We start from the raw sequence: 72,089 nt of genomic DNA, 5'->3' as shown, positions 1-72,089 counted from the left end.
AAATTATTTAACATAAAAGCGGGATTACTGGTTGGATACTTTATTTAATTTTTTTTTTTTTTTAAATCCAATATTAGAAAAAATTTTAAATATCTATCAAGCGCTGCACGCCTGTGTTTCTATAATAAATACCTATGTAGGAATACTTAGAGTATATATTTTATAGGGGCCGACAGTGTATATTGGCAAAACTTCGAGTGGCGCGTTTATTGACGTGAGAACTTGACATTATACGCTCGAAGGTGAATTGTCTGCATATTGTCGGCACCCAGTTGGAAGATTGCCCAAACCGATTAATTATAAATAATGGCAGACGTGCCAAAAAATTGATATACCAGTCCGTCTGGCGGCTTAGGTATTGAAACGATCGAACACTTTATAATGCCTTGATTGGCCTAATAATAGGAAATGTAAATTTTTAATAAAGTATTACACATATATATGATATTTATTGTTTGATGTATCTTTAGACTGAATTAAAATATACTATTAGAATTTGTTTTTTCGTTTTTAGATTTAAAATCAGATTATTCATTATATACGTTTTAAACTAATATTATTATGCAATATTATAATTGCAAACTCGTAGAAATAATAAATTACACCATGTTAAATAGATTATGCGAATGTTGATTGTTAATTAATAAATGTAAATCTGAATAACTTATTATATTATATACTGTGTTTAGTTAATATTTTCTAACGCATTAGTGTATTTAAATAATATTTACCTAACCTATAGTATTTGTGCTACTATTCGTCTTATGAAAAATACATTTCATAATCTCATACTTACTTGAGTTATACACATTTTTCATATGACATGTTAGACTGTTGAGGGTTCAAAGTAGTTAAATGCTTATTATATGTATATTATCTATATGATTACACGACTTATAATATGCCATATGTGTGCAAATGCATATTATTTTTCTTTGAAATATAGCATAGGTATTACTATATGTTATAGAATCCCAAACATTACTGAGGATTTCATATTTTTTAATTGGCTATATTTTTGAACCTAATTGAGAGCGAAGAAAAATATATAACCCAAGACGTGACATATTTTTATTCACATTTATGAATAGGACACGTCTTAAAACTGTGGTTACAAAAATACTATTCAACTGATTACATGCGTATAAATACCTGTAAGCTATATAATATATAATATTATGGGCATAATAAGTCATTTTATATAGTTTATTATAAAAGCCGACAGTTTCCAAGGCGTATTATTATTTATTTCCCTTATAAGACCAATAATAGTGAATCCTGTTATAAGTCATTTTTATAGCTGAACACTTTTGTATAAAAAAATTGAAATACCCGTAATATAGTCGTAATAGACTATATATTATATTATAGTTCTTTAACCTCTCTGTATGTTATAATATGTATATACTTTATCGATTCGTACGATACTATATTGATATATTTAAATATTTAATATACATTATTTTAATTTAGTTTTACAGTAGTTGAATAACATTTTTAATAAACATGATCTATAAATGCTAACTTCTAAGGTCTGATCACCAGCAATTTAAAAGTATACTGCTATTTTTCATACTACGCATGTATTATATTATTATTAAGTATAACGTTTGTAAATAACAATTGAAATTAAGTTTATAGGTACTAATCTGTAGGCGATCCATGAAAATTGAAAATATATAATAAAATAAACATCAAGTTCGGATGTTATTATATTTAATATATACATGGTGCGTATTTTAAATTATTTTTTATTTTTTTTGATAAAATGCACACACATCAATACAGATAGCAGATAAATGATATTGCGTATGGTCACTAATAGCCAATATGCTACACTTTAGCGGTGTTCATAAATATACAAATAGTTATGTAGACATCATAATAATTTGTATTTCGTCAAAAGTTTTCCATCATGGCCTATGTATGTAGGTAATATAATATATATACATATCTATCATCTGATTATCGGAATATGATACAATTACTTAGGTATAGGTACGTATATAAACATAATGCGTTTTACATAATATCGACTCTCGCGCACGTGGCATACCTTCTGACAATAATATAGCATTCATTTCATATAAATATAAAATATTTATTTTTCTCGTAATCATTAAAACGTGTAGTCGGTAAAATGTTTACTCACGCGGAGCCTCATATTTTTTTACGTGAGCTCATTCCTCGTGTACATCGACTATTGGACCATAAACTTTTGCTCACTTTGCCCAACACCATCATTAACGTCCTCGCCGACAATATAATGATAATAATAATTATTATTATTAGACGAAAATATTTGATTAACACGTAGGTATTCATCGTTTGCGCGGGGTCAGGGTGTTTAATGTTATTGGCGTTCGGAACATAGTTTGTATATAATGATAATATAATTTAATATAATATAATATAAATATTAAATTATGATAGATTTCACACACCATGTTATTATTATAAGTAAGTCGTTCACTGTTTATTTGCATAATATACATAGGTAATTCTAATGTTTTCACATAATTGTATGCTCATTATTTGATATAATATATCATTACTATTATATTATTTTTTTTTTGGACTTTTTTTTTAAACGGTATAATATAGTGTAGTTATAATAGTTGTGTACTTTTCTGTTCATAAGTTACTTCACGTGAACATTCTAAACGTTTATTGGAAAATATGTTTATTCATCTGCAGTCCTCTCATCTCTTGCGATGTTGCGGATTTGTTTCTGAAACTATTTTGCCGGTCAAATGATGTTGGTTAAAACTATTGGTAATTGGACATTCAAGCCTCGGTAAAATATGAGACAAAGTTTCCCATATTATAGTTTTCGTACAGATATTACACACAAAGCCATACTTACATCAATGTTGAATGTATAAATTAGTATAATATATTGGTACGTGTAATGTGTAAAACGATTGTTATTAATATATAATATTATATATATTTATATATTTATTATGAACTATGTAGTTATATTATTATAAATATTACAATATTATAGTGTACACACCCAATACATATAATGTTGAAAAATTAATAAATACGTTGTAAACTTTAAACAACCCCCCTCCCTCTCCCCTCGAAATTCACGACAAGGGTGAAAAGAGGCGGCAGCGTTATAATCGACATATGGAAATCGATAAAAAAAAATCAAAAAATCTCGATAGTAATAATAACATGACGCGTACATTTTTATGAGATATATACATACGACGCTCGCACTCTTACACATCACAATATGTATATTATAATATAATATACGTTTAATAAAATATATTTTAATATTATAATACGCACGCACGCGCGCGCGCACACACACACACACACTCATCTCGTATTATAATGCACGTCCTATATCATTAAGCGCGCGTGTAACAAGTGAGCGGCGGACGCGCCGCGGGCGGCGTATAATATTGGGAGTTTTATTTTCTCCGCGCGCGTTCCTCTCTTCATGTTCGCCGCCGCACGCCGACTCTCGATAACCGAGTCACGACCGTCGCCCGCCGCCGTCGTGTAGGTATCATTATAGTCACGCGGCGTGCGCGTTCGTTCTGACTCGCGCGCGCCCGCGACCGACGGTGATAATATTATTATTATTATAAACCGGTCGCACGCCCTCGCTGCGGCGTGCGTATTCTCTTAAAATATTACAATAATATGATTACCAGTTTACCACCGAGGTAACCCCGGTATAAGTTAACCAATACGGCACGTCCTGGAAAGTGCCAGAAATCTTTGACCATTTTTGTTTGTCCCTACATGATGTATAAGAACAAATCACCGGTTTTCCTTAAAATATTGGTTACTATATTATTATTGACAATATTATTTAAAAATTTGTTGTGGAACTGCCCGCGGGTTATCCGTACATAATGTACAATATAATCGTCATGTATATAAAGCAAGCGATCGGTCGTTAATAAAAAAAAAACGGAGGAAAAATTTTTTTTTAATTATTATAATATAATAATTCACGACGGGCACACGCGCCGTTGATAATGCCGCGTGATAATAACGATATATTATTATTATTATTATTATTATTATTATGTAGGTACGTATAATAATATGACGCCGCTGCAGTCTTCCAAGTGAGCGCGACGGTGTGTGTGTGAGTGAAATGTGTGTATACGAGTGTAGGTTTTCGCCTGTGTGTGTGCGTGTTTGTGTGTACATAACGTGCGCCGCCGGCCCGCCGAGACCGGTTTTTTATAACAATATGATATATAGGTATGAGGGAAAAAAAGTTCACAGCCACTGCTTTTTAGCGAGACGGTCGTCGTCGTCGTAGAGAGAGAGAGAGAGAGAGAGAGAGACAACCGAACGATGACTATAAAATTATAACGAGAGCCTTCGGGGCGCCAATATTAAGAAAACTATTATAGATGAGAAGATGCGTAAACGTTTTGTTTTCGTCTTACAAACGTGCAACATAGCAAGCTTATGGCCAGATCCTAATATGCGCATTAGCTATATATATATTATATTGGTCATAACTCGTTTAAAAACTATGTAAGTATCGTAAAAATCCTGTATCTCAAACACAAATAATTTTCTTAGGTATTATGCCTCCTATGAATTGGATAATATTATATAGGTCAATTCACTCTATAATAATATATTAAAGCTATCAACGCAACAAACACATATATAATATATAGGTTATGCTGTTTGCTTAAATGTTTATAATATTTGCTTTATGCGTTGTACGTTTATAAGACCGAAACAACACAAGTGATGTGCATAGGCGTGTAACAATAATATAGGTATATAGGTAATAATTAATAATAATAATTTACTACGACTTAAGAGTTTGATGCAAACACAACTGAAATTATTTTTTCAAATTCGGCCGCAGTTCGCAGATTATACGTTTTGTTATCACAACTACGACAAAATTATAATTTTAATAATACCATTACATATTTGGCGACTTTTACTTGTTTTTGAATCTCGCAGTGGATTAATTTCTGTTCAAATTTCATATTTAAGCAAGAGAGTTTACAGTAGCTATATTTTTGCGAAAACATTTTGAAAATGCTAGTTTCAACTAGTATATTAAGGATGGAAAATAGTCTTTCAAATAGCGTTTTTGCAGTTACTTCGATTTTATGGTAGCGTATTACGAGTTGCAGCGACATTCCTAACTGGCATTGACCTTTCATGTGATTGGCAATATATTAATACGTAGATACAACAATTTCGAAATCGTTAATTTTTTTTTTCGGACAATGCATTGGTCTTGCAGGTTGCAGGTGACACTTGTTGAGAAGGAAGTGTTATCTATGCATGGAATTACGCATAGGTATATTAAATTGCTCACCCGCTCCTACAACGCTCCGGTATCATAACTTAACAGACGTAGTTTCGTGTTTTTCTAAAAACATATTTCGTTTGAATAATAATTATTTATTACCTATGTACGAACCGGCATCATGATAATATTCCTAATAATTTACGAATCAAGTGATGCAGCATGCCCGTAACGCCATAATAATCGCTATTCATACGTATTATTATTATTTTTAAAAATAATTTATCTTCAATTTTATTTCTTTAAAGCGCGTTAGGTTCGGCTTGTTTTTTCTTTCGTTTTTTATGATCAATTCTAGATGTTTTAAAGACATGGTCGTATGGATATAATTTATTGACTTCAGCATTGCTGTATAACAATCATTTCTCCAGAAGCTGATAAAGACGATTGTATATACTTTTTAACAAGATTAAAATATACACATATTATATGTACCTATTAAATACTTATCCATATTTTTTTAACACCATCAGTTTTGGTTTTATTTTGTTAAGCGTTTAGGGTTGTTGTTTTTATTTAATAGGTACATAATACTCTAGAAGTCTAGAATACTATAATCTAGACAAGCAGTTTAGCAGTATCTACATGGATCAGGGATAATACGATAATCGGACGGATTTAAATATTAATAAATCAGTAACTTGTAAATTATTATTATTGGACACAATATGTCTATTTTATTTACCCCTTATAGGTATATAATATACTAAACATTTTTACTATTTAACTATGTATAATGATAAATGGGAAAGGCATTTTTGAAACAGTTATATAGTAATCTATAATAACGAAATAGGTTTTAGTCAGTTATATTTAGTCGGACCTTACGACGTAGAATGAAGATTGTAAATTGTAAATTTTTTACGTATTAAAATTAAAGATGATATTTGATTATGATAAAAAAATTTATCTTTTATTATAATTTTTTTGATATTTGTTGTAACCCTAGCTGGTTCTCATTCGTAAATTGAACATAGTTCACCATATTTTATACAAATTAATGTGACGTTTTTACAGTAATAGTACCAAATATATCTAAACCTACGACCAATAAAAATTATATTCTACATCGGACATCTGCACATATTACGTGAAGAATTTAATAGTTTTTTATCTTGGCAATAAATAAATAACTATGTATAATTTAATATTATATTTCATAAATAATGTTTTCAGACATAAAACTAATACATAAGAATAAAAAACATAACCATTTTACAATTTTATTTTTATACTTATTTTATGGGGTTTTGGTGTTAAAATGCGAGTATAAAAATGTTTAAAAATAAAGCAAAACTTGTTTTTGAGGCATATAAAATATTTTTTTCTAAAAAGAATGTTCAATAGTTTTAAATGTTATAAGTATCAGGTATTATTACTGTTAGTTATATTATGAATATCTTAATTGACTCGCGAGAGCTGAGATAACAGTTTTTCGTTCACCAAGTCATAATTTTTTTAAATTTTTTTAGAATTGTCCAAAATATAAATAAACAATTATTTTTACTACTATATTTCTATATAATAAATAGTTCCTAGAAATCAAAATAGTCATTTTTCTTTTTTAATTTAACAAAATATATAAATATATCAGTAAAACGTTGTTATTGTTGTTATACACGATCTCCGATCAGTGATAATATGATAAATATATATCAGGTATCACGTCTGATATACATATATATATATATATATATATATATATCAATCCGGGGAAAAATTATTATTGCGTTCTAGATGACAAAATTGTTACTTTATATTTAATATTATTATAATTATATGTATGAACATATTCAATGAGGTTCATTATCTTCTATCGTTGTACTAAATTAATACGAACAAAACACTGAGAAATTAGTAAAAAATATATTATAATGGAATATGGATAGCTTTTCTAACACCGCTTGAAGTCGAATATGGATTTATGAATTTTATGTCATTGCTCCAACAGTCTAAAATCTAACACTCAACTAACTTTTCCAATTATCTATGCAAAATATTTAATATTGGTCGCTTATATTATTACGAAATCTTATAAAATGTGGTTACAACATAAATAAATAAATAAATAAATTATAATATGGCACACAATTAAAAAATCATATCATGGTATTTGAACCTATATTATAACATATTGATTGTTAAATATTAAATCGGTCCGATCGATATTTTTTTACTAAAAAACATTCGAAGATGTTATCCTTTAAAAAATATATTACGAAAACATGAATTTAGACTGTTAAGTATTATTATTATTATTTCCTCATCCTTTATTCGGTATACTATTTTAGTCCTGCAATTCTTTCGTTGCTGCCGTAGATTAGAGGAATTCTGTATATTATGAAAACGCTGTGTCTAATTAAAAAAAAAACGCAGATGCGTGCAAAAAACTACAATAAAAATAAATCGAGAAAAATCTGCACAAAATCATATTTGGGTCGGAGGAGTGTGCACTTTTTGTGCGTGTGGCCACCCCCCGTCACCACAACCGGTTGGATGAATCGATGTTGTTATTGCTTTGCAGGGCCTAAAAAAAAAAAAATAATAATAATTGAAAATCAAAAAAAAAAAATAATACGTTCACGTTTATTTTTGGTGAGACTGCTGTCAAAAAATAAAAATATAAAAAGCCAAAATAAAAAGTATCGGTCTTAAAATATCATTTAACGACCGGCGGCGGTGGACAAAAAAAACACGGAGCCACCATTTATATTATTCTACCATGTAGTTTATTTTTATTTTTTTAATAATATAATCATATTTTACGACTTATTAAAAAATCACGGACACCAAAACGACACCCGGCGACACGACGGAATAATTGGTAATTTTTTGTTTTGCTCCTATATAACGTCTCAGATTTTCTTCTCTTTTGCTCTTATTGTTTCTTCACCTATTCAACAGAATTCTCTGTCGGCCATAAAAAACCGCCTTTATAGCCGTCTTTCACTATGTGTCGTACACTCCGGTGGTGGCGGCGACGGTACATGCAGGTCTTATAGTGTAGTTAAACTTTTTATTAGGCAGACACTCCCGAAATTTTTATTTCTGGCCACCTTGGACTATACTCCCCTCATCTCTACTGCCAAACACTCAGTATACCACCACCATTTAAATCCATATCTTTTTGTTTCTCGTCGTTTGAAGATGTATTTTATTGTTTTCTGCTGTTTCTTTATCAACGCATATTATATAATGTATAATTGTATATGCATGCGAACGATATTCAATAATAGTAATAACATGAGTATTATTGTTTTTATTATTATTTGAGTATTTTACAAAACATACTAACTATACTAACAAATGTATTGCCGACAATGCTCCAGTATAGAACTGTCGAGTCTAATAAAATGTCTAATTGTAGTCATCTAGCTGACACATCTTGTTGTCGGCGATGGGTACCTAATTAATGAAAACAATTAATTATCAAGCACAATAGATAATTCATTAATTATTTTAGTTGGAATAAAAAAAGTAACCAAAAATATGGGCAGATTTGAAAATTGCCAAGCACTGTGTAGGTTGTGATCTGCAGTGTGATGATGATCGTTATGCACCTCATATACGTATTATAATTTATTAATTATAAAATACCTATGTCCTATACCTATATAGTTGGTTTATTTTAAACTATATGTTATTTGTGTACATAGTTGTATATTGCATTCTAAAATGTATTTTAATTAATTACGACAGTAAGTTAGAGCCTTAGAGGTAAGGTTAGGTTATAGGTAGAGCCCGGAATTATATTCTTTTGCATATTTTTTATGAGTCTATGCAGTCAGACGCCGGTTCGAAATCTTTACGAATCATGAAACAGGTGTAATAATGGCAAAAGTTTTTTGCATATTTGAGAATATTTCAAGATAAAAGAATATTTCGTATAGGTAATAAAGAATATTAGAGAATATATCAATTAATTTGTATAGATGTTCGATATTTTTGGTTGCAATGACGTAAATAATATAAATTATATTATGTTCGATAATAGTGATAATGATATGATATTGAAAATATACTATATATTTATATACCATCGTCCATCTTATATACCAGGGATGGGCAACTGGCAACCTGCGTACCTTTTTTATTTGGCCCGCGCTACATTTTCAAATTACTTCATATAAAACCTCATCCTCAAGTGTCACATTAAATAATAGGTAATTGTAAATATAAATAAATAAAGATGAAAAATAAATGTTAGTGAATTTGAAGGACCTTTTTTTTTTGCTTTTTCCTATGCACTGCGGCCCGCTAGATCTTAAAGTACTAAAAAGTGACCCGCTAGTTACTTCGAGTTGCCCATCCCTGGTATATACGATTGTTATACCCTACGTAGTTATGTGCTGCAATCCACTGTAGTATATAAGATATGTGACTTATCTAAGATAACAATGCGTGACAAAAAATGGAATTACTATACAAAAATAGCTAGCTCCAAGCAAAAAGCATATTTTTGGCATATTTTATTATGATTTTTAAAGAATATTGGAAGAATATTTTCAACTTTTTAAGAGAATATTAACATCTTATTTTGGCTATTTTTAAAGAATATAATTCCGGGCTCTAGTTATATGTATAATAAGCACAATATTCAATAGTCATTACAAATTAAAAATTGAAAAACATTAAATACACGTTTTTAATTGATAATTAGTGACAGTTATTATTGCTCAAGAATATATTATACAACTATATATACATTATACAAGATGCAGTATATGCAACCATGCATGATGTTAAATAGAGAAAGGATGATGCACATTGCGCGCTACAAGATTTACTTTCATGCTGAAATAATGTAACTTATAAGCATGATTATTTTTAGATACATGCTACTGGAAAATAAAAAAAATATTATTTATTTTAAACTTAAAATAATATTCAGATTGCTGCAAGAGGTTAAAGTGTTGAAATCCGAAAACTAAAATTACATAATTGCACACTACATCTATATTAGACATGTGTAATTGAATAATTATTTATAAAGCCGAATAATAAGTACAGATGTAAACGTCTACAATTGACTTGTGAACGAAGAATCTTGATCAAAATCTGAAATAATAATGCTTATAAACAAACACATATTAATCAATTAATCATGTGACAGTTTCATTTATTTATTATTTTTTTTTTCTTCATATATTTCAGTCAACAGACATGTCCATGTGACTCGGTCCTGTAAATGAAGACCACCCGATATACTTGTTGATATCCATGTATAAATCGCGTTTTATTTTAAACTGGCGCTCAAAATGTTTCTTATTGAATGAGTGTCTGCCTACCACGTACACACGTCTGTCCATCTCCAACTGATATTTGATCTACAACACATACACGTCACATGATATCATCATAAATATAATTTGTTAATAAATAATAATTTTATTTAATCGTAATATTTTATTCAAGAATAATAGCATACGTAGCATAGGCGCAATTAGGGAGGGAGGGGCTTAGGGGATATTAGCACCCCCAATTTTAAAATTAGCACTCTCAAATAATGATCGTGCTTATGCATCAAAAACTTCTTCTTTCAAAAAAAAAAAAAAAACCAAAATGACAAATTGCATAGGTACCATAAGCACCCTAACCTATTTTTATTGAAATTGCGCCTATGGGCTATGATACGTAGGTAGTTTAATTAAAATAATATATGTTATCAACTTACGTACACGGCTGGAAGTGACAGTAAATGCGTGAAATTTACTGTAAAAAATGCGCTAACCGTCACTTGAGGAATTGGATACTCATTGGTAGACACTGAGAACTCTGCCTGCAACGTTTAAGGATGTTAGCACAGCAACTCTTATACAGTCAAAAGCGATGATACACAATAATTTAAATGTTTCCAGTGGAAAATAAATGTTTTTAATTTTTAGCTTCTTGATATATATATTTTAGAGATTTAGGTAATACAAATTATTTTTATTAATACTTTTAAATAAATTATTTAAACTTTTGGCAGCTTTAAGCTTATACTTTATTTAGAATTAAAATGATTAAGTTTTGTTTCAATTGATATATACAATATACATATATGTATATATTTTTTTAATTTTAGAATCAAAACAGTAGGTACTCAAATAATAATCAGCTATGTATTTAACGGTTTGAAATAATACTTAAGTACTAATAATACTAATAATGAGGCTATTACCTTGTAACCGTGACAAGAAATGTCACACATTTTTAATGATGACTTCTCAACAGTGTATAAGTACTTTATTTCCAAGTTCCAATGCTGTTTTATATAACAGCAAATATTTGTTATTGCTACTTGGTCGTCGAAAATTCCGTTTTCGTTGAGCCAACTCGGGTTAGAAAATAATGAATAATTATTGGAATCTAAGTTAGCCCCGTCTTTGCATGCTTGTACGGCGTTCATATTAATCATTATATTTTCACTGTTATAGTCTGCTGGATTGGAATATTCTAATCTAAAAGTATTACAAAAGGTGACTAAAGAGAACCATTGTTATTTGTAATAGGTATTTGAAAACTAATTTATTTATATAGTTTAGTTTTGTCTTAGTTTAAGTCAAACACTCAAAAGTTTTTTTTCAAATAGGTTTCTCAATTAGCTGTAAATACGGAAAATACTAAATTTAAACTATATAGTATACCTATACATCTTGTCAGTTTACAGCTATATAATATAATTTGGATTAATAATAACATTTATACAATCAACAATATTGTTGGTGATTTTCGTTTATAACCTCTTTTCAATAATTATTCATTTATAGCTAAAATGATAATTTAAAACGTTCGGTAACTATTCGAATAAATTTAGAAGAATATATTACGGCAATCATTTTCTATAATTTACTTATTTCTTCGTAAGTAGCACTGCACCGCTTGTTTGGAATATGCAATCACTCCATTCACGAAATTTTCGCAGGTTTTTATTACCGAATTTGAAAAGTGTTCACTTATTCCGGTGGGTACTTTGCATAAATGACCATCATGTTGGTAGAGGTTTTCGAGCAATGATACAGACGCACACTTTTCCAGAGGAATTTCATTTTTCCACAAAATAATAGTCTTACTAGAATCTTTACCGTGGAAGGTTTCATTTGAATCCATAATTTTACTGAATGTAAATTTAAGTTCTTAAAAAATACAATAAAAATTATTAATTGGTATAGAAAATAATATGGCTAACAAAGACTAATTTGTGAAGCATGCAATACTTTCAATCAAAAAGCAAATATGCCACTGCAGAAATAATACCCGAAACACTGCATTATGTCTTATAAATTATGTCGTAGGTATTACACCAAAGTGCATAATTAATATTTTTAAGGGGGTTGGGCGTAACTATATATAGGCGCAACTAGATCTCTAAAATGTGGGGTGCTAAATCTGTGAATGCATCGCAGAGTAGTGAGGGCGAAGCCCCCTACACCCCCTACACATAGCTCAACATTAATCGATAAATCGAAACTTTAAAACATATATTAAGACTTTTTACAAAAATGAACATTTATAATATTTGATAATATTAAAAACAACATTTATAATACTATTTTTTTACTGCAATATTAGTAACATGTTGAAACATTTTAATTTCATAATCTTATTAAATAAATAATAATTTATACATTTTAAATCAGCATATTTTTTCTGGGTTTCGTAAAATATTTATTCAAAATAGTTTAGGTGTTTATAGGTAACTGATTGAATAAATCTTTTTCAATATTCAACTATAAGATAAATAACTAATTATATCATACGACCTAATAGTTATAAATTTTTTCAGGAATTTTCCCATCATTTAAAAACATAAAATACATAGTATTTCACTAAAATAATAATAGTTAGATATAAAAAACAGAGGGTGCTAAATTTTAAATTGGGGGTGCTAAAGACCTTTTTGCACCCCCCTAGTGGCGCCACTGGGGTTGGGGAATAAGCATTTCACTTATTTTTCCTAATGCACCTTTGATCTGCCAAAAATAAAGTGATATCAATAATAGGTAGGTATGCGTTTAAATTTGACGATGAAATATATTAGTATACTCGTCCCACCGTGCAAAAAACCGTTGCAATTATATTAAATGAATATTCCTAAATATACGTATTTTGAGTTTACGAACGCAATAAATATCATATTCAACTTTAGGCATACTTTACAATTTGGAAATAAGCATTTATTTATTACTGTTGTACGCAGAAAGCTGAATGTAGAAATACTTTGATGTGTTAACAAAATTAAACAAACAAAATAATTGAGTATAATAGATAAAATAAGGTTTTTGTTAATTTCAAGTCTTTATCATATATAAATTATGCATTAATTGTCGTTAGGTATAAAAAGTTCTTATTTTGTTATAACTTAAAATAAAAGATACGTCTGAATCAAGTTATTTGTAGTTTGTACTTGGAACAAATTTAAATTGTATGTAAGTATATAGGTAATTAAATTTCAATATACATGTCACTGCAGGGCGCAGGCAAAACATAACTGACGAACAATATATAAAGTCTAATACCTATTTAAAGTATGATTGAGCACCTATTATTTATTTATAATTACCTTTATAATACACTGGAGGATAGTGAATAAATAATAATTGATTTGAATTTTATTTACTATAATTAGCGTCTATTGCAGAAGAAATATTATGGACGATAAAAATAAAATATATAATTCAATTCTGATCCTAGATCCATGGAGAGTTTGAACATCGTAAAGTTGAACAGTCGTACCAAATGTAAATATCATATTGTTTTGTATTATGATGATAATTGATAAGTAACAGTAATTATTTCGATATTATGATACAATTATAACACATTTTAGCCTCTGGCTACTACCTATAAATATTGTACATTTTCATAAATTTATTAAAACTTTAATTTTGATTTATAGGCATAAAATGGAATAAAATGTATTAGGTATATTCAAATGTCGATATGATAAAAAAATGCTTAATAATTATAAACTTTAATTCATAATCTATATTTGATAAATAAATTGTCATAATGTATGCCATACTATAATTTATGGTACAATAAATTTAGGCACGATTGCGTAAAATATTAAAAATATACTTACCTAGCATACAATTTAATTATTTTGGAACTCATTGACAAATAAATAAAATGTTTATGTAGAGTTATTGAGTTAATAGTTAAGTATATATAATATGATACTTCATTTTTTACTATTAATTATTATTTATTATAATATATTATCAGAGTATGATATAAATAATATTATATTATTATTTTACTGGACATTTCTTATTGCTTCTCATAACTATCTATATTCGTTTTGTATTTTTGCAAATTTATCGATCAACAAAATAGTAAATATACTTGACATTTGCCAAAAACGATAATAACCAAATGGACGAGTAATTTACGAACTTTATGCTTGAATATCTGTTCTTGCAAATATTGGATTTGAGTTTTTACTTTTCAGTAACGTAGGTAATATTTTCGTTTAGCTCATCTTATGTTTGTATTAATTATTAATTTTTTGTTTTTGCAATGTCTGTTATAATTGTATAATATTTATTTTGGTGAAGTATGTTGTCCAGTCAAGTACGCATCAGTTGACCTGTTTGATAACAATAATAATATTACCTCACAGAGTATTTTAATGACTACGTTAACATTTAGGACAATGATTTTTTACGTGTCTACGTAGCTATACTATCTGTATTATATAGTTGCTCGCATTTCTATATAGCAAAGTACCTGTTTTTCTCTCGGTTTGGACACTGATGAAAAATAATCACACAATATTCCTTAGGTCATATCCATCGAGTGCATATATCCGATATGTGGACGCTATTATGACATATGAATAATATCAGCCATAATATTAATATATTACAATAATTTCCGGATATAGTTTATTATATGTATAAACTTATAAGACGTATCGCTGATAAAAACCAGACATTTATAAAATCGAACGTTAGTACACACATACACACGTGGTAGTTAACGTTGAGGCTTTTATTTTGAATGGTTTTTTTTTTATTTGTTTACGTTTAATATTTCTATAGCCTATAGTATATGTAACATAATATTACATCGTAATATACCTGCATATTTTGTTATCATAACGATGACGTGTGGAATCTCGCCGAGAGTGATGTGTTGGCAGTTTTGTTGCGGTGTCCTACACAATACGAAATTGCGGACAACTATTTAAAATCATGACTTAAAAATTTTGAACTATGTTGATGATTAATGATTTTTGACGTTTGCATGTAGAAGCACATGCATTTAATTAGCGAAATATCGGGAACAGGAAATTAAAACATAATTCTACGTAACACTTAAATATTTAAAAGCGCTGTTATATACCTCCTAATATCACGCGGCGTGATTGGCATTTTACTGCCAGCCGTAAAATGTCTTTGATGATATTTTAGAAAAAGACGGAATACAATACAGATGTGGATGAGTGATCTGCAGTTGCAGGGGCCCCTTAGCTATATATAATCAAAAGGAAACGAAACTACATGTGTAAATAGTGTAATATCCACCTATGTTGGTTATTATATACATATAATTATTATTTATTTTATTAATTAAATATGTTAATTATTTTTCTGTGAACCACATAATACGTACAATGATAAAATAATGTAGAAAATATAACAGTTATATAGGTGTATAAATTATGTATACGTGCAGTGCATACGTAAATACGTTGTATATAAACCATACGATTATGATTTAAAAAGTTGCAAATTATCGCCGAAAAATTCAATCCGTATGTTTTTGGCGGAATTGTAATTATATAGTCCACAGTGTGGTTTAGTTGAATTTTTTTGTTGGGCGATGAGAGCTATATGGCATCATCAAAAGAAATGTGGTGGCTCACACATCAATTTTGTACTATAATTATATTATGATCCTCGGATGATGTACATATTATAATTTACACTATTAGCACTTATACGTATAATTCCGTTTGGGGGCTATTGAAAATTCTGCAGGAGGTGTCGGAAACAGTGGCGGGTTTTTAAAAATTGTCTGGGGGGGGGGTCCTAAAAATAATATGTATTTCAAATGTATTATTTTTATAAAAACAAATATTGTATTGTGTTTATGCAAATACGATTGTAAAATATTTTATTATATTACTATTATTTCAGTAGATTCTTGATAACCAACCTAGGTACTTATATTTGAAATATAAGTATACGGTATATACCTACTGCAGGGTCAGATTCTGTGCATGAATTATTTAATTAAATATGTATATATCAGTGTCTGGGGGGTGGGGTACATGGGACCCTGAAATCCCCTCCCCCGTAAATCCACCACTGGTCGGAAACCCCCTCACTTTACCCAGACGACTGCCTTTAAATATTATATATGACTGCAGGTTGTTATTTTTTATGAATCAAAGGTGCGCCATATCATGATGATGGACATACAAAAGCAGGATCGACGCGTACCCGCAAATACCGATATTTCGGAAAATGTCGACTGAATTACGCTAAAGTTCACTGCACAGCTGCAGTGACGATAATTATAATATTGCATAATGATAATTTCCCTATAGTGTTTATTTTTTGTCGCAAATCTATTATTTTTTTTTCTTTTAAAAATTGTCTTCGGCAAACATATTATAGGCATATGTAACGACATAAAAAATGGACGTCTCCGCGTATTTCAAGACGGCTATCGTGAATAATAATTTAACAGCGATTGCCGATAATGACCCAGTGCCGACCAGAGTGGATCATGGTTTATGCCGCCGCTGGTGAAACCGGTCCGAACCGAGCTAAACACGCGGTCGAGTACATCGGTAACGACCACAAGTGCCGGCACTTACATGTACCGATCTAACTATAATACGTGTAAACGCGTAACACGAGAGAGAGAGAGAGAGAGATCCACGAGCGATCGCGTAGACGGCCGTCGCTTCTCCGCGGATCGTCGGCGACGGGCGCGTTACGTGACGGATCGGCGTGGGAACAAGCGGACCCGACGGTCGTCGCGCCGAAGACGTGCCGGTCACGCGCGCCCCTCCGGCCTACACCCGCGCCGAGAAGTTACGCCGAGGCCGCCGCTTAAGAGTAAAAAAATGACGCGGTATACGTGCGCGGCACACGCACACACGCACGGATATCATATCATTATATTATATTATTTTTTTTCGGCTGCGACGGATTCAATAAACGAGCGCGCGCGCGCGCGCGCGCAATCTATCTATAGTCGGCGGCTCACGCGCGCGCGTGCTCTTCTCTCCGCTCGCGCGCGCACGTCTATTTATAACGTCTCGCGCCTATACCTATATGATATAATATTATCGTTATTATTATAATGTCGATTACACCAGTCCACTCTGTCGTCGTCTCCGTCGTACGCTTACGCTTTGTACTATTACATACTATTATTGTTGTCGTCGTCGTCGTCGTCGTCGTTGTTGTTGTAGGTATAATATATTGTCGGTGATGGTGAAGCGGATCGCGTTTTTTCTCATCACCATCAGTTCCCACGGTGTAAACGACCTTTACGGATTATATACGCGTAGTCCGCCGCCGCTGCTTTTTTTTCCATTTTAATTTTTCGACGTTTTTTCGTCTGTCTAAACCGTATCTCGACGGATTCACTGCGGCTACCGCTTCATCCGCTTTATAATGCGTTCATTCAAATTATTCTGATGTTTTTCTTTTTTTTTTCTTGTACCTATATTTGGTAAAATACCATCATTATTATTATTATTTTGTTAGGTATCATAAAACTGGGATTTTTACGGCCGTTTGAGGAGTGAACAGCGAGTGACGATTCAAACTCGAATTGCAAAATGAAAACTTCTTTTTTTTTTACTCATACTATTATGTCTACTTAACTATACTTAGCCATGCAGATTATATATATTTTTTTAATGTATCTTTTTATCAAAATTCCCTATCGACTATGGTTATTTTTTTTTTTTAAACGATAGTGTTAAATCACTACCTAATATCGATTATATTGATAGTCTATTTCAGGGATGGTGGCAAATCCAAAAAAAAAAAAGGTAATTTTTAGCACGTGCGTTCAAATTATTTGCCATCAACCCAAGGAGATGTGCAGGAATGTGGAAACTATAGAGGAATAAAACTTATGAGTCACACTATGAATATTTGGGAAAAGGTAATAGATTTAAGGATTAGAGGTGTGACATCTGTTAGTAGACGGTGGAGCCGATATTTTATGTAAGACAAGTGATGGAAAATTATAGATAGAAAAAAATGAAGTTATGTTTGATTTTTATTGATCTAGAGAAAGCAAGATCAGCAGGTCTATACCTACAGCCTAGAAAAGTGCGCTTTTTCCGGATCCTTATTCGAATAGAGAGACTAGGTCGAAGTTACTAATGTTCAATATAATCGATTATGTTGTCCGTATACTCAACGGATATGACTTCAGTAAACTATAAAGTTTTATATTATTTCCAATATTTTTACAATAATATTGTTTCTACTGAATGTTTTGTTTCATAACGCTTGGAGAGACCGAGAGCTACAACTTCACTCAGAGAGAGAGTTCAATTTGTTTTTAATACTCAAACTTACGATAATGCGGCGCAATGGATAGGCAACTATATATGTTACATTACATTAGTCTCCAGTTATTCATCCGATTTGGTTTTGACTTTTGAGAATAATTACAAATTACCTTTACACCAACAACTTATGATGTATATCTGTGGGTTTAAATTGTAAGGCTAATATTGTCTTATAAATAGAAATTTATTCCAATTAATAGTTTACTATGTAAAATGTAATTATTTTATCGCAAAATTGACGGTTATAATAGGCATTTTAATTATATTTTGAGAAGAGTTAAAACTTAAAATGTGTAATCATAAATATATTGAAATACTAATTCTTTATGGTTGATGTAACCTTTTTGTAACGATTTAAAAAGTTTAGTAGGTATCCACCAAAAAAAAAATTTATTGAAATATTCTTAATAAATTACAAATATTAATTTGCCGAAAATCATAATGGCGATGAACTATAAAAAAAAAAAAACAATTTTATATAATACAAGGTTATTCAAAATGACTCATCCGATTTAAAGTGCTTACATTATTTTATTTTTTAGGTTTAGGGTTAACAATATGTTATACATTAAATAAAAGAAAAATATGTCAAGTTTAATTAACTGCATCTATAAATGTTCTATGTGAGCTCCTTTGGTTATACTGCGTACAAAACTCTCTCTAATTCGTTCCACGTTATCATCGGATGCACTAAGCCAGTCTGCTTTTTCTTTTGCACAAACACCCTGTTTCTTCAAACTGCTTTTACCATCGACGTATGCTCTGAGTAGTTGGTGCATCGATCCTGTAAAGACGACAAAAATCCCGTTTCACAGTCATTATCGATTCACACTTCGAAAAACGCAACACACAAAATGCTTTATTCTGTCCAGTCAACATATTTGCGGAAACTAACTTATCACCGTAAGCGATTATTTTAAAATAATGAATTAATGATATCATAAAAACTAGGAATACCCTCTTTTAATTGGTATATAGTTTGATAAGATATACAAGATATTATAGTAAGAGATACAATTTATTATTAACCATTTTATAGCCATTTTAAATCGGATGAATCATTTTGAATAACCCTGTGTATGTTAATTGAATTTTTGTAAATTAATAAATACATTATTTTAAATAGTACCAAGAGCCAAGAGGTCACTTTGAGGAGTCAAGAGTAATTTGTAATTTAAAAATTAACTTTTGATCTGAAACTTAAAAATTTAATGAACAATTTTCAAAAATACAAGCTCTTTTTCTAATGATGAAGTTTGGAGTTCAATTTTGAATAAATTGGATAATTTAACAAAACAATAGGTAATGATTTATACAATGATATTTATACAAAATATTTTGACTTATTTATACAAATCTATTAATGCCATTATATTCTATGTCAGTTATTATTAAAATTTAAAAAGTTAATAGCAATATCAAGTAAATATGTGATTAGATACCTATCATAAAAAATAAATTCACCGACAATACTATTAATAGAAAAATAAATTACCAACTGCATTGATTATACATACCATTACTATGAATATAGTGCATGATATAATCAATGTTAATAGTAGTAAAAATAATTATAAAATATCTAAAAAACTAAGGCTGACCATCTTTGCTCGGAAACATTATTATAATTCTTATTATAATTATTCATACGCAATGATTTATCATTAAAATTAAAATTCAATTCAACCGTTACAATGATATGCATAATGAGGAGGTACACATAATGCAGCATTTTTCAATTATTTTTTGAAATAATTACACATTAACTTTATTTGAAATAACACTTTATTTAATTTTCAACTGAAACATTTTTTTCTATTAAATTTTCATTTTTTTCTACATCGCCACATTCAATTTCTTCTTTTGATTTACCTTCTAGAGAACAATTGTCATACTCCAAAAGATCTCCTTCGTCAATGACTGAGATCATTTTTCTTTTTGGCAATGTACTAATAAATGCTTCTTTCCAAGACATTCCAGTAACCACTTTTGAAATTATTTCATAAACTGAAAAGGATTAATTTTTATTAGACACTCTTCAAGCTTTATACTGTTAGATCATGAATGATAATTTTTTTTTAGTAGTTTCTGATGGAGAATTGTATCTATATTTTGCTATATCCTCCTTAAGTTCCCCACAAATTGTTAAAAAACTTTAAGACATGGAAAATAAATGTTGAGAATTTGTTGTAAATGTTTATGGTTCAAATTTTGTTAAAAGTTTGTCAAAATCAAGAAAATTTACAAATTATTGTAGTAGTATAAAAAAGTGTTAACTTATTAATTTTCAACCTACGGCACTTGTATATTCATCAAATTGTTTTAAAAGAATATTTAAAAACATAGAATATATGTTTTTATAAACACTCGGTGTTCAAATTTTGACAGAAGTAGAAATTTATTTATTTTTTAAAACAATGAATTGATAATCTTAATATATTTTTACTACTACGATCCTGATCAAACCATTCTAAGGTACATTTTCGAGTCAAACCTAACTATTTGCAAATAATAATAAATATAATAAATATATACCTACATATGATTAAAATATTATTATTATTATATGGTACAATTATGTAATGTTTTAGAAAAATTACTTCAACATGCTGTATATGAATAGAAAACTAAACACTAGTATTATAAAGATTTTGCTTAGAATTTTTTTTGTGTGTGTAATGATTTATTATTGAATTCAAATCGAATTACAATACAGTACTAGTTTTAGAGGTATACTTAAAATGTGCTAAATTTTTTAGTGCATATGTTATAGACAAAGTATCCAATCTGATCATTTTATACAATGACCCAGCATTATATAAAATGCCCTTTGTATATTGGGTAATAAAGATAATACTATCTAACTATAAAGTATAATCAAAACACCAGGGCTGGATTATAATCATATTTTTAGTTTATTCCTATTGACTTATCATTGCATGATTTTATTGGTTATCGTATAATGCCATAAAATATATGAAATGTTACCTATATCTGTTGATTCTCATAAAATCAACTATTTAGTAACTGCGAATCCTTGTATAATGTAGTTATAATTCAAATATGGAAAAGTGTAATGCAGATTTAAATGATTTGTTAAAAAAAAGTTTAAAATACTTCATTTTATAAAAAGCTTCAACTAATTCCACATACATATACTTAAAAAAAGGACCGAATGACTATAAACATTTAAAAAAATATAAAGTGTTAAAAGTTGCTAATGAAAACAAGTTAATTGTACCCGTATCATCTGAAAATAATGAAATGAAATATTGTGTACATAATTAAGAGTAATATGATATATACACTATGTTCATTTATCAATGGAATGGAACACGAGGTTAATACAAACTACAAAAATATCACTAGAGTTATGATGATGCTATAGGTACTTAAATAGTTGTGAATCATGTCAAAAAAAAAGGAAGTATAGCCAAGAAAGAGTTAATTCCTTGATGGTACAGTACAACCAATTATATCTTCTGAGATAAATTCTCACTGTCAGATTGACTTAATAGATAGGCAAGCACAAACTGATGGTGAATATGAATTAGTAATATATATGATGATAATAAAGTCAAAATATTATGAATAAAATACTTTATACGTTACATTTGAATATTATTATTTATATTGACCAATATATGAAGGGCATTGTATAAAATGACCAAATTGTATACTTTGCCCATAACATATTATATACCAGTGGTTGTAATATAGTATGTCCTATACATAAATACTGTATAACTATACAGTGATAGGCTTTAAAAAAATATTTGAAATTTTATAATATTATGAAATTACCATGATTTATTGTTAAAATTTTTCTTGTTTGCATGTTAATATGTTCATTGATTGGCAATCGAGCATGAGCTATTCCTAGATCGTTTGCTACTTTCAGACTTGCACCCTAGAAAAAATTGATATTTCTATATCTGTACAAAGATCGTAGAATTTTAGGCAACTATACTTTGCAAGAATTGTGATCAACCAGACCACCAATTATGTACACTTTGTTTTCATCTATACTTTCTAAGACATTCAAACTGTCACTGGTCAAATAAACCATTTCTTCTTTCTTGAATTCTTTATCAAATGAATTCTCTAGATATTTTATCTGAAAATCAAAAAATAAACTTAATTTAAATTTAAAAAAATAGTTAAGTTCAATATTTTAATCATTATTATATACCTACAATATATTATACTAATTAAAATCTATTGACATGAAATGATAACTTTTTCATCATCGTACTTTATCAAAATTATTTAGTATTTTAATAGTTTAATGTTATATCTATACAATTTCAACTTATATTTACTCAATTTGATAACATATTTCAATAAAAATAATTTAATACAAACACAGTTTGTACGATATGGCTATGAGCTGGGCTCATATTTCAATAATAATAATGATGATGGTCACCAATGATCTTTATAAAATATTTTGTGTAAAACAGATAAATTATTAAATATTTACTACAAATATTATTATTTATATAGGATTCTAATAAAATTATATAAATATATTTGATTTTTATGATATAAAACTATTAAGTTGTAACATGCAAATTTTAAATTTTAAAAAATATTAAAATATTGTAATGTTAGGTATATCAATAGAATAAATTATTAGACAAATAGTGTGAACTATCACAAACCCTGTACCACAAGTAAAGGGAGTTGCAATTTTTTATTAAACCTATAGGTATCTGTATCTTTATTTATTTTATTCATAATCACTATATGTGTGTATTATGTAAGATACTACCTAGTACCTATTCACTGTGTTATTATGAGTATATTTGAAAATATATAATACTATTAAATAAGAACAGATTTTTGTTCTTTAAAAATTTAATGAAATAATGTATTAACAATATTAACATACATCCCAAGACTCAGAGCCATTGTGTTTAGCCATAATTTCTTTGATTTTTCCTTCATAACTGCAAAAATATAATTGCATAGGATTATTCATTCTACGATTCAGACCATAGCACCTCAATATTTGATTTGAACACTTGCATAAATCCTTATAACATATAATAATTAATCATTATTGTATAAACTTATTATTAGTAGGGCTAGGATCTATATACAAAATAAAAATGAAATCTAACCTTATCAGACATCAAGTCATCATATGACATATCTAACACAATGCGTTGTTTACATGTACTCTCGGCCATTTTGTTAGTCCTTACTTTTGGTATTTCTACTCCAGATTCTCTCATTTGGGCTTTCCATTTTTTCCTTTCAAATTTTTTTTCTTTATTTGTTTCCCTGAGAATAAATATGTTTGGATTAAGTTCAAAACATTAGGTCTGCAGAAATTTAGAATTAAATTTTACCTTCGTTTCGCTTTTTTCTCTAACCACATCTGTTGCTTTTGAATTTTTTTTAGCTGCCTTTTTGACAAGGTGTTAGACTGGTCATCATTACTTTCATCGTTCAATTTGCATATTTTAGGTTTGCTTTCACAGACATCTTCCGACTCATCCAATGGCCGTTTTACTATTTCTTCCACAGCAACAGTGTTAGTATCATTATTCAATTTTATATTATTTACAGTTTCTAATGACTCGTTCATCGTTTTGTTTGGTAATTACAAAATTGAATAAAATCATGAACGTTGAAGTTTTGTAGTTAACACATTACTGTGTAATACAAAAGTCATGAGAATATATATTTATTCATGAATCATGACACTACAGTACTTGTTCTAATGCTGTCGTTATGTAGTATGTACCTGAAGTTGTAGTGTAGTCCTATATATTAAAATATGGTACTATATCACCAAATGACCAAATACTATATCAAGAACAATATCCGACATATCCGTCGTATACACGTAAAGAGTATTTGGCATTTGCTAACGTTTGATAGTGAATAGTTCCGTACTATGTCCAATAATAATTAATAATAAAAACATTAAAAAGTAAAAAAATGTGTACAACACGTTGCGTGTTATCAGTTATCACTTATCAACGTTACTTTTTGTAAGTTATCAGATATTATAATTACCTTGGTTCTTACACAGAATAGATTAAATTACTAAAATACTTTACAGTGTACTCAGTGTAGATTAATTATTATTTATTATTAAAATCGTATTCTTGTCTATGATCGTTTTTTATAATAAATTTTGAGTATTTCGACTAATGTTTAAAAAAAAACAGGGTCGTGGAACACTACTACACTAGTACATCCTACATTGATCTCGCGAGCGTCGAGCATAATATAATAATTATGTATAGATATAAATTGACCTTACGTCTTGTATTTATATGACGTCCACGGTCGCCACTCGCCGGTCAATGTCGAACCAAAATAATAAAATATTAGTGTTTACCAATTTCTCCGCCTTTCCATGTATTCTACGTCGCCCGGAATCCCTCCTTCTAATACTCGAAGGTTGGCTGAAAGTTGAACATCAATAATACGATTATACCTAAACCTATATTATAATCGAAAATTAGTATTTACGTATTTTTTTTTCTTGCTCGAGTGATCCTTACATTCTCACAACACTGTTCAAAACTTCAAACACTTCGTCAACGATGAAACTGTTTTTAACTGGTGCGTCGGGCCTATTGGGAAGGTCTATATACGAACGCTTTTTGAACGAACCGGATTGGACTGTATGTGGAATCTCGTTCAAAAGGCATGTATAATTATAGTTGTGTTTGCCACGCATATGATATGACGATGGAATAGATGATTAGAATTTGATGAATTTCCAGGACGAATCCAGGATTGACAAAATTGGACTTGCTCAATAAAGACGCAGTTACTAATCTTCTTAATACAGTTTGCCCTGACATTATTGTTCACTGTGCTGCTGAACGGTTTCCAGATAAAGTAGAAAGTGATCCTCAGGCTGCTTATGATCTAAATGTTGGAGTATCAGCTCATTTAGCTGACATAGCAAGTAAATGTTCTACATTACATCAAGATATATCTAATAATTTTAACATAGATTAAATACAATTAAACAGATCATTAACTCCCCAACATTAATACTAAAGATGGATTATACAATATGACAAATTTCATTTACCTATAAATAATAATTGTAGTAGATTATATTATACCTATTTCATTTGATCAATAATTTATTTTTTCTCTTAGATCACCTCAATGTGCCATTGTTGTATATCAGCACAGATTATGTGTTTAATGGAGATGAAAGTCCTTATAAAGAAACTGATGAACCTTCGCCCATAAATGAATATGGAAGATTGAAATTGCTTGGTGAAAAGGCAGTACTTGCTGCTAATCGAAGTATGACTTATTCATAGTATTAGCCATGGATAATTAAATAATTTACATTTTTAAATACAATTATATAAAAATAAAATAAATGGCATAATAGATAAATTTAAATAATATTATTTAGATAATATATAATTAAAGAAAAAAATAATGATTCAAATACCTAGATAATTTATAAAATAATAAATACATATGTTACGGGTAAAGTATACAATTTGGGCATTTTATAAAATACCTGGGCATAAGCGTACGCAGGTATTCTTGGCAGGGGAGGCAATACCTTAGCTAAAGAAGTCCAGACTCCAATCCCTCCCGATTTTCCCCAATTGGTAGGTATAATATTATATTTTGATGAAGAGGAAAATCTCGCAAGGGATGCAGCCGCCTCCCTTGCCTCCCTCGTGCGCACGCTTATGTACCTGGGCATTTTATACAATGCCCTTCGTGTATTGGGCAATATAGATAAATTTTGTATTTAACTCGTGTTCCATCCTGTTTCGTCCACCATATGTCCAATCGATAAATGAACATTATGTATGACATCGAATAACTCTTCATTATGTATATAATATTTAATTCATTATTTCCAGATACTGGTACAATTAACTTGTTAATATCAGCAACTTTTTAAACGTCATATTTTTTTTAAAGTTTATAATCATTCGGTTCCTTTTTCTTTAAATTTTTCTTTAATTGATTTATATGTAAAATTAATTGATCATATTTTAACTTGGTAAAATATGAAGTATTTTAACCTTTTTTTTTAACAAATTGTTTAAATCTTTATTAAATTTTTCCATACTCAAATAAGTAGTTAGGTACGCACTGAATCAATTAACCTGCACTATACAAACGATTCGCTGCTACTAAATAGTTCATTTTTGAGAATAGGTAAAGGGCCGAATGTGGCACTGCACGATAAGCACTACAACTACATATAATAAAACTTATAAATCATTAAATATAGTTATAATATATTATGTCACATACACGCGTATGATATGTGGACAAGCAGACATCCTTACTGTAAAAATACGATAAGAACAAACAAACTAGTTACGGAAAATAATTTGACTTTATTTTAACTATGTTTTACAATTTATCATATCTCATTAAATCATCTCATACAAAGGGCATTGTATAAAATGTCCAAATTGTATACTTTGTCTGTAACATATATATATATTATAGTACATATAATTAAACGAAATTAATAACTATGCATTAAAATCGCTGTGTATCCATTTATATTTTCCATTATTGGTTTAATATTATTGAAGTATATTATTTTATAATTATAATCCATAATAAATAATAGTAATAATATTTAGGTAATATAAATATAATATATCAATATCAGTATATCATTAAAAATTAAATAACCTTAAATAATTTATTATTATTTTGTCAAACTTAACATAATAATTTTTTATATGTATTGTCTTTCAGACAATTTCTATGAGATGTAAGAATTTGACTGGCTACATTAAACAATCTCTCAAATGGGGCTGAGAAAGGTAGCCTAATATTATGTTTTAGTAATATTTGTTTCACTGTGTGGTCTTGATTTAATAATTTAGAGTTTTAGAATCCTTTAGAATCACTTACATATTTTTTTTTTTTATTTATTAATGATACCCTCGGCAACATGGGCCATTGGGTTGAACGTGAGAAATATAAATAAAGGGGAAAAAAAATTCACTTACATATTATCTGTTATGTTAATATCAATATCTGATAATTGAGATGAAGCATGATGCTTTCAAAAAAGATATAACTGTCTTCATTATTATAATTGAAGCTATAAAGTTACATTCTGTAATAGGCAATACAGTAAAGCTCTATCTTTATTTGCATAATATAATTTGTAGATATTTAGTTATACATATAATATAATTTTTATTATTATCATTTATCATTAAGAGGACACCACACTGGCATTTGTTTTATCCGTCTTACAAACGTACAACATGGTAAATTGTACATTCACAATAATATGTTTTACTCTTTCTAAAATTAGAGTGAACCTACCTCTTATAAAATTTAAAGGCAAGAAAATTATCAAGAGCATCTCGAAGTATTTTATTGATATTATTATTTTTAAAAGTTATAATCATTTTTAAACTGTTTTTTTTTTTTTACATTTTAAAACTTATAACTTACTTAAAAATATTAATATCAATAAAATACTCAGAGAGGCCTTAGATAACATCCTTACCTTAACATTTTATAAGAAGTTAGTTTACTTTAATTTTAGAAATTACTGAGTAAAAGTGAACGTATAGTTTACTATGTTGTACATTAGTAAGAAGGAGAAAACAAATTGCCCATGTTGTGCCCTCTTAATCATTAATATTATAACTTAATACAGTAGACGCTACTTATATAAGACTCACTTTGAGACCAGTACAAAGTGATTCTTAAAACCGAATGAATCTTATAGGCAAAGTGGGAAAATTATGTATATATGAATTTTATTTTACTACCTACATAATATTTTGCTTTAATTTTAATACCTTAACTCATATTACATATCACATAATTACTATTGAATAAATTTAAAAATTCTGATAAAAAAATTAAAATGATTACATACATTACTAATTTATTTCTATATTTTAACCAAAAATGTTTATTTTTTTTTTACAAAATTTGAGTCTTATAACCAAATTTTTATTATGTATTTAGATACTTCTGGTATGTTTCAGACGATTTTGAGTATGATTAGCGACTGAACCTTATATCCGTGAGTTTTATAAGCACCATCTACTGTATTTCATAAAGTACCACCATTAGTAGGTCTCTTTACTCTGTTAATTTCATGTTATTATTTTTATTGTTTTATTAATTTAGCTTACTCGTATTTTTTAGCTCTGTAATAGATTGTCAAATAATAAAATTTGTTTAAAAAAAAGATATAATAAATTAATCTTTTAAAAATCATCTAGGATCTAGATAATACCAATCACTGCTTATGTAGTGTGTTAATATTTTTATTTGAAAATTAATTTAATAATAAAAAATCTAATAATTTACAGATAATATCATTCTCCGTATTCCTGTACTATATGGACCAGTTGAAAGTTTAGAAGAAAGTGCAATTACTTATTTGTTAATTGGATTAAAAAAGTGTCAAAACAATAATGAATTATTTAAAGTCTCTAATTATGAACTTCGTAATCCAGCAAGTGTTCATGATATAGCGCACATTGTATTTCATTTAGTGGCAAAAAAAATTGGATCTGTAAGTTAAAGTCTCACTATCAAAATGTGTTTACATATTTAAAATATTAATTTTTTCAGACTAATAATATCAGTGGTATTTATCACTGGTGTGGAAAAGAAACATATACAAAGTATGATATGGTGGCCAAGATGGCTAAGATTTTTGACATGAGTATGAACCAAGTAGTTCCAGTAAATGGACAAGGTGGAGTAAAACGACCATTTAATACTTTATTAGATGTTTCACGCATAAATCAATTAGGAATTGGAACACATACTAACTTTGAAGATGGAATAAAATCTGTATTAGCCAATTGGGTTGTTAAGTAGTCGTTTTTTCAATAAAACAAATGTCATACAATTTGTTCATATTATAATAAAATACACTTAATATAAACTGTTTAATTTGTCATTGTCAATTTTATACATTTTTTTTTCTTATTGTTAGTTATAGTCTATAGATTATAAATAAAGAATATAATTTTAAAGTTATTTTAGACAAATCCCAACATAAGTAGTCGAACAAAATATTATGTACTATTAAGGGGAAAAGTACTTATCAATATAGTACATTGATTAAACATTAAAAAACATTTCAATCAATAACTTCTAGTGAAAATTTTGATACCAAATTGAATCTGGTTAATACTTTTGAAAATCATCTTGAAATTCTCGGTACTTTTTTTAAAATAATGAGAAAAAAATTAAATACTTGTTGAAATTTTAATATCATAAAATTAATTATTTGGTAATTTAAGTAATTTAAGACTGTACTTACTCAATATTAGTTTTCATCATGTATAATCAGTGGCGTAGCTAGGATTATGAAAGAGAAGAAGGGTTTAAGTTAAAGATTAACTAAGTCTTTTACAGTTATTGTGTATAAATAATATAATTTCCTAATACATTTATTTGAAGAAATAGTACAGAAGAAATTTACACCCAAAACCCTCTCTGGTTAAGCTGATGTATGCAATGATTATTATCATTGAATTCAAATTTATTACATCCATCATAAAAGGGATCAGCAAGCCAATAGATTACAAGGTTTCCAGTCCAAATTTTCATATTATCTTAATTCATGGTTTTAATACAAATTATAACTTTTACTCGCTGGTCACCAGGTTACATAAAATTGCAATGTGGGCCACAGGTTTCTGTCCCTTGCGTTACAGTGACCTAATCAATTATATGGTACACTCAATACTTATTTTATGGGAGGGTAGCTACCTACTTGCTCGATTTTTAATTTACCCATAAAATATTATGTAAAATAAAAACCATTTTAAGAGAATTTTCATTTTTGTCCAAGGGTTTTATAGAGAATTTTTGGGGTTTAAGTCACCCGTCTAGCCGTCCATAACCGTCAACCGATCATCATATTTGTGCTACTTCTTAGTTGTTATACATTTTGTATTTGTATACGATCTATGATCCACAATATTGTAAAATAATTAATTGAATTGTTGAATTTAAGATTCTGAGCAGAGCGATGAATGTATTGATTTTACCATGATGTGTGTTTTTATTTTATTTTTTTTTTGTGTCATCACATTTTGGGGCAGTAAAAGAGCTTTGATTTTTGACTTCAGTACCTCGTTCAATCAGAAAGTGAATCTAATTGGTACTTTGGTCTTTGGGGGATCAAAAGTAAAAAATTCTTAATATTTTTCTAAATAATCGGAATAAACAAGCTAAAAATTATGGGAAAACGGGAAATTTTACGCACAATCAGTCATAGACAAAATCGATTTTGGTTTTAGATGTAACTTTAAAATAAATGACCATAGATACATGAAATTTCCACCGAATGTTTATATATTATTCTATTCTGTGATATAAGTATATTCTATCCACCATGCAATTTTCAAAAATTTTCGACTTAAGTCGAAATATTCATAGATATATTTTTCAATTTTAGATAATTATTAGTTTTTTTTTAAATTTATATCGATCAAAATTTATTTGTTGGGAAGACAAGCTTGAAAATTCTTAAACACAGTCTAGCACGGTTAGGTTAGGAAGATAATAGACCGCGCAGTCTAGACTATCATCTAACATTCTAACGACTAACACTAAATTAGTAAATTGAGATTGACCATGACGAAATAGATTTTTATTTCGTCATAAAAATTGAAATTGACTATATCACGGTTTAAGATAGACCGTGGTAATATTATTAAACATGTTTATGGTATTACCAACTGATTGCTTCGGCTTATGTATTTTTTCATTTAATGATATAAATAGAATTTGAACTCGATAAAATATTATTGTAAAAGTGGATCGACAATTGACAGTTTATCCAAAACAATGAAAAAATACACATTTTGTAAATTCTAAAATGATGAATATATTTAAAAATGCTGTTCAGAAAATAGTAAATAATCTATCAGTGATTGTAAATTTTAAATTGTTGTCTTATTAATATACTTGAAATTTGTGTGGTCAAAAAAAATTTCAAAAATGTCATGGTTACATTTATTTTAAATTTGATTGTAATAATATAGGTAGAGCGTCTTTTCCAATAATTTATAGGTTAGTTCGTTCTTTGAAATTAATATTCGGTCATAACCCTAAATCATCTATTTTCGAACATATTTCTTTGTTCCCGGCTAGCGATCGATGTGTTGGAAGATTTTAATGTGACTTTTACTCAAGTTAGTTCATTTGTTGTAAATTTACTTTTGCGATTTTATTATACTTACCAAGTTGATTAGCGGCTTCGTTAATCGTTATTCACAAATCGCAATTGTTTTCTCAGATATTTGATCAGTTCGAAGTGTGTTGTGATTGTTCGAATAGGTACTCCAAGGTATTCCTTATATGTTTGTATTCCTATTTCGATCGTTGCACCCTGTCGTGGTTGTTCCTTTCAAGTAAGTATTTGTTTATTACTCAACTCTGGGTTTTTTTATTTAATATCCTAATAATATTAATATTTATGCTAAGCTAGCTATTATTTGCTAGGTATCTAACTGCTTAATATTATACAACGTGTCCGTGAAAGAAGTGACCGGCTTCATAATGGTTCAAAATTTAAAAAAAGATTTGACCAAACCTCAATATGGTAGTAAAATTTCTCAAAACAATATTTACAATTATTAATTCTTTAATCATGAGGATGTAACAAATCTTTTTTTTTAATTAACCATAAACTACAGAAAAGAGGATCGAAAGATATTTCATAGGCGATAACTTTACCATTTCAATTTTGTATTATTACAACTTAATTATTCCTTATTCAACAATGGGCTAAACAGCTAATTTAAACTTTTACTAACTCTTATACACCTTAGTTATTTGATAAACATATATATATATATTGGCTTGAAGGTAAGTGAAAGAACTGTTTAAAACCGTAAGTTATTAAACATATTCCGTATCATATTCCTAACTAAAGCTGTAACAAGTATTTATTTATTATCCCTACAATAAATAATCGTACAGATATATTTGTACAATAATAATGTGATATAATCTAATAATCTTTTACTTATAGATGTAAAAATAACTGATGATAATTGTATATTTATAGTATTTCTTAGCCCACAAAAACTAAATATTACACTAAAATAACGAACATTTTATGGGTAAAAAATTCTTTTTTTTTCTTTTTCAAACATCAATTTGTTGAGAAAAAAATGACTATTAATTACATTATGCATTTTTAAATACCTTGAGAGACATAGAATGCATTTTCATATAATAGTTTTTAATTTTTTGAACTACTGTGAACCGACATTATTTGATAGTTTACTTAAAGTTGAATTATCTAACTTAATATTTTTAGTTATGGGTAATTCAACTTTTTTAAATCAAAATCAAACTTACCGCACTTTTGCTGATGTACTAACCTATGTTCAAAACTTTTTATAATAATATTTTTTTAAAGCTATTTCATTGTACTATTAAAGTGAACTAACATACACAATCGAAATATAAATTTACAAATTATTTTTGTTAAATTGAAAAAATATAAAAATTAGTATTTATATTACCTAATTTGTATATTACACCTAATAACAGCCCATTACACCATTTACCTACCTATACTACAATTTTCATTTTCATTATATTATTCTACAGAATAACATCTAGAATAGGTACCTCAAATATTTTATTTTCATAATTTTTTTCCACTATGACTATATGTCTCATCTAAACTTCTTGTTCATTGGCAATAATGAATAATAATGGACATAATACAGAATATTATACAATAATTATTACAATCACGTGTTGTGTCACGATTAGTAGGTAATGGTCATAGACGAATCTAGAAATTCATAGCAGGGTGTGCCTCAAAAAGGCCCTCTGTAGTTCTAAATACCTCTCAGTTATCACACGTTTAAAATATGTTTCCCATTTAAAATAACATTAATAATATTAAATAATATTATTAAGGTTCATTTTTATTACCAGTTTAGATGCTATTTTTCATGCTGTATTTTATATACACATGTAATGTTTCAAAATTATTCAATTTAATAAACTACAACTATTGCAAAGTTCAATATATGTTACTCAATTATTTTTTTTGGACATACTTACAACCAACAATTAAATTGTTAATCAATTATGTTTAAAAATCTTAGAAGTTTAATATAACATCTTATTTTTATTATTATTAATAACAAAGAATTGTATTAAATATATAATATAACTGGTATCTAGTAATAGCTCGAATAGGTAACATGATATTATACTTAATACTTCTGTCTTAAATGTTAATACTTAATACGAAATAAAGTATTTTTCATTTTGTCAATAATCATAAAAATGATAGTTACTGGTCAAATTAAATTACTTAAAATAAATGATGATTATGGCTATAGATTACGACTATAGCCGTGCTATAAAGTATAAATAAACAGGCATGTTTTCTCTTTTCTGTAAAATATTGCTGATCTTTTATCAACTATGCTTATCACTATAATATTTATTGACAATATTTGAACCCATAAAAATGTATTAAAATTAAAATCCAAATTGTTTAGACTCAATACCATTGTAACTGAAATGAGTATTATGGGCCCTACACAGATTTATGCGAGTCGCAGGGTGTGCTCTGGCACACCAGGCACACCCTGTAGATTCGCCTATGGTAATGGTATCACATAAAATATATGAAAACTAAATTATTCTATAGAATTTTCAAAAATACCAATTATCTTGTATTTACTTTTTTAAATTCATTAAAAATAATGTGTACATTTTTGGTTTGACTGTGTAAATTAGTTGATTCAATAACATAAAAGTTTTAAAAAAATATTATGATAAAGAGTGGAATTGTTGATGAATAAAAATAAAATAAAAAGTTAGACCTACCTTTTTACTGGTCCTGACCTGTCACTTCTTCACAGAACACATTGTAGTATCACATTCAGGATGTCCCGAAAGTTTGGAAAACTTTATATACATAAGTACTAATAGAGTATGATTTCAAATTTTACTGTATGTGCTGACATCTAAATTTTATTTCAATACCAAACTATACTTTCTGTTTTTTTTTTTACAAATATTTTTACGTTTTAGTTTTTTACTTTACTTAAATTGTATTTTTTGTGGTTCAATATTAATGATTTAAAAATTTAAAAATTTTTCCATCATAGAATTTCTAGCTATAAATTGTTGCTATGTTATATTTTTAGTAGTCAGCATATATTTTTGATTTTTCACTATTTTGTTAAAAGTTAATGCTACCTACTTAGGTATACATAATAATATATGTGAGTATACTATTATGTATTTTATTTACACATCTAACAATTTGTAATAATAAATAATACCTAAATAATAATTAATTTAAGTGTTGCTTTTACTATTGTTAAAATGGTTAATTTTGTATATCCAAACTAATTGTAAGTATCTAGGTTTTTAGTTTTATTGATAGTTATTGATATAAAATAAAATGACTTTGAATAGAAATAATTAATTAGGTTTTTTTTCAGTACAATATACTTAGTTATTTTAATTTGTTTCTTATCAGATTAAGTTATTTTTGTTGATATTTTAATTATTTTTTTGTTACAGACAATAAGTTTATTTTAAATTCATTTTTATGTTTAGGAAATTTGTGACAATCTTCTGTTTGTTATCTAGCATTAATTAAATTACCAATGTTTATTAAAAAAACATTAAATGGATAATATAAAATCATGGAGTTTTGGTTAAACTTTTAAAATAGGATTGGCAACGTATAAACAGTTGAACTTTGCTCAAGGCTAAAACATAAGACTTAAATACATGTTACATGACTATATTATATGTACATGTTAAACCAAGTTCATTCAGTTTACATCTTTTAAAATTTAAATTAGCATTGATGCATGTAACCTTGATATTTTTATGTTGGGGCATTTATTGGTTTTTAGGAAATCTAAAAAATCTTTAAAAACTTTAAAAATGAATAATTTACAAATGGTGCATTTTTTTAATTATAGTAAAATTTTGCTAGGAGTTAAGGTTAGGTATCAGTTAAGGAATACTATTATTATTTGTTTTTAAGTTAAACAGTTTTGTGAGTATTAATTAATATAATTCATTAATATTGCATAATATACTATGATGTATGTGTAATTATAATAATGCCATCAATAAATTGGGGTCCTTCATAATTCTGTACCTCGTTTCACATAGCTGAATGCAGATTTTATAATCATGCTGGCAGTGCTTTATCAGGAGGGACCAGTTATGTCCCAGAAATTATGAAATTTAAAATTATTTCAAGGTGAGTTTAAGAAAGTTAAATTATTAATTACCCATACATTTGTGATGAACTGATGAATATTTAAATATGCAATGTTTTAATTACAAATAGTATAATTATGTGTTATTATTTACTATATACAGTAGAGTCCCGCTAATCCGGACTAGATGAAACCGGACTCTCTCCGGATTATTGAAAATCCGGATTAAACGAAATGACATTTTTTTTTTCAACTTGCTAATTAATAAACACTAAATATACTGTCAAAAAAACACCTCATGTATTTAATATTTAATATGAATTCAAAATTTATTGATTTACAATTTTACATTAGATACACAGGTTAGAGGGATTTTTTTATCAAACAACACTCATTATTTAAAAAAAGTATTGACTTTTTTCAAAATTGTAGATTTACACTCTACTTGAATTGTTTATTTTTTTAAATATTTTTCACCCTTATATTTATTAGATAAACCACTATCAACTTTTGATTTTCAAATGGTAACCTATACTTAAAATTTCATAATTTAATAAAGCTATTTTCTTTATTAATTATTACGTTAAAATTTCGAATTTAGCGCTAGTAGTTTATGAGTAGAGGTATTTAAAGTTTAAATTGGCAGAGTGGAGTGGTATGGGGTTACCCTGCAAAATGTTTGTCCACTACTCCGCTTGTCTAAACTTAAAATACTTATAAGTTATAACTCATAAACTACTCGTCCTAAATTCGATTTTTATGTATCAACATTTTTAGAAAAATATTCTGCTTTGGAATATGAAATTAAAAAACTATGTTGCCATTCAAAAAAGTAAAAAACTTAAAGAATGATAAGGATAAAAAATATTTAAAAATATAATTTTTTAATAAAAGCGTTGGTTTTTTAACAACTTGAAACTACTCGTATGTAAAAAAATATTTTGAAAAAAGTCAATACTTTTTTAAATAATGAGTGTTGTTTGATAAAAGAATCACCCTGTATTATACTGTATAATATTATACATGCATAATTTATACGTGTGTAATAAATACGAAACATTAATTATCTGGATTATCCGGATGTCCGGATTAGCGATGACTGGATTAGCAGGACTCTACTGTAGTAACTATTAAATATTTTTTAAATTACAATGATTTACAATGGTAAACGATAATAAGCCATAAGTGTTGTATTTTATTGTAATTTGGTGGTTAGCAAAAATTTGTTGATAAAGTAAATCTTTTTTTGTTGACAGTACACTTAATTTGAGTATTAATAGAGTGTTTGATTCCAGAAGATAAAATGGAATCGGATAGGTAGGTACAAATAACTATTATTTATTTTAAAATTAAATTAGGTAAATACTACTACTATAAACAGATAATTATTTATATTTTTAATTTGTGTATAGTAAAATTTAAAACTAATATTACTAGATAACACTTACAACACTAGGTAACTATTTGATTATTTTTAGATCACTATTTCCATTACTTAATGACACTTTAAACTATTTGGACATTGGAATAACTGGAAAAATTAAACATATTGTAAGAAACAAATACAATACGTTTATTTTTCACCTATTTTTGCAAGAATGTGAATATATTAATGATGCGGATATTAATTCGGCTTTATTAAATGAACCAATTATACCTTTGTAAGTTTTATATTTTGTTTGTTTGATTATAATTTTATTTTATTTTACTTATTGTGTTAACTTTTCAAGTCAGTTGTCTATTATAATGATATATTTTATTACTGTCAAAGGAAATTCTGCACAAAAGTTCTATCCATTTATTAATTTTACAAATTAAATGAATGTTTCCAATGTTTTGCTATTTTTTGTCTTTTATATACAAATTTACACATTTGTATTAATTTTTTAAAATTTAAATTAAGGTCTACTATACAACCTGGTTCATTACTTGCTTGTCTTCATCCACAAAAGAAAACATGGATGCGATGCTATGTTGTTTCTATTTTGCATCACCAGGCTAATGTTGCATTTTGCGAAACTGGTGAATTTACTAAAACAAAAAAACTTAAAGATATTCCAGAAAAGTACAAACATATACCAGTTATTACTTTTGAAGCTGAAGTTAAGTGTATTTGTCCTTATGGAAAATTACAACATTTAATGGAGGTAAATTTGAAAATCGTAAAATAATTTAGTTTTTTATTTATGTAATTGCATGTTGAATTGTATTATTAATTTTCAACCAACTAAATAATTTTGAATAAAATCCAATTGCTTCTATTACAAATTCTAATATTTTAATCTTAACATAGAAATGCATATACAATGTATATATGTGTAAATTTGTACATGTACAAATATGTCAAAATTTGTTAACTCACTTATAGCCTATAGGTAATTTATTACTAATATTTCAAAAACTATTTACAAGTTTTAATGAGACCTATGAAAAAGGTTGAAAATATGTAAATTAAACTCATAAGTCAGTACTTCACTGATTTTTGTCTTTTGAATTTAATCACACAATAATAATATTTTTAATAGTATTTATTTACCAATAAAAAAATGTATAATATAATTGAGATAAAATGGAATATTATAAGGTTGGTCTACTCACTAAAGCCTATATGATGACCTATAAGAATGTGGTCTAAGTAAGGGGGTTCAAGACAAAACATAAAATAGTCATACATAAATACAGGGTGTCCTGCGAGGATTTACCCATTGTGATATCTTCTGAGATAACAAATATATCATAAATCTGTTTGTTTTTTTTTTTTTAATTAGACTCGTAGACAAAGGCTGAAGACAAATGTGTTTTATTTTTTAATTAAATTAAATTTTTTAGTTTTTGAAAAATAAAGATACCTATTTTATAGAGTTGATTTTGATGAAAGTTTTGCCCTTTCAACATTTTATTTTCATTAATCTCATGATTTTTAATATACTTTTTAGTTTATAGATTAAATGGCAAAAAACTAATTTTTATTCATGCAGCAAGTCCCCCTTTAATAGATATATCACGAGATTTATTAAAAATAGTATATAACACAATATATATCTAATGTTTATTCCTTTATATTAATTAAATTCAAATTATTTAAATCACTATTTTGGTGAAACAATAATATTGCAACCTTAGAGTTGCACATTTTAATTATTATTTTTATCATAATTTCAGAACTTCGATGATTATAATGCAAAATTTGAACCGTTTATAGTTAAACCAAACAATGAAACATATAAAACTATGAAACTTTTTTTTAAAACTACATCTATTGAGTTTATCATAAAAAATTGGGACCTACAGAAATGTATAAACATTGAAGACTCAAATTATAATTCACTTATGTTTAAAAATGGTAGTTCTGTCGTTCTCGCAAAAGTAGAAATTTATGATTGGAGGCATATATTTGTGAGAAGTATTGATTATTTTGTTAATGTTTGTAAACAATTGCAAATGCATTGTGAAAATGGTAATTTTAATCCATATGAAATAATTGGTAAACATGGTTTATAGTGTTAGTTATATTTTTCAGCTTCAAATGTTTTAAGAATCCTTATTCCTGGGGAGATTGTTGCTGTAAAATGCACAGATAAATTTTACAGAGGAAAAATCATTGACATATTAGAAAATTTGTGTTTTTCTTTATATTTAATAGATGATGGTTATGTGGTATCTGCTTCAATTGATTGTATAGTTGATTTACCAGACGCTTTAAAAAAGGTATTGCATATTATTGATTTCATATACAATTTTAAATTGTGGAATTATATAAAATTAATATAAGTATGCTAAAATATGTATACTGTATATGCGCTTTTTGTATGTATCCTAGATTCCACCAACTGTGTGTTTGGTTGGTTTAAAAGATATTACTTTAAAGCCTTGGTCACCTGAGGCGTATTTGTATGTTAAACAGTTATTTGAAAATGCTACAACCATGGTATTGGTAAGAAATTTATATATACATTTAATTTAAATAGTTCGTTCATATTGTACTTGTAGTATTTAATATTATAGTGCTCAATAATTAATTGGGTAGAACTCTGAGGTAGCTAATTATGTCAGCATATTATTAACTCGTTGCAAGAGATATAAAATTTAAATTCAATGTTATTATTAAAGTTTCTTGTACATATATTGTATTCTTCATTGATTATGTATTAATATTTAACTATTCATTTTTTATCATATTTTAGGAATACCCTGACCATAACCCTTTTGGTTTGGATTCTGTAACTTTAACTATTATTAGAAACAATGAAGATGTAAATGAACGTATTAAAGAACTTTTAGTAAGAACAATTTGAAGTATTGTATTATTTATATTCCTTGTAATATATTAATATTAGAACTATTTATTTATTTATTTAATATAAATATAAGGATTACATGACATAATCATGTCCGTAATAATATACTTGAAGTAAATTGAATGTTGAGGTTATTCCTATGAAGTTCGTGAACATTTACATTTTATTAATTAATAATAGAATGATTTTAACATTGTTCATCAATTATTATTATTATGTGTACACATACTATGAGTTATTGTAACAGTTAATGCAAGTTTAATGTGGATAATATATTTCTTAAAAATAAGAACAGTAAAACCTAATAACGGATTCCCTATTAGACAGTAATCTCCTTACAATGTAAAATAACAACAGTAACAACTAACTATATTCCATATAATTTTAGTTTTCATGTTATGAAAACTTGTTAATAACAGAAAATTTAGTTGACATCAAGCAATTCTGTTATAAAGAGGTTTTACTGTAATTTTGATTAGTTTGATAAGATTCAATAATTGGAACGAGAAAATATGAAATATGTGGTAAATACGATCTTAAGTAATAATAAAATACACAATTGTTTCTCAAAAGTAGGTATGTTAAATTATGTTTTACAATGTGAAGCATGTATTTTTACTGTGGTTGATTATTTATTATTTAACTTGTGCTGAATTAATTCGTTAATAATTAATTCATTTCATATAATTGTTTTTATTCAAAGTCATTATTATTTTAATCAACAACTTAGTTATACTAAACCATTGAAAAGTTAGAACTGTGATAATTATAATATTTTAAATTGATTATTAACTAAGGTAAATACCATGTTAAGTTAATTTATAATGAATATAAGTTCTTGAACATAAATTTTCTTATTATTGCTACTTTATTATGTTAAAAAGAATTATAGTTGATTTTAAGTAAATAAATGTATTTGTTTGTTTTTAACTAGAAACTTGTAGAAAATCCATCAAATGACAATGATCATGCAAGTTTAAACAGCTGTGTATATGATTCCAATACATTATTCAATTTACATTCCAATACAGTTAAAGTCCCTGTGAAAGTTGACTCCCAGGTGAAATCAGGTTAATTAATTTTGTTTTTTCATGATAATATTAATTCAGTTAAGTTATTGAAAATTGAAATTTATATTCCCTAGTTATGCCAGAACAATTAGAATGTTTTTTGCCCTCTGGAAGTATAGTTTACATGACTGGTGTTGTGGATCTAAAAGAAATATATATTAGAAGGTTGGAAGATCATGACGACAACCATGAACATTTCTTGGATATGGTTAATGAATTCTGTTCATCAGGTAAACAAAATCTAGTTTTATGATTTATATATAGTATGTAACAGAAATATATGACAGAATGTCATCTTTTATATTATATTTCATTAATCATTTGTCATATACTTTTGTTACACTAGTATAAACCAAACTCATTAATTTTGAAATAGATTCTATTAATTATTTTTTTTATTTATTTTTTTTTAGCGGCACCAATTAATAGGTCTTTGATAAATGGAGAAATTGTTGGAGCTCAGTCTACAATAGATGATAATTTTTACAGGGGTAAAGTTTTAAAAAAAATTGACGACATGACTTATTCATTGCAATTTATTGATTTTGGTGATAAGGATAATGTACCTTTGTCAAAAATATTTGAAATTCCAAAACATTTTATGGTAATATATTCATTGTTTATTTTAGTCAATTATTTGTTCACATATTTTTTATTCTATTTATAGACGCCTTCAAATGTGATGAAAATTACTTTAAAAGGTGTAAATAACATTCCATTGAATGAAGATGCATTAAACTATATTTCTAATTTATTGTCAACTTGTGAACCAATGATAATTGTAAGTATTAAAATTAAAATGTTTTCTAATCCATTTAAAATGATATTTAAAATTATTTTTTTATTTTTGTTTGATTTATAATTATTCACAAATTATATTTCTTTATTGAAATAACATTTTTGTGATGAATTTGTTATTTATAGTAAAAATAAATATTATAATTTAGTTTGTGTTAGGTGCATATTAACATTTGTTTTCTATATCCATCTCCCATAAAATATAGATACAAAGGTATTCCGTTTTTCCATAATTACTATGGTTCTTTTTAAGGTTTATGCATCTTTTGTGTTTTTTATGAGAAAGGATATTATTTCCTGTAAAATGAAAATATAGCTGGTAAAGCTAGTTTTTAAATAAGTTATTGATGGTTTAAAATGAAATGAATTAAATTATAACACATTTGTTTTAGTAAAAAAATAAATATATATCTGGCTTTAGAGATACATAATACCATACTTACAATATTATGTTTAAGGCAGGCAAAGAAAAAAATGGTGGTGTACCATCCTATAAATTTAAATATATATTATATTATTATTATTGTACTCTATCTCATATAAGAGCAACACTTCAGGTGGCTATCAATTTCTATCTAGTTTAGTCTGACTATACCCCTTGGTAAATAGTTGGTTTTCATCAACAGATTTTGCTTTCAAAACTGATTATGAAATAGCTTTTTCATGTTAATCTTACCAAAATGCAGAGTTGGTTGTTGTTAGATATAAAGTTACTTTTTTATGGTACAACCTAAACAACATTTATTTTTATTTTTTATTGATTATAGTTTTAATCATTGCTTAACATTTTAAATTGATATTGTTATTTATCATAATTCATAATGTTTATAAATTGTTCTTTTATCTAAAAACAAATCATTTCTTCATTTTTCTTAAATTTTTTGTTTCATATTTTAACTCAGGAATTTTCTCCAGTACAACCCCTTAAAGATGTTTCTTTAACAACAGTGAACGGTAATGAGAATGTTAATAAACGATTAAATGAATTACTGAATAATGATGACAGTTCATCAACAGCAGATTCAAAATATCAACTTGAACAAGGTATGCTATATTATAATGTTAATATTTTTAGTTGTAACACATACATAATAATTATCCCCAAAGTATTTTTGTACCATCCAATATCTTATGAAAAATATTTTAATTACAGTTTGTTTAACAGTAATTAAGATATAGGTATCAAAACACTAATTAAAAAAAATTAGTGACTTACCTTGGTTTTGAAATTTTAGAGAATAGTTAGTGTAAAAAAATTTATAAAACATCTATTGCTATTTTTTTATTTAATGACCTGTATAAATGTATTTAACTATTTAATAGTAGTGATTTCAGCGCAATTTAGAATTAGTAGACCTTTAAATTTTTATTATTGAACATCTAAAAAGAAAATTTACAATCCACTTTGATCAACATTATGAGAAAGTCTATGTGTGGTGTGAATTAAATTGACTACATTGACTAACTGGGTCTTGTGACACTATTTCAGTTTAAATGGGTTAAACATTTTTTTTATTACTTTGAATGTTTGAGAGGTGTTTATTGATATTTATTTTAACCATGTTAAAAATTAAGAGTTTATCAATGACAGTGATTTAAAAAGAAATTAATAGGTTGATCAAGGATTTCAATTCATCAAAACGGAGCTTGAGTTTTAACTAACTGGTCAGAATCAGCAGGAGTAGTTAGTAGATATTTGTATTGAAAGCTCTTGCTTACATTTTGTCTGAAGATCAACTCATAGTATAATAAATAAGAAATAGGCTCAATATGTTTTCATATGAAAAAAAATGTCAATTAAGTTATTTTAATACTTGAAAATTTTAAGTTTAATTATGGGCGCATAATGTTTTATGGGTTAACTGTAATTATACACATATTCATTAAAAAAAATGTTTAAATATAACCTCTAATATTTTAGATAATGTTTACATTGAAAAAAAAACATCTAATAGTGGAACTATACCTGGATTAAAAAAAGGAGATTCGGTTTATATTATAACATTTATTAATGTACAAAACTGCTTTGTTCGTAAAGTTGAAGATGATACTGATGAGCTTACTAATTTCTTAGAAGACGTAAATTTGTACTGTTTGGCCGGTAATTATTACTATTTTTTTTTTTATATTTAAAAATATTATATTTATCCAAAGTATAATGATTTTTAAAACTTTTTTAGAAAGCCCTATTGGAAAATTACCAAAGTTAAATGACTTAGTTGGAGCTAAATCAATTGATGGCTCTTTCTATAGAGGAAAAGTTACAAAAAAAGTAAATGATAATAGTTACGATGTACAATTTATTGATTTTGGGATAGAAGAAAATGTTAGTTTATCTGATATTGTTAATCTTTCTAGTGAATTAAAACAGGTATGTTGAATATAATCTAAAAAAAAAAAACAGTTAAATAAGTGTTTAAAGTTAACTTTTAAGAGTTTAAGAGCATGATATAGGAGAATATTATGGACTATATCTAATTTTTATTAAATAATATAACTCGATTTTGCACGAGAAAAAATAAATAAGTATAGAATACTTTATTAATATATATTTTTAATTTATTTTAAAAAGGGAATCCATCAACTTCTATTATTAAAAAAAAATGGCAGAGGTGCATTACCTATTTTGTTTTTAAAATTTTTTTCGAATTATTATGCTTTATTGTACTAGATATAGACCTAAAGTAATGAAGTATAGTAAAATATCCAATAAATTTTTTTATATTTACAATTTACGGTTGTTGGTTATTTTATTTTATCCGAATTTTCATTAATTCAGACAACCTATAGCTCCAATAATTCTGAATTAATAAGGTTCTACTGTACTTTAAAAATATTTTACCACACAATTTTAAAATATGTGTCTGATCTATAATATATAGGCATAATCACATAATACAATTAAATTTGTGTAAGTTATTTACCTTTTTTTTTTTCCAAAGCAATTTTCAACATGATAAATTTTGGAAATATTTTAAGTTCATACATTGTGCTTAAAAAAATTTATTTTTAAACTGGATTGTAACAATATTAAAGATAGCATTACTCAAGCTTTTTTGCTCTATTATTGGCATTTATAAAAAAGAAAATTAATACAATTTAAAATTTAAAATGCCCATATACAGCTTAAAAAAACATTTTGTTTAATGTCAAGTATCAATGGTCATTGGTTTCTGAATAACATTAAAATAAGAATATACAGTTGCATAAATTTGAGTTTCAATCATTTAAAAATTTAATATGACTTTCTGGTAAAAGTTGTTTTTTTGAGACAACATCCTCCAAAATTAAAAAAACGAAAATCTGAAATTACTTGAAATCAAAAAACTTATTCAAATTGTAAATTGTTCTAAAGCATATTTCAATTTATTCATTTTATAGAGAAGAATGATTACATCAGAAAAGTGATATAATAATTTATTTGTGATAAATTCATTATTTTTAGGTGATTCCTGCCATTGTTTTGGTTAAACTGAAAAATGTTTCATCTAGTGTATTAAATGAAGCAGCTCGTCAATATATCACTTCAATATCTGACAACATCTTGATAATAGTAAGTTTTTTTTTAGTCTTACTATTGTACCAGACATTTCTTAAATTTATTTAAAAATAGGACACGATAGAAGACAACACAAATGAAGTAATATTTAAAACTGAAGATAATGAAAATGTCAATGATCGCTTAAAGGAATTGATGTTTGAAAATATCAAGGAAATAAATATTAATGATTTGATTGAAATTGATGAAGAGTTCAAATCAGGTTTAAATTAAATCATTAAAGGATTTGGGACTTTAGGGCTATTATTATATTAACTTAATACCTTAATTTTAGATCAATCATTAGTAGAATGTAATGTTACTACCTTGAAACCAGGCAGTGTAGTTTATTTGACGGCTTTTGTCAATATGGATGAAATGTATATTAGAAAAATAGAAGATTACAATGATGAATTTCAAAATTTATTAGACAAAGTTAATGAATTTTGTTTATCTGGTAAATTTACATATTAAATTAAATGAGTTTTTAATTAACTATGAATTAACTTTGTTATTAAATATTAATTTTAGCTAAACCAATTAATAGGCCTTTGATAATTGGTCAAATTGTTGGAGCTCAGTCTACATTAGATGGTAGTTTTTATCGGGGAAAAGTTTTAAAAAAAATTGACGACATTACTTATTCAATACAGTTTATTGATTTTGGTGATAAAGATAATGTATCTTCTTCAAAAATATTTGAAATCCCCACAGATTTTATGGTAATATAAACATTAACCATTTAAGTTGATTATAAGCTAACATTATTCAATGTATTGTTTGTTAGGTTCCTTCAACTATTATGGAAATTAGCCTCAAAGGTATTAAGTCTCATTTATTAAGTATTGAAGCATCAAACTATATTACAAACTTATTATCAACGTATGAGCCATTGTCAATAGTAAGTTGTTTATGAAAATTCTGTAACTAAACATATAAATATAATAATTATGTATTATGTAATATAGAAGGTAGTTTATATTAGAAACATTTTTAATATTTATTTATTTTTTCTAGGATTTTGATGATAAATTTCCTATCAAAGATGTTACGTTAGTAGTAATTAAAAATAATGAAAATGTTGCTGAAAATTTAAATAAACTTCTAAAGGATGAAAATCATACTATACCTAATAAAGTTCTTGAAGATGAACATTTTAAAGGTATGATTATAACAATTTTTGTTTATTAATGCATTCTAAAACAATAAATATTAAAAATGAATGTATATACTAAAATCTAAGATTGATAAGTATGTAAACAAAATAAGAAATAAGTTCTCAAACTCTTTTCTAAGTTTCGATTCTAATTCTTAAATTCCAAATTTTAAACAAATCAACATAACCAAACTTGATATACTTAACTTAAGTATGAAAATTGACAACAATCAATTTTTCTTTTCTTATTTTTTAACTGTACACACTTTTTCTGGCATTTTTACTCTCTAAGGGTTTTTTCCGCCATTATTAAACTTCGTCACCTATCTTGGGCTGGCTTTTCAGTCCTCAACTCCAAGGATTTTTAAGTCTTTTTCTACCCCTTCAATCTATCTTTTCCTAGGTTTGCCTCCAAGTCTTTTACCTTGTGGTTTCCATTTCAATGCTACTCTAACTACTTTGTTCTCTCATCTTCTCACTATGTGACCTAACCATTTTATTCTTTGGCCCTTAATGATGCTTGTTACTGGTCCTAGTTCCAACATATCGTACATCTCTCTATTGTATCTCCTCTGCCAATTCCCCGTTGTTTCATAAATGACTGGTCCCCTATTTTGTGTTCAAAAGTCCTCGGGTTTCTCTCTGTTCGTTCGGTCATCGTCCAAGCTTTGCAACCATACATGAGTTTTGGTGTAATAATAGCCATGTAAAGTCTTGCTTTCGTTTTCCTAGATAACATTTTGAATGTAAAGAATTTTGTCAGTGCATAAGACTTTTTGAGCTTGATTTATCCGATTACTTTTTTTCTTTGTACTTAACGTTGCTCCCAGATATTTAAAATCATTGACTTTTTCATAGGCTAAATTTCCTTTCTCACGGGGTCTTCCCCACTCTTAATTAGTTCTATTATCTTTGTTTTTTCAGTGTTTATTTCAAGACCTATTTTCTACGCTAATTGTACACACTATATAGTTTTGTTACTATTATGTTTTTAAATTAGTTATGGTAAAATGCTTATGGTTTGATTAAGTTTGAAAGGTTGAATAAGATTCAATTTTAAGTAGTTTAAGAAACAAATACAATTTGAGTTCCTGAAAATTTAAATTAGTCCAATCTCTAATTAAAATTATCATAAATTTTTCATGTCACTTAATAATATGTAGGTACCTAACTAAACTTTAATTCTGTATACAAGTGGTTTGAAATAGCATTATACCACTAAAAATGGAAATCAACTTAACTTGACATTTTATTTTATAATTACAGTAGCATTAAAGCACATTTTATGAACTAAACATTTAACATAGCATATTTGTAATCAGTAGTCCTAATTTGTATAGCGGCTTCAAATTATTAATTTTTTAGTTTATATAGTTTAATGGGTGTGTTAAGATGTGGATGATTTGAAGATATAATTTGTAGAATTTAATATATTTTGAGGTTTAGATATTATTTTTAGCCTATTATTCATGCTATAATCATAGTTACACTAAATGTTCCAAGCAGTTTCAAATATACGAGCTGAACCTGCTAGGAATCTTTTTCTTAACCCAACACTAAACTCTTATTGGCATTGGTAAAGCATGTGATCTACCAATAAAACAGTAAGTAACTAGTTAAATAAAAATTATGCATAAATATGTAATATTAATATATTATGTAATAAAAATGTAATTCAATTAAAAAAATTATTATATTTAATGCTTTAAAGTTTTTGTGTCTAGTGAAAAAATGATACAATTTGTATTAGTCAACATTTTTATCAAACTAACTTTTTATATCTTCCAAATAATGTGTAAATAAATTATTCCGATTCTTGACAGTTAAATGATTATAGCCAATATCATTTAGACTAAAGTATGATTTCCATTCATCTGATACTATAGTAGTCCTCAGCAAAACTTCGCTTTGTATGATCGGTAATTAATGTATTGTATGTATAGTAATTGATAAACACATAAATTCACAAACAATAGACTTAGTGACCTGTAAGCTATGCAATAAGGTAAATTTATTTCTCTAATCAGTTTTTCCAGTTAACTTTATCATACATTATACTGTATATTTTTATCAGAAAAGACATATTATACTTTATATGTTACATATTAAAAGTAGATCACGTCTGATCCAATAGATCACATGCTTTACCAATGATCTCTTACCATATCATTGGTTCTCCTCTAAAGTGTCTTCATCATTAAAGATCTTAGTATACATTTTAGTCGTCCCTCCTTTGATTTCAACCACCACATTCATGTCACTGTCTACAAAGCACTAAAAGTCTTTGGTTTCATAAAGTGTAATACTTAAATGTTTAGCTCTGTCCATTGTTTTCGTCTCTATACTTGTCTCTTGTGCTCCCTATTTTAGGATATAGTATGATCGTTTGGTACCCCTAGAAAAAGTCCAGAATAGGTTACTATCATAAATCTCTTTCTTACTCAAAATCAACCACTCTCCTCATGACTATTCATCTGTGCTTTTAAGCTAAAAATCCCTACGATTTCTTCTCGATGTATTGTTGCTGATCTCTGTTTTATCCAAGGTCTACTTGATGGATTAATAGAAGCCCCAGATATCCTATCCTCTATTAATTTCCGCGTTCATATTTACCCTTCAAGACATCACACACCCTTTCATATTCCAACTCACTCCCACCTCCTATAATGCCATATAGTTTGTTCAAATATGTTTGCTCTCTTTATTTATCTATATGTATATTTTTAATACTGAATTTTGTTTGTAATTATTCTAGTTTTAATTTTAATTGTAATCTAATTGTTCTGTTATCGTTCACCTAATATATGTACTTCACATAATATATTTTATTAATTGCAGTTTGGCATGAATTAAATAAAATATTTTTAAAGTTACTATTGAACATTTTGATAATTTTTTTGTGATTTCATAAGGTATTTTGGATAAATACATATGACATATATTTTTAGATACAAATATATATCATAGTAAAACTAAAAATAATAAAAACCAATAAATATCATGTTGGTGCATTATTGAAAGCATATTTTCAAGTTAACATGTATACTAAGCACATTCTACTAGTTTTTAATGATCTAACTGAATAATTTTTTTTTGGTTTTTAATTTTAATAAGCATAATATTCTCAATGTTTAAGAACCTATAAATTTGGTTTCTATACTATGTTCAAGTTAAAAAATGTAGTTGGCTGCTAACTTGTTTGCAATACTTAATGGCAGGCATACAGCAGATAGTTAATTTGATAGGGATGACAAATGGGTGTTGGCTAACTTCAGTGTGATGAAAATTGATGTTTCTGACTATGTTTCTTAATTTAAACTTAGTAGTTATAAATTATAATCAATAATTGTTAATCATTTATTTAATACAATATGTCTTTCTATAAATGTTAAACAGGTATTTACAAAATCAAAATATGTATAACACATTTATATATATTTATTTTTTATTTTGTATGTGATATATTGAGTGAATTATAAAATACTATAACTAAATAAATATTATGAGCATTTAAAATTTATTTTTTTTATTGTTTCATGTTTCAATTTTGCCATGTTTTTTTTGTACATGGTATTTAAAATATAATATATTTGTTAGAAGTAGAACTTACGGAATTACGAGACACACCTAAAGCATCTGAAGCTATTGTTAGAGATCCTATGTTAAGTGATGAAACTAATAAATTGAAAAATGGAGACATTGTTTTTATTACGGCATATATTGATTTGCATAATATTTTTGTCCGTAAACTTGAAGATAATAATGTTGAATTTGAAAATCTTATTAAAAGCGTCAATAATTATTGTACTTTGGGTCAGTATTTTATCCTATGAAATATTTTTGTTTACTATTTTGCTTAATATTATATCATATTTAACTATAGGAAATGGTTACGAGAATAAATCTCCAGAATTAAATGAAATCGTAGGCGCTAAAAGTTCAGCTGACGGATGTTTTTATCGAGCAAAGATTATTGAAAAAACTGATGAAAAAACTTATGAAACAATTTTTATTGATTTTGGTTTTGAAGAAAGTGTGAATGTTTCCAATATTGTTCCACTACCTATACAACTACAACAGGTAACATTAAGTTACAATTAAGTGGCAGATATTATTTACAATATTAACCTCAAGAAAATTGTTAAAATCATATGGTTTTGTTTTTAATATTAATTTGATATTCTGCTTTGGTTTTTAAATAAAATTGTTGATAAATCAAGTGATTTTTGTTATTGAAGAACATAACCTATTTGGAAAAAAAATAACTCAAATTTTACAAATTATCTTTATTTTTAAATAGGTGTTTTTTTTTAAGTTTTGGAATAACAATTTTTTTTTTTAATTTTAAAAATTTAAAGCAGCATATTCTTTAGTACACGCTTAAGATGTATAAAAATTGAACATAGGAAGCGTTATATGTTTTTAAAATATAGATAAGCAAAGTAGCATTGCTCATGGATTCTCTTCAAAATGTTGTTCTGCTCGTATGTTATATTGGACTATTCCACATAACTTTTCAGTTTAAAAATTTGAAATATAAAATTCCTATTGTCCTATATAGTATAAATTTATAAAAAATATAAAAATAATATTTGTTTTTTTAAATTGTGTTAAATTGATTTCAATACAAAAATATTTTTTGAAATAAGATTCGTTTAAAAAAATAAATAACTTATTTAGTAAATTTCATTATAAGACCATGTTTTTGTCAAAATTGTCATTTTTCTTAGTTCTAATATTAATATCTAAGAATCTTGTATATTGAAAGATCAGTAATTTTTTAATACATTGTATTTTTTAAATTAATATTATTGTATTAAATTGTTATAGGTGACTCCAACTATCACTTTAGTTGGGCTCAAAGATGCAAGTTTTGAAGATCTTAATCCAGAAGGCCATAATTATCTAGAAAATCTGATGTTACTCAATGAATTGATGAAAATAGTAAGTATAAAAACTTACTTTGTATTCTATTATTTAAACATCCAGATGAGTTTTTAGATAGGTTAACAAAAACATAATTTGATATTTTAGATTCTGACCGGTTTGATGTAACTTTAAAACAAATCACATAGATACATGCAATTTTCACAGAATGTTTATAGAAGTATATTTTATCCACCATGCAATTTTCAAAAATCTTCTACTTAGTTGAACTATTTATAGGCATATGCAATTTTCGATCATTATTAGTTTTTTTTTAAATTAATATCGATAAAAATTTATTTATTGGGTAGAAAAGCTTGAAAATTTAATACAAGGCTCCTATCATATTGTTACAATAGGAGTTTAAAAATAAAATAAATTTGTAGTCACAATTTTTTTTTATAAGCATTCAAAGTTTGAATTTTGACAAAATACGTAAAAATCACAAATATTCGCAAATTATTCTAAGCTAGAAATTCATAAAAAATTTTCTTTTTAAATCTAAGATTTAAATATTTAATACAAGATTCCTTACAAGTTTGTCGATCTTTATCACAAAAAAAATGTCCACTAGAAAGTCAAATTCAGCTTTTATGAGCGTTCGAAATTTAAATATTTACAATATTGGATTTTCACAAGATTTCTCATTTGGCGATTTTCTTATTTTGGTGTAACTCTAAAACAAATGACCGCAGATACTTGAAATTTTCACTGAATATTTATGAAATAATTTTTTATATTTCATAAGATTTTCAAAATATTTTGATTGGTTTTGAGCTGTTAATGACATTTTAATTTTTCAACTTTTTTAGTTTTTTTTTTCTATAAATATTGATTATTTATTGGGTAGAAATGCTTGAAAATTTAATACAAGGCTCCTAACGTATTTTTACAATAGCATTTAAAAAATAAAAGAAATATATACTCACAATTTTTTTTTATAAGCATTCAAAGTTAGAATTTCGACAACATTATATTATGTAAAAATCACAAAAATTAGTAAATTATTTTATGCTAGAAATTCATTAAAAGTTTTCCTTTTATATTTAAGGTTTGAAAATTTAATACAAGGCTCCTAACATATTTTTACAATAGCATTTGAAAAATAAAAGCAATACATAGTCACAATTTTTTTTTACATGCATTAAAATTTTAATTTTTACAACATACGTAAAAATCACAAAAATTTGCAAATTATATTAAACTAGAAATTCATAAATAATTTTCTTTTTAAATCTAAGATTTGAAAATTTTTAATAACCTATAATAATATATCCTAGACATATTAACCGTCTTCACTCAGAATCGTTTTTTCGTATACAATGATTTAATATTATAATATCATTGGATTCAAATTTAATTCCATCCATAACAGTAACCTACTGTATAGTAGAGCGACATCTACGACTTACCCGCTTTTTTTTTCTTTTTTTAAAATAGACTTGATATTATCATATTAAATAAATGTATTAATGTATTTACTGTTTTGTCATATCATTCAATTATTTATTGTTTGTTATAGGAGTTTGAAGATTTAACTAAAGTAAAGTTAATTGTCATTAGCCAAAAGCAAAGCGTCATAGATTATTTAAATGAATTGCATGCGGATTGCACCACGGTGGACAATACTGTTATCAATAATTCCTTACAACATATGTCTGGTAAATCTATTATAAATAAGATATAATTACAATCTTAATAATTTTTTGTTTAATTTGAATTTAGGGATGAAGTATATATCTAACGACATCACTATCCCTCTAATACCACCATTGACAAACAAATGCATAATTACTATTCACGCGTTTATCAGTTTAAAGGATATTTATGTCAGTGTACCTTTCAATAAAGACGAAGTTGAAAAGTTTTTAAAAGACTTTTCTGTCTTTTGTTTGACTTGTAAGTTTTAAAAATAAAAAAATCATGTGTAATATGCATAAACAGCATTTATTGTTTGTACAGCACAACCTATTACTAGAAATCCAGTTGTAGGAGAAGTTTTTGGTATCAGATCGTCTATTGATAACTCATTTAACAGGGGCGCTGTTGAAGAAAAATTAAATGAAAATCAATACAAAGTAGTTTTATTTGATTTAGGCACTAAAGATATTGTTTCTGTAAATAGTTTTGTGGAAATTCCAGAATACTTAAAACAGGTAAATCTTTTTTTTTTTCAGTAATGTTATTGTTATTCTTTGTTTTGTCACTTTTAATGTTTAAGCTTACCAATTTAATGACCACAAACAAAAAGTATTAGGTAATAGGTATTAGTTTATTTTTTTTAAGATAGATAAAGTAGATTAATATCTATTATTGTACCATACAGAATATTATCACTAATCAGCCAGGTTATTAAAAAAATAACGTAACAGATACCTTAAGTCCTGACTACTGAGAATCGTAGACAAACGTAAGATATATAAAAGTATATTAGTACTCAAATGTTGAATTAAATTCTTATATTTTCCAAAATGCATGCTGTTGAATGATAATTTTAGAAATGCTCTGTATAGTATTATATTGTATACTATAATATGACAAAAACCTCCAGTCTATCGAGTTTTTTGTGACGAAAGAGTTTATATTATTACATATATTTGATACTTGTATATGAGAAAGCACTTGCCACTTACACAATTTATCGCCGACCAAGTCACCAACAGTTTTCTTGTCATTAGATTAACAGAATTTTTTTTTTCAAAATAGAACTATTAAGTATTGAAAATAATATAAATGGATTTTTGAAAATGTGTGTTTGTGTGTGTGTGTGTATCTTTTTTGGGACACCATCATTATATCGTCTAGAGGTATGGTCTTGAATGGCCAAAACTAAGAAATAAGAAGAAGAATCATTATATCGTCAGTGGTGTGTAGTTTTATGTAACTTAAAATAAACTTAATTTCGACCACAATGTTTTCAGAGATCTGACATACTGCGACGAAAATGTACTCGAATTTAAATTAAAGAATAAAAAATATTTTTATGAAATAAACAGTGCCTAAGAGTAGCTATTTTTTCTTCACTTTTTGAGTTTTCTTTATTATATTGTACATCAGCTTGTTTTAAATTTAAAATTTGTCCTTGATCCTCTGATCCTCTTGACGTACAATGTATTCAAAGACAACAATTATGAACAATAAACTTATAAGCTTATTTTCATATAAATCATTAATGGTGTATAATAAATAAAAATACAGAATGTACCTACTGTAGATTATTTTATGTTAACGAATAGAAAAAAATATGTTTAACAGTTTTGTTAGGGGGGAGGGGGAGTTGTCCATGTGCCCATGAAGTCTGCAGGAAGTAAAAACATTCATTGTAATTTTAATGTTTCTAAATTATTTATTTATACGGCATAACGTTAGACTTGTGTTAATTTTCATTTTATTTTTTTAGAGACGTAAAAATCTACAATTTTGTTTCCATTATCCTTCTAATAATTATATGACTTAACTTAATATTGTCATTGCTTACTATATAATTTGTCATCATTATTAATAAGCCTCGTTTTATTTTAGGTTCCACGTACTATTTATTCAATACGTCTTAAAGATATTGATTCTGGAATTCTAAACGCCCAAGCAATGTCTTATGTCAATATGCTCTGCGAAAACTTGCCATTAATTATTGTATGTATTTTTGTATATAATGAATATGATGGTTTATTTTTATTATATATTGTTTGTTATGTATTATATATTTTAGGAATTTGACGAGAAAAGTCCAAATGGATTAAACGCTGTGACTTTAACTACTAGTAAAACTCAACAGAATGTTAACAAGCACTTAATAAAGCTTTTGACTCAAAAAGAAAGAGGTTAAACCACATACATATCCATTAAAACCATTAACCATCAAACATAAATAATTAACACATACAATTTCATAACCGTTAAAGAAATATGTAAAATAAAGCAACCACTGATTTATGTTTTGAATCAATTATAATATGCATTTTAATGTTTTGTTATGTATTATGAAATATTTATTATTTAGATTCACCAGAAACTGTACAGATGTTGAGTAAAGGAGACATTGTTTATATTTCAATGTTTGTGGATCTACACGCTATTTACATTAGACGTATTAACAATGGCACGGATAAATTCAAATCATTCTTGGAGAATTTTTCATCTTCCTGCGCGTTAGGTAAATAAAAAGTTCCTACCTAGCTTCTACACGAGTTTGTGTAATAATTTGTTTTACTTTGTTCCTTAAGAGGGTACTTCACTTAGAATATAATATGATTATTTTTGCATATAATTGGTGTAACATGCTAAACAATTAAACAAATATGTTCACAAGAAATTTAGTACCAAAACATTAAAAAGTATTCTGTAACTATAATATATTACTGTAAAATTGAATGAGAATGTTCTTGACATGATCTCTTGAAATATCAAATTTTTACCTTCCATAAAAAGTTAAAGGTATTCAAAATGTATTAAAAAATTAATTCTTAAACATTTGCATCAAAATTACTAGTAAAAATTGATATTCTCTAAAACGAGACTGATAACATCAGTTTTAGTAATCTGTTATTTATTATGATTCAACCATATTCTTATTAAAAGGATGTGATACCCGCATGTGTTATGTCCGTCTAACAAGTGCGTAATATAGCAAAAACTGTTTCGCGCGGGAAAAAACCGAGAAGTCTACAGTTATAACTAAGAAACCAAATTTTCACCATGAAAAAATGAGAATTTTAACTTTGTCAGCGTTTTTATTTTTTTGATAAGACCTATATATCTAAAGTTATAAACTTTGAAAAACTTAAAAATATCAGATTCTTAAAAGTATTATAACTTTTTTCTCATTAAAGATATAAAACAAATTAAAATGCACACAAGAAATATTATCTTCTATATTGTGTTAACTTTTGGTGTTTCTACTAATTTTTATGAACTATTATTTTGTGTTAACTTTATTTAAATATCATTAAGTATATATGTAACTATTGTAACTGTATTCGTAAATGGTGGACAGTTAATTGTTAACTTTTACAATATATTAATTTTAGGTATTTATTATTAACCAAGATGTGAAAATCAAATGTTTGTTAGGTATATCAATTGCTTAAACAAATATTTCTTTTTTATTTAATATCATCAAATTAAATCTTCTCTTTTATATGTACTTAGCTTTTAGTTTTGCGTTTGCTTCATTATCGTAATTTATAACTATCATAATTTATAGAAAGCCCCATTAAGAACGATCCTAAAGTTGGTGAAATCATTGCTGCTAGAGAACAAGGAGGAACTAAATTCTACAGGGCCGAAGTTATTTCTAAAGTAGACAATGACAATTTTTATGTTTGTTTTATTGATCTTGGATCCTGGGATACCGTACACAAAAGTAATATAGTACAGCCGTCCGAATTACAGGTAAAACCAGACATTACTTCCATGCAAAATGTATACAAAAATAAAAATTTGATGTATTTATCGTTTTATCTAAACATGTGATTTCGTAGCTACAAAGTTGTCCACCTACATTTATGGTTGGTTTACGTGGACTAGATGCAGAACCAGCTAATGCTAAAATATTACACTACATGGAAAATGTTATTCAAACAGATACATTTATAATTGTAAGTTTATTACTTAACTTATTATCTATTTGGTTGTATAAATTTAAGTATATTTTAGATTCTGAGCGAAGCGATTATGAATGTATTGATTAATGGATTTTACAATTTCGATTAGCACGACTGACGACAAAATATTATTATCTTTATCAATTTGGATATTGGTTTCGATTAGCTAGGGAAACGATCAAATATTATTTAAAATTTTATAGTTAAACCCTTAGACCATATATTATGGATGGAGCCATGGCCTATCTCGCCTGTGTAAATAATTTGAAGCACATATTAGCGACGAGTCTCTCCTTGAGATTCGTTATCTGCGCATGCGCGAGTATACTCGTAGATGATCTATGACATCATTAAACAATCATTTTTAGTTTTTACTTATGAGTTCCCTGGGAGAATTAAAAACATTAGAATAAATATGCTACGAGTATACTCGCGCATGCGCAGATAATGAATCTCAAGGAGAGACTTGTCGCTTATATGTGCTTCAAATATCAGGCCATGGCTCCATCCATAGTATATGATCTAAGGTTAAACCAGTATACTCAATAAATGGCAACGTTGCACGATTTTCACCTGATCTGAATCAGGCGCATATGTGCTATGGTTTGGGGTGCAAATGGGCTACGATATATGAGTTCGGGCGCAAATGGGTTGCGCCGATGATATATCATATCATTGGATTCAAATGTAATACCATCCATTACAGTAACCCATTTGTAACCTACCGTATAGCAGAGCAACATCCACTTACTTACCCGTTTTTTAATTAGAATTTTTTGTTTTTAGGACTCTATCACTGAAGAAAACAAAGTTGTATTGATATCAGCCAGTACACAATGCAATTTAAATAAGGATATAAAGAAACTTTTATGCAATGGAAATGTTGGACAAAATATTCAAAACGGTGTATACACCAATTGTGGTAGAATTATCTAAGATTTCAGTATAATTTATATTTATTAATATATGCTGTGTTTTTATTTTTAGACGAAGATTCTGAAAAATGCGTGATAAAGTACTACAAACCACCGTTGGATGTTGTCACTCAGGTTTGTTATTACCGCTTTTTATACCTCTTATACATTACAGTTATTCATATTATTATTTAACTTAATTTGATGATAATCACTAGGTTTGGGTCGCCGAAAAAATATCTTCTTCGAAGTATTCAGTACACACATGTGATAGTCGGCTTGAATTCTTAAAATTGGAGAATAAAATCTTCGAAGACAGTAAAACATTCGAATGTGTTAAATCTGTCAGTGTTAATATGCCATGTATCGTGTACTTCAGTCCTAGTTGGTAAAATAAACAAAATTTGGAAATATGTTAAACATTTTTTTCTACAAAAATTCGGTTTTCCAGGTATCGTGGAGAAGTGTTAGAGGTAATCGATAAAGTCACCGCAAAAGTTGGTCTTGTGGACGTTGGAAATTTCAGTGTCGTTCGCAGCGTCAAAGAAATTTTCCGCATGCCGTCAAAATACAAAGGAAAATCGTTGGTAAGTAAATTCATGCTAGATGTGTTTATTATTTTTATAATATCTGAAATGTTTTTATTCATACTAATATAATTTAAACACATATAACATAAATAATTGGACAGATCAAATTAAATTCCAATTCGGAAAATTATCCCTGCCCGTCGCGCGTCGTGTAAAAGTATAATATCAATAAAATGCTTTCATTTTCTTACCCTGTATTAGTATCAGTTGTTTTATTTAATATAAAATTGACTTAAATTACTAGGACTCAAAAAACTGATTGTTAGCAATTCAAAGTTAAGTGCCTATACCTACTGGTGTGATCGCAACAACCGGGGTACTGCAGGGTTATCTGTACCGAAACACCCATTCCGCCGTGATGCTATCATGAGCTAATGCAATTTAAAACATTATTATGTGTGTCTACAGACTTATTTTTTTTATAGTTGGTCAATATAATAAAAATATAATTGCAGCTTATGTTATAAAATCAATATTTTTATTTTATTATCATTAAAATATAAAATGTTGCTCTTAGGGAGAAAAATAATTACTAATGTTTAAGTCAACTTGTTTACTAGTATAAGAGTATTAAATTTGATTATAGCGTTTTCAATATCTATTTTAAAGGGCATTGTTTTAAAACAATGTAAAGTATATTAGGTACTTTATAGACATTTTTTAAAAAGATTTAAAATTCTTTAAATTGGTATTTTCTTATAGAGTACCTAGACACCACATCGTATGTAAGCTTGAAAACATGTTTACAATTAAATCAAAGCGTTAAACTGGTTTAAATAATTTTTTTTTCTCATTTCGTTTTACAAAGAAAACATTAGTATAATTTCATTTATATTATACGTGCCGTGTAGAACAAAAGGTCGTATACCTACATAATAATAGACTCTTGTTGACGAAATGCTGTATATTATTTATTATAAAATCGATCCATTTCGTTTTTATATGCTAATACGTTGCACACACACGAGCACGTATATACAATATGCATATATATAAAATAAAATAATGGTGGTACTTGCAGGTATGTGCCCCACTGGGATCTGACGTTTCAATGTTGGTAATATAGTATAAATTAGTTTTAAATTTAAATTTTGTAGTGTACCTTGCAGGTCACTGCGTACTTCCTTGTACATACGATTATTTAACGACATAGCACTTTTCAGGACAGGATTTGGAATCGACAAAATTTGTCAATTTAATACAAATTTGTAATTAATTTGAACACAGAATAATTAAATTATTGTGCCTGAGGCTAATTACGTTTACTGATTATTGGGAATGGATCTACGCAAATGACGATGGAGTTGTGATAAAGTTCACGATTTACATAAATCTTACAAATAGTATATTGGACAGGGTCTTGATATGACTTTCTATAGGATTAGTTACCCGAATTTGTATTCTGCTCAATATATTCAAGACATGTTTTATGGTGGCCAGATAATATACATATTACATATTATATAATACAACATAAAAAAATGCATCCCCGTCCACCTGTGTACAGCATAACTAGTCGAAATAGTGCTTCAATTTCAAACTTTGGTATTATAAGAATACATAGGCACAATTTTTTTTTATTAGCATTTGAAGTTCGAATATTGACAAAAATTCTTTAAAACCATGAATATTTTTTTTTGTGTCTGTCATCAGGTTTTGGGGCAGTAAAAGTGCTTCGATTTTTGACTTCGGTACCTTATTCGATCAGAAAGTGAATCTAGTTGATACTTTGAGGGTCAAAAGTAAAATTCTTATTGTTTTTCTAAATAATCGGGATAAACAAACTGAAAATTAAGGGAAATTTTACGCATAATCAGTTTTCGACAAGATCGATTTTGATTTTTGATGTAACTTTAAAACAAATGACCATTAATACATGAAATTTTCACCGAATGTTTATATAAGTTTATTCTATCCACCATAAAATTCTCAAAAATTTTTGACTTAAGTTGAACTATTCATAAGTATATGCAATTTTCGATAATTATTATTTTTTTAAAATTAATATCGATGAAAATGTATTTTTTGGGTAGAAAATCTTGAAACTTTAATACAAGGCTTTTAACATGTTGTTACAATAGCAGTTGAAATATAAAAGAAATTCATAGTCACAATTTTTTTTTATAAGCATTCAAATTTTGAATTTTGACAAAATATGTAAAAATCACAAAAATTCGCAAATTGTTTTAAGCTAGAAATTCATAAAAAAAATTCTTTTTAAATCTAAGATTTGAAAATTTAATACAAGATTCCTTACAAATTTGTCAATTTTTATCACAAAAAAAATGTCCACCGGAAATTCAAATTAAATTTTTATTAGTCGTTGAATTTCAAATATTGACAAAAATTCGTCAAATCCATGAATATTTGCAAATTATTTTGTCGTTAAAAATTCATAATATTGTTTGTATTTATATCTAAGGTTATAAAATTCAACACTAAGTTTTCCGTAAGTTTTGCTTCAAATAGCTATAGAGAAAATTTGAAGCGTCATTATAGGAAAAAATGTTTTGAGCGTTTGAGTTTTAAATTTTTATGAAATTGCGTTAGAAAAAGCGGGTAAGTCGTGGATGTCACTCTAGCTGCTGTACAGTAGGTTACTGTAATGGATGGGATTACATTTGAATGCAATGATAGGTATCATTGTATACGAAAAACGATCCTGAACGGAGATGATTTGTCAGTCTAGGATAATAATATATTATTATTTAAATATTCTATTTTGAAACAAATATTTTATTTTTCAATTAAGACGCATTTTGCATAAGACATGGTTAATCAATTTTTCCAAAAACATTGCATGTAGTTATCATATTTCATAATACCTTATATTATCATAGATATACACATACCTGGGTTGAGGATAAATCGTTATCATTACGCGATTTCATACAAATTTAAAACTCAGACGCTCAAAACATTTTTTCCTATAATGACGCTTCAAATTTTCTCTATAGCTGTTTGAAGCAAAACTTACGGAAAAAATCTCGTAATGATAACGATTTATCCTTAACCCAGGTATATGTATATCTATGATAATAATATAAGGTATTATGAATTATGATAACTACATGCAATGTTTTTGGAAAAATTGATTAACCATGTCTTATTGTCTTATGCAAAATGCGTCTTAATTGAAAAATAAAATATTTGTTTCAAAATAGAATATTTAAATAATAATATATCCTAGACTGACAAATCATCTCCGTTCAGGATCGTTTTTCGTATACAATGATACCTATCATTGCATTCAAATCTAAACTACCTTAGTCAGAGGTCCACCCCACCACCTAATGTACAGCAGAGCGATACCCACTTTCCCGCTTTTTCTCAATTATGATGTACCTATGCCCAACAATTATCAAGCTCGGAACGTAGATACTAACTATATACCTCTCTCATTTAATCTTTTATTTACTACAATAAAAACTTGCATAGTTGTATGTATGAAATGAAACATGTAAATCGTAGGCTATTACTAAAGCTTTCAAAATGTAAATTAAGTCCATGAGAAATCTTAGTCCGCATTCCTTAATTTTTTTTTAATTCAATCTGAAATATAAATCACAAAAATCAATCGTATACATATGTTTACTTATCTAATTAAATCTATTATCTATTAAAAAATCAATAATTTTTTTAAGTATAGAATGGTCCACACTCCGTTTAATATGCCAAATATTGTAAAATGTTATATTCATATAGCAATTCGAACTATTACAAAATCGTTATTAAACATTTACACGTATCATAAACTAGATTAAATTAATAATATTAAACTTCTGATTTGAGCTCTACTAATAATAATGACAAAACTTTGCAGGAGGGATATATTAAAAGTCGCCGTCAGAGCCGGGTTTAAGTATATCATCATCTAAATATGTAACCTATTTATTGGGATGATGGACTGCAGTTTGAACATACTATTATTAATGTCGTTTTGTGATTCGTGCGATACTAAATACGTGTGAAACGATGGTCGATAAATTATATCTCGTTTAAAAAATACACCTCCGAATTTTCAGGAAAATGCGGACCATGGCGGTAGTACCCACCGCGGATGATTTAGTACTAACTCGTTCTGACTGTGTGCGGAATAAATCTCCCGTCCCGGATTTCGTGCCCTACAACGCGTGTGTTTTATATATATTATACATATTATATATATATTTTTTTTTACCGCAAACTTTTCCATTTTTATAACCTAGGTATACTGTTTGTTCTGTGCATTGTGTGCGCCCAATCGATTCAACGGCGTCAATGCATACGTCTTAGCTATTAAATCAAACGACATATTATATTCTATTACCTACCTACCAAACATAATGCGTTTTTGGACCACAAAAAAATAAAAAAGTAGTAATTGAACGTAAACTCAATATTTTCCTAGCGTGAGGTGTAGTCACATATTGGTGCAATGTAAAAACTAAAATTGTACATCCAATGCCTAGTGTTATCTTCTAATGTATCTATATAATACGATGTCATTACGTACCTAACTCAAAGGTAAATTGATTGGATTTTCGCAAAATAATTTAATTTCCATTATCGTAACGTACGTTATTCGTATAATAGTATGATTAGGTATGATTAATTTTTTTAAATTTTTAAATTATTTTTTTAAATTTATTTATTTGTTATGCATCAACTGCACAGGTTATTATTACTATAGTTATTAGCTTTTTACAAAAATTTTACATTTTATTATACAAACCGATATTATTTAGATATATGATTATATTATGATACCTAGTTGGAAAATGGACCGATTGCTTCGTACAGCCTGTCAGGGATGTCGAAGTATTTCCTAGCTTCATTGAAGTTTAAATAGTGGACGTTTGATAGAGTAGTTTTCATTGCATGTTGGGTATAGAGGTGGATCTGTCTTTGCCATAAGATGTCCATGTGTAAATTTCGTGTGGCCAATTCTGAGTCTATTAAGAATTACCTCATTTTTTCTGTTTAGATCAGTGTACTTCGGCCAGAGATCAACAGAGTGCTTAATTTCACTTAATTTATTTTCCCTGTTTGTGTGCCATTTAGTATTCCATAAATTAATGCAATTTCTGTTTATATATTTTTTTATATCAATATTATGTTTATTGTATAATGTTTTAATGTATGATATGAGGTGCTAAAATATAATGTGGAGTAAATTATGTTGTAAATTATGTATTCCAACAATTGAATGCGAATAATAATTATTGTAATGTGTTTCCATGTTGCAGTGTTGCACTATTAAAAATTAATTTAGAATTTTCATATTTTAGTATTTACGATCAATGAGCGTAGGTGTATAATATAACTTAATATAGAACATTCTGGTATATACAATATTTACATTTGATACTAACTATTTATATAGACATGGACGGAAGATTATATATAGTCTGGGAATACCTAATTTGTTTTTTCATTCATTATTAATTAAGTTTCCCGTCTCAGTTTTTATAATTTACATATTTGTTAAAATTTATATTTTCTTATTTTTATTCAACGATCATATTTTTAATATTTTATAAAGCATATTTTTTCCAATTTTGATGTTAATTATCTTTACTCTGAATAAACTAAAAATAAAAATTCGTTTTTTAAGAATTAAATTATTCTAGATTTGTATTAGTAGGATGGCATACCTACATGTGTTGTATCTGTCTTACAAACACATTAGAAAATTGTACGTTATGAATAATTGATTTAACTTTTGTTATATTTAATTTTAGAGTCAATAATCTAATTTAAAAGTAAGATTATTATCTAGCCGATGACGTAGGTTGATATAATTTATATTTCAATTTTAAAATGCTCATAAGTACACAACTCACTTTCAAATTGAAATATAAAAAAAAAACCCTTAATTATTACAGTATAGATTACGTTTAAGTGCTCAAATCTACTCACCTATATTTACACATAATATTACAGACACGTATCTGGGACCTCATCTTGGGGGGGGGGGGAATTCATTTTTTTAGGAATACTTAGTCCAAATCCTCCATAATACATTTAAGCTGGTGTGCTTTTACATTAAAAATAATTTGCTGTGCTTAGTAATGCATTTAATTAAACAACTATTATTAAAATATGTAATAAATTATCGGTTAATGATTTATAATAATATATATTATTATATATATATTTGTCGCCGTTCTGTGCGACAAATCATTTATATAATGAACCCATTTTGCGTATGATGATAATAGCTAATGGATCCAATTACATCTAAACAACTTCTTGTGTCTAATTATTTTGTATTATATTATTATCTGTTAAATATTATGTATGTAATAGTGTATTATTATTATTAATTATTAATGTCATTTAACGATATAACTGTCAAGAGCTGGTCCCGTTTACTATTATAAGGAATAAATAAATATGTCATAATGAATTTATTACATCTGTCATTTTCTAAAATAAGAGATCGTATGTCTCTTTTTCATTTTAGCGAACCGTTGAATAATATGTCCCATTTTTGATCGCAACCAAGTTTTCAATCTACAGAATATGCAAGCATGTAGCAAAAATTCAAATACAAGCAGCTTAGCGTGCACAAGCTAATGCAATTATAATAGAAAACAAACAAAATTAAAAACTACTTTCTTAATGTTGAAAATGATCTTTCAGCTGAAGCAACGCTAATGGGCAAACATGCAATTATTAAAAGTAACCTCTTAATATTGGGATATATAATTTCACAGCAATAATTCTTAAATCGTAAATTAGTAATATTATTATACAAATTTATTTAAAAAAATAGTAGATCATACAATTTTTTTATCATCTAATAATTTATAAGATTCCTACATTCTAAGAATTAAGATGGACTGTATAAGGTCAATATGGAGAGGGCGATTGCCCCCATTGCCCTCCCTCAAATACGTGCCTATTGTTATTACCGCCTTTTATACCTCTTATACATTACAGTTATTCATATTATTATTGTTATTTAACTTATTTTGATGATAATCACTAAGTTTGGGTCGCCGAAAAAATATCTTCTTCGAGATATTCAATACTATTAAATAGTGCATTTTATAAGCCGATTTTATTCATTAATTATTAAATATTGTTTACGAGAATCTTAACTTACTACTCGATAATGTGAATGGTTACTTCATTAAAATATTTATTGCGCTAACCAAGGTTATGTGTAATGTAAATCTTATACTTTAAATGGCTTAAATAACCGATAAATGTTTGGTACATAAATTATACAAAGGTCTGTTAAAGGACCATCCAACTCATACAATTTTCTTTGGCTTAAAGTATAGTGCATACTATAACAAAAAAAATGATACCACTTAAATTTGCTTGTGACTATTCGTTCGCTAGTTATCGTGATTCTTGACATTACGCGTGACGTCACGGATTCATTCGCCGCGGCGGCGGCCATATATAATACACGGCAGTATTTATCCATTTTTGGTTTAATGTAAAATAAATGCTTGAACTTATTTTTTTCGAATGAACTAATCAAATGTATTTAAGATTATCTCATAATCTTTCTATTCGTATAATTATATCATATTTTGGTTTAATATTAATAAAATAATGGCCTACATATATAATATTATATAGCCCCATACTCCCATATGTCGCCGCCGCAGTCCGCAATTAAATTTTAAGTAAGAATAGTCAGATAACAATATTATGCAAGCCCTCACCCACTTCTAATATTAGCTCAAGTTAAGTTAAAACTAAAATAGCCAGTTTAGGCTTCGAAAATCTGTAAGTACACGATGTCACGATCGTCAAAACAATATTACACACGTTTACTGTAATGAATGTATGGTAAATTCGTAAAATAATTGATTTAAGTGTCATTTTTTTCTAATAGATTAAACCAAAATGTGAAATAATGATACGAATAGAAAGATTATGAGATACTCTTAAATACATTTGATTAGTTCATTCGAAAAAAAATAAATTCATTAGTAGTTATTTTACATTAAACCAAAAATGGATAAATATTGCCGAGTATTATATATGGCCGCCGCCGCGGCGAATGAATCCGTGACGTCACGCGCAATGTCAAGAACCACCGTAACTAGCGAACGAATAGTCGCAAATGAATTTTAGTAGTATCATTATCTTAGTTAGACTCTATTCTATTTATTGTGGTAATAAAATAATAATTGATTTTTTGAGTTGGATGGTCCTTTAATGGTCTTAACATTGTGTTCGTAATATAGTTATTAGTGATATTTCATATTTCGTGATTTTATTTTTATTGATAAAACTATATTATTAGCAAAAACCATTTCACACATCCTTCTCACTCCCGTGGTGGCCAACACTATACGTTTTCTTGTTACCACATTGGTTTGTCCAGATTTTTAAATATTTTTTATTGATCTAACAAATCTTTGGACGTAAATAACTAGTGTATTCAATACGTACACCAGTCGTTATTTCTTTTGGCAATAATTTATGCCATTATTGATTTCAATAATTTATGCCATTATTGATTTAACCAGCTAGTATGTATTTAATTAAATCCACTTTATTCAAATGAATAAAAAAATCGTATTTTGGTTACAATATGGCTTTTGAAAATGCATACGGACGGATGATCTTAAACAGATTTTCCAAAATGAATTCCCAATTTTAACGCTTATGTGGTTAATCTAGTAAAATAACTTGTTTCATTATTTTACTCCAGTTTCTAGTTATTTATGTTATTACACATAAAACACTAACCGAGGTCGGCGAACCATCGATTATACAGTTGCGTGTTACTCTGTATTTTGTATATTATTGTCTAATAAAGTAGCTATATATATTTATTTCAATTTGAAATAAAACTCCAATGCACTAAAAAACATAATTTATTGGCAATTGTTTCAGTTGGTGAATATCGAAATACAACCAGAACCGCAAGAAAAATTATCAGTCACAACGTTCAGAATCGTTGCTAAAAAACACGTAAGATTTTTCTTTATTGATCAAAATTCAATCATGTTAACTTTATTTTAGATAAAAAAAATCATACATTTAACTGTTTTGTATTTGTTAAACTATCTCGACCACAGCGGCGTTCAGTTTCTAAACAATCTGAATTTGTATATAAATATATCTACAGTTTCTGGATATATAGTATTGTTAACGAGATTTATAATAATTTATAGATTCCTGGATGTAAATTATTAAGTTTGTTTTTAACAAATAGTGGATATTTTTTTGTAACTCATTACAATAATTATAATACTCATAATAAATTTGTCGTATCGGTTAGAATCGCGCGTAATTATACAAATTCATATTCGTGATCTTACAATGGCGTTGCTATAAATTTAGCGTAGTTAATTTTCCAAACGATTATGACGGAAAAATTATGTTTTTTGTTGTTCTTGTCTAATCAGATCGTAATGTAATAATATTGTATTTTTGCAGTTGGACAACGTCACAGTTGTGGAAGTATTGCATGGATCTACAGTAGATCAATCTTACGACGATCTGGTTCGTAATATACATGTCGTACACATCATTAATAAAAATATTGTGTTTTCGATTGTTAACATACGTTAATTCGTTACTTAATCTGTCATTTCAGGACAATGTTGGGCTACCGTCGTTTTCTTCGACCCCCATACCAGAAGACTCTGGACGGTTTCAATTCAACAACAGCCGTAACGAACAAAATCTACTGGTAAGCCGCCACTCCACTACACCGGTGTCTCGATACATATTTTTCAAACCGAATTGCTTACTAATAGAATTGTGGTGTGACTTGCACACTTAACGTTTTCAGAGTACGACCCTGTGTCAAGAACAGCAAACGTCTGGTGCCGATGAGCACAACAGCAAACGGTTTTCCAACATGTTGACGATCAAAGACGTACCGTACGCGAAATGGCTAAAGGGCGCTGTTAAAACATTGACGTTCTTGTGCGTGAACGGTGACTGTTTGATGATGAGAGACCATCTGATCGACGATACACTGGCGGATTTGGAAGCAAAAATCCAAGAACACTGCGTAACCACTACCAATCCGCTGTACACGCCAGCCGAAAACGAACTATGTCTGGCCAAGTACAGTGAGTAGTAGGGGATCGATCGCGACGCCCGACATTGATAACCTGCACTTACATTCCACTGTTATCATATTAACGTTTTGAAAATATTATCTTTTGTCTTGTTTTAGTTGACCAATTGTGGTATAGAGCTATATGTGTGAAAGTCCCCAACGATTTGGATGAAGACGACAACGGCTATATGGTTTATTTCTTGGATTGGGGAATGGAGTATTTGACAAACGTCGAAGACCTAAATAAAATGCCCAAGGACTTTATCTATCTACCAGCGACAGCCCATAAGTGTTACGTAAAAGGTGCGTTGTATATAAAAATATCATAGGGGTTCAGCCCCTCTTCCCTATAGACTTAAAACTATGATAGTTGTAATGCTGATATAAATATTTTGTATGAACATTTTTAAATATCGTATGCACCTAGGTAAATTTGTATTTTAAAAATTTTAATGTTCATAACATAAACTAGATCGTAATTTACTTACGAGAATATTGATATTTAAAAAAATTGTAACATATCAGCTATTTGACTTGTTTGTGACCAAATTTGTACCATAGACATTTTTCTCAAAATAAGATTTACAAAATATAAATTTATTAAAAAATAAAAAATGTAGCGGAAGTATCTACGTATTATATTTATAACAATTTTTTTTTAAATTTTGATTAGAACAAAAGTTATCTCATTTGTCAGATCTCCGTGGGACACTCTGTATTTTAACTTTGCCGATTATTTCTAAAAGTGATTTTGTAAAATATATTTTCTACATATGTGTACATCACTATTACTTGTAAAGTTGTGCTATAAATTTAATTGGTCATTTTTGGTTCCTTGATACAAGGTGCTATTAAGTTCTGAAAGTTGTGAAAAGTAAAAATTATGTAACTATAAGCTATCAGGTACTTATGTCATATAACTTCTCTGTAAATTAAAAAATGTATGATCATTAATTGCAAAATATAACGCAATTATGATCGGTATTGTTTTTCTAATAGTCAGCTTAATATTTAATTGAATTTAAATAATTATGAAAATGTCTACCCTTCAAATATACGAATTTTTAATTTCTGACTTGTATCCGTTCATCGGGAGTTAATACAAAATATGCGTAGTGTACAAGGTCTAAAAATAATATTGATACGCTATTTAACGGCAATAATAAAACCGCACCTTGTGTTTTCATGTGAATTTCAGATGCCCCAGTGTTGGAATGGAGTGCTGGTACAATGCAAGCGGTATCCTCCGAGCTCAGTCTGAAACAGTTGCAAAGCACGATCGACGAAAAACTGTCCAACGACAGCTACGTAATATCCTGTGCCGCCATCAAAGACTTGTTCGACGCGTATCCGCAGTGAGCGTTTAGTACACGTCCGAGCTGCACTAGGATTAAAAAGCCATCTACTTAACAGTGAAATATGTAGATAACTAATTATTTTATATTGTTCAAAAGTAGTACTTAAAGTGTTTTATTAATTATTTTTCGTTTTTTCAACACAAACAGTTGCAGGGTTCTAGTTTTTATTATTTATTATTTTTATTTTCTATTGTATATTTTTCCGTCGAGTGAGTGAAATAATATTATTTTCACCGTGTTAATTATTAAATTGGTTTTTCATGCCTTCAAACAAAGAAATATTATTTATTAATTATACCGACATACATCATAAAATATTTTCTACATTAAAAAACGAAGAAGTTAAAAATACATTAAACATTTTAATTTGTTTTATTTATCGATTGGTTATTTTGTTTTTTAACTCCTTTGGCGTGGCGTTGACGGATGCACTCGCGATGATGATGACGGATAGGACATCGATCATGAAAATAAACTTTCTCGCTATCACATTATTATTGGACGTCCTAAAGTCGTAAGTCAAATTTTTTCGCTCTTATAGTGATAAAAATTAAACTTACATATTTCTATAGTAAATAGTTATTGCTTTACATAGGTGAATTTTTAGGAGTGGCCTTGCGATTACTCTCCTTATTCAAATCTCATTGCTAATAACGTCAAGACTTAGTCTTCTTTGTACTTAATATGTCATTCATTTTTTCGCCCCTCCTAAATCAAGATCTGCCCCTCTCACTTTATTTATTATGCACTTGCAATTAATTACGATAAACTAAAACGATTCACACCCATCGTTTTAATGTTATAGAAATGTTAGAAATAGTTAAAATGAGTGCGATGCACCGTCATAGAAATGACTTTTTTTGTAACTTTTATTTATTTACTTAATCACGCTCTACTGCAAGCTTTAGTAAAAATTAAGCATAAATCATATAAATTATTAAACCTGTTAAAAATAAAAACGTCTTATTGCTTAAACGTTAACTCTTGCAGCGTTTACACCAAACGATAACAATGGCTATGACATTTTAATAATTGCAAATTATAAGTAATTTATAGACGATCAATATTTGAATACACGATAAACAAGTTTTTATTAAATTATAGATATTAAAAACGTAACTAAACAATTGCGTTTGTAATAAAATAAGTTGGGGAAAAATAAAATTGTATAGTTGTTACCACCTATGTTTTTACAGCATTTAAGGTTTACGGTTTATATAATATGCAACCCGCAATTGTATAATGCAGTTGTAGGCTTATAGCGTGTTTCGTTACCTATTATAGTCATTTTGTTATGAGATTTCGTTCTGGATCAAAGCCGATCAGTTTTATATGGCTATGTTTTGAATTGATTTCATATAACTTATTACTTTCCTTAGGTATGAGGTTGTTGTGTAAACACAAATATAGTTGTAATTATTATTTACCATTCACAAAAAAGAAATTGATAAAATTCCAATTCGGTGTTACACTGTTAAAACGTCGGTAACAAAAAAAAAGATAATAATATTTTAAAGATAACCTCATATCTGTTTTTGAATACTTTTTGAAATTTTTTTCGGTAAATTACTTGTGCAAAACACCATTTATTTTACTTATTAAAAATAACTATCTTTTTATTATGCACCGTTATAAAAAAACAGATATTAGGTTATTTCCCAAATATTATTTACTTGAAAATTCGTTATCCGTAATTTTGCTCTAAAATCACTAGAACGTGTTATCACTGTCTATTCTCCGTATGTATGTT

At 27.5% G+C, this 72,089-nt stretch overlaps 4 protein-coding genes across 10 annotated transcripts; 2 read left to right on the top strand and 2 right to left on the bottom strand.

The window, feature by feature from the left end:
• Positions 1-10,461: 10,461 nt before the first annotated feature.
• On the bottom strand, positions 10,462-12,415 carry LOC107162969 (uncharacterized). The gene is made up of 4 exons (XM_089229787.1): positions 12,159-12,415; positions 11,487-11,766; positions 10,998-11,102; positions 10,462-10,650 (listed from the first exon to the last, which is right to left on the bottom strand). Exons 1-4 carry the CDS (start codon positions 12,413-12,415, stop codon positions 10,474-10,476), a joined length of 819 nt encoding a protein of 272 aa, XP_089085913.1. The 3' UTR covers positions 10,462-10,473.
• Positions 12,416-19,213: 6,798 nt separating this feature from the next.
• Positions 19,214-24,836, bottom strand: LOC107162982 (uncharacterized). 2 transcript variants are annotated; one of them, XM_015510187.2, is made up of 7 exons: positions 24,218-24,836; positions 23,987-24,149; positions 23,755-23,898; positions 22,831-22,977; positions 22,665-22,770; positions 20,733-20,867; positions 19,214-19,644 (listed from the first exon to the last, which is right to left on the bottom strand). In XM_015510187.2, exons 1-7 carry the CDS (start codon positions 24,454-24,456, stop codon positions 19,469-19,471), a joined length of 1,110 nt encoding a protein of 369 aa, XP_015365673.2. In that variant the 5' UTR covers positions 24,457-24,836; the 3' UTR covers positions 19,214-19,468. The 2 variants fall into 2 exon arrangements, with proteins under 2 accessions (XP_015365673.2, XP_089084902.1); XM_089228776.1 differs by lacking the exon at positions 19,214-19,644 and having other exon boundaries at positions 20,628-20,867.
• Positions 24,837-24,939: 103 nt separating this feature from the next.
• Positions 24,940-29,771, top strand: LOC107162983 (methionine adenosyltransferase 2 subunit beta-like). The gene is made up of 6 exons (XM_015510189.2): positions 24,940-25,280; positions 25,375-25,530; positions 25,610-25,797; positions 25,998-26,150; positions 29,180-29,385; positions 29,445-29,771. The coding sequence occupies exons 1-6, from the start codon at positions 25,237-25,239 to the stop codon at positions 29,694-29,696; spliced, it is 999 nt and encodes a 332-aa protein (XP_015365675.1). The 5' UTR covers positions 24,940-25,236; the 3' UTR covers positions 29,697-29,771.
• Positions 29,772-31,895: 2,124 nt separating this feature from the next.
• On the top strand, positions 31,896-70,714 carry LOC107162970 (uncharacterized). 6 transcript variants are annotated; one of them, XM_089229013.1, is made up of 43 exons: positions 31,964-32,245; positions 36,009-36,099; positions 37,315-37,375; positions 37,537-37,719; positions 37,962-38,205; positions 39,221-39,515; positions 39,579-39,766; positions 39,879-39,992; positions 40,243-40,338; positions 41,291-41,426; positions 41,501-41,656; positions 41,840-42,030; positions 42,094-42,207; positions 43,127-43,268; positions 44,146-44,325; positions 44,405-44,595; positions 45,670-45,777; positions 45,838-45,985; positions 46,058-46,219; positions 46,294-46,484; positions 46,550-46,663; positions 46,780-46,924; positions 50,519-50,731; positions 50,802-50,998; positions 51,749-51,862; positions 53,367-53,505; positions 53,570-53,743; positions 53,807-54,000; positions 55,367-55,477; positions 55,554-55,665; positions 55,845-55,997; positions 57,048-57,235; positions 57,325-57,441; positions 58,234-58,369; positions 58,435-58,496; positions 58,580-58,749; positions 58,813-58,948; positions 67,802-67,879; positions 68,348-68,413; positions 68,508-68,603; positions 68,706-68,991; positions 69,099-69,284; positions 70,180-70,714. In XM_089229013.1, the coding sequence occupies exons 3-43, from the start codon at positions 37,362-37,364 to the stop codon at positions 70,338-70,340; spliced, it is 6,201 nt and encodes a 2,066-aa protein (XP_089085139.1). In that variant the 5' UTR covers positions 31,964-32,245; positions 36,009-36,099; positions 37,315-37,361; the 3' UTR covers positions 70,341-70,714. The 6 variants fall into 6 exon arrangements, with proteins under 6 accessions (XP_089085135.1, XP_089085139.1, XP_089085136.1 ...); XM_089229011.1 differs by having other exon boundaries at positions 31,965-32,245; positions 50,516-50,731; XM_089229009.1 differs by lacking the exons at positions 36,009-36,099; positions 37,315-37,375 and having other exon boundaries at positions 31,896-32,026; positions 32,131-32,245; positions 50,516-50,731.
• The last annotated feature ends 1,375 nt before the right edge of the window (positions 70,715-72,089 follow it).

Source organism: Diuraphis noxia, unplaced genomic scaffold (genome assembly GCF_037042655.1).
Source record: "Diuraphis noxia isolate RWA-SAM2 unplaced genomic scaffold, SU_Dnox_SAM2 contig0005, whole genome shotgun sequence".
Classification (NCBI taxonomy): domain Eukaryota; kingdom Metazoa; phylum Arthropoda; class Insecta; order Hemiptera; family Aphididae; genus Diuraphis; species Diuraphis noxia.
This window is presented reverse-complemented; position numbering and strand designations above follow the sequence as displayed.

Coding starts and splice junctions, on each gene's coding strand:
- LOC107162969 (XM_089229787.1), bottom strand. CDS start 12,415: ATGGATTCAAATGAAACCTTCCACGGTAAAGATTCTAGTAAGACTATT. Junction 11,103..11,486: donor TTTCTTGTCACGGTTACAAG/GTAATAGCCTCA, acceptor TAAACGTTGCAG/GCAGAGTTCTCAGTGTCTAC. Junction 10,651..10,997: donor TGTCACTTCCAGCCGTGTAC/GTAAGTTGATAA, acceptor TATGTGTTGTAG/ATCAAATATCAGTTGGAGAT.
- LOC107162982 (XM_015510187.2), bottom strand. CDS start 24,456: ATGAACGAGTCATTAGAAACTGTAAATAATATAAAATTGAATAATGAT. Junction 23,899..23,986: donor ATGACTTGATGTCTGATAAG/GTTAGATTTCAT, acceptor ATATGTTATAAG/GATTTATGCAAGTGTTCAAA. Junction 19,645..20,732: donor TGACAATTGTTCTCTAGAAG/GTAAATCAAAAG, acceptor TCGTCTTTACAG/GATCGATGCACCAACTACTC.
- LOC107162983 (XM_015510189.2), top strand. CDS start 25,237: ATGTATTCTACGTCGCCCGGAATCCCTCCTTCTAATACTCGAAG. Junction 25,798..25,997: donor TCATTTAGCTGACATAGCAA/GTAAATGTTCTA, acceptor TTTTTCTCTTAG/ATCACCTCAATGTGCCATTG. Junction 29,386..29,444: donor TGGCAAAAAAAATTGGATCT/GTAAGTTAAAGT, acceptor TAATTTTTTCAG/ACTAATAATATCAGTGGTAT.
- LOC107162970 (XM_089229009.1), top strand. CDS start 32,193: ATGTTTGTATTCCTATTTCGATCGTTGCACCCTGTCGTGGTTGTTCCT. Junction 46,664..46,779: donor CGTATGAGCCATTGTCAATA/GTAAGTTGTTTA, acceptor TATTTTTTCTAG/GATTTTGATGATAAATTTCC. Junction 58,750..58,812: donor GTGTACTTCAGTCCTAGTTG/GTAAAATAAACA, acceptor TCGGTTTTCCAG/GTATCGTGGAGAAGTGTTAG.